This window comes from Triticum urartu, chromosome 3A (genome assembly GCF_056163025.1).
Source record: "Triticum urartu cultivar PI428250 chromosome 3A, HENAU_Tu73, whole genome shotgun sequence".
NCBI classification, from domain to species: domain Eukaryota; kingdom Viridiplantae; phylum Streptophyta; class Magnoliopsida; order Poales; family Poaceae; genus Triticum; species Triticum urartu.
The window spans coordinates 159,664,473-159,736,561 of NC_141875.1; the positions used below are offsets into that span (position 1 = coordinate 159,664,473).

General features: G+C 47.9%; 1 protein-coding gene and 1 long non-coding RNA gene across 6 annotated transcripts; both read right to left on the reverse strand.

Moving 5' to 3' along the window:
* Positions 1–37,480: 37,480 nt before the first annotated feature.
* On the reverse strand, positions 37,481–38,124 carry LOC147979032 (uncharacterized). The gene is made up of 3 exons (XM_087516699.1): positions 38,048–38,124; positions 37,870–37,965; positions 37,481–37,772 (listed from the first exon to the last, which is right to left on the reverse strand). Exons 1-3 carry the CDS (start codon positions 38,122–38,124, stop codon positions 37,619–37,621), a joined length of 327 nt encoding a protein of 108 aa, XP_087372825.1. The 3' UTR covers positions 37,481–37,618.
* Positions 38,125–42,098: 3,974 nt separating this feature from the next.
* Positions 42,099–45,365, reverse strand: LOC125543443 (uncharacterized). Of its 5 annotated transcripts, none has more exons than XR_007298449.2 (5): positions 44,845–45,351; positions 44,047–44,167; positions 43,300–43,473; positions 43,088–43,189; positions 42,099–42,462 (listed from the first exon to the last, which is right to left on the reverse strand). It is a non-coding gene; the product is annotated as an uncharacterized LOC125543443 (long non-coding RNA). The 5 variants fall into 5 exon arrangements; XR_007298448.2 differs by having other exon boundaries at positions 43,300–43,525; positions 44,047–44,133; positions 44,845–45,349; XR_007298445.2 differs by having other exon boundaries at positions 43,300–43,525; positions 44,845–45,349.
* Positions 45,366–72,089: the final 26,724 nt, after the last annotated feature.

A 72,089-nucleotide genomic window follows, 5' to 3' on the forward strand; every position in this document is an offset into this window, starting at 1 on the left:
ACTTACGTGGCCGTATTTTCTGTCTTGCACCCTGACCGTTGTACGTACGTGTACATGCTACGTGCGCGCCTCTACTACGACACGTGCGCGCCTGTACATCCACTAGTATATATGTACGTACACGTTCGCGACCAAAATGACAACGCTACGTACGCTTCGACCAGGTGGGTCCCGACTGTCAGGCACTTCCTTGTGTGCAAAGATGTAGCTGGTGGGTCCCAGCAGTCAGGGGCAAACGTTTTTTTCGCGAAATACGGTGGCCCGTCCGGTGGGTCTGCGGCAGCATAGCCGGCCACGAGAGGCAGGAGCAGGCGGCACGACCAACGCTGCTTTGGGCGGGTGGAGCAAGAAGACCAGAGGTTGAAGCACTATGGCCGTTGGATGGACATCGTACGGTCAGTCGAGCTAGAATCGTGCATATTGACTAAGTTGACAAAGCCCTTTGTCCCCGTCAACTTAGTAGGCCCACTATACTGGGTCCCAGCTAGCAGGGGGAGTATTCATTTTCTGTGTGTAATAAGGAGGCACTTCCTTGCGTGCGAAGATATAGCTGGTGGGTCCGAGCTGTCAGCGGCGGTAACGTTTTTTCGTGAAATACAGAGGCCGTTTCGGTGGGTCCCAGATGTCAGGTGGAGGAAATCATTATTTTGCGCGTAATAAGGAGGCATTTCCTTGCGTGCGGCCGTGGACCCAGCTGTCAGCCTCTCCACGTACAGTCCACTTCAGATGCATGTCGATCATTGACCACGCTGACCACGCCACGCCGAGAGCACCAGGGCGGTGGACGACGGTGAGGCCTAGGAAGGGACGACATGGAGGTAGAGAAGACTCAGCCATTGTTTTTGTTTCCCACGCGGAGGGGAGTACGACTGTACGAGGGTTTACTGGTTCGTCTGCCGTCGCCGGAGAATAACAATAGGTGTGGGTGAGTAGAGGGATGGCTAGGCCAGCGATGGGAGTATGGTGGGGCGGTGAGGCCTGCGCGGCAGCACAGCCGGCCGCGGGAAGGAGGGAGCAGGCAGTCCCGCCGGCGCTTGTTTGAGTGGCTAGAGCAGGAAGAGCAGAGATCGAAGAAGCACGACGGCCGTTGGATGGACATCCAACAGTATATAGGCCATCTGTGGAAAGCCTCAAATCTGTGGAAAACAGCATACAACCCATCTGCCATTATTTCAAATAATTTACAGCCCATTTGCTAATTCTTACAGGTTTTTTTGGAGCCCATATTCTTTATGTTAGCATTACAGCCCATATTGTGGCCACGGTTAAAAAATTATACAAAATTTTGCATATGTCGGTGCGATCTGAACTGTTTTTAATCCCGAAATTTTGAGTCACATTCAGACTGATTTTAAAAATAAATGTATATCAATATAAAATCCAATAAATTGTCCTTGCATAAAAATCAATGCAATTTAAAATCTCGAAATGAAAAACAGATATTTGAAAATAATTGCCGGTTTGATGTGTTTTAAAAATGTACAGCCCATTTCTCATTACTGATAGGCCATTTTCTCGGCCAGCCGAATGAAGCTCTCCTCGTCTTGAAATATTTGCAGCCCAACAGGCCTAATAAAGCGACTTACTTGACAAATCACAAAAGAACTGGGCTAGCCATTTTCAGAAAGAAAAAAAAACTATTGGGTTGGTCTGTGGTAAATATAAAAGAAAAGGCTGTCTAGACAGGCCAGAGTGTCCCGCACAGCCCAGTTGACACCCTGCTTCTGTCTCAAAAACAAATTAGATAAATGCCACTCCAATTATGGAGATTCATAAAAATGCCACTGCAATTTTTGCAAACTTTGAAAAACGCCACTGCAGTTTGCAAACTTTGAAAAACGCCACTGCAGTTTGCAAACTTTGAAAAACGCCACTCTAGACTTCGAAAAATGCCACTAGAAATGGCATGAAATGGCATTTTTCAAAGTTTGGAAATTGCAGTGGCATTTCTCGGATACACCAGATTTGGAGTGGCATTTATCAAATTAACCCAAAACAAAAATAACTGGGCGAGCTACTGGGTCCCTGGTGTCAGCCGCTCGTTGTGCAATTCTCTCGTTTATTGACTACGTTGACAATGGCATGGGACCCAGATGTCAGAAATCCACTAGGAGGAGCCATTTTTTTATTGGCTTGAAATAAGGAGGCACTTGCTTGCGTATTGCCATGACCTTGGCGGGTCCCTGCTGTCATCCTCTCCACGTACAATCATCTCCTAATTGTGTACGCGTCAACTTGCTAGGCCCACAAGTCAGCCTCTAAACCGTGGAGGACAAATACAACCCATTTAAAAAAATAACAGCCCATTCCATACGTTCAAACTGAAAGTTCAACATTCAGAGCAAAGTAATAGGTCTGATCCACATATAGAGTACTGAACTTCCACGTTGACAACCATCATAGCCAAGTTAACTATCTACTCCCACTAACACTCTAGTAGCGTACAAGTACTAACTTACTCTTAGCTAACTAGACGATGCCGGCCGCCATCTGCTGTCCATGCTAAACGCCGGCACCGGCGTCCTCCGCCTTGCCTCGGACTTGCCAGAGGTGCGATAGGGCGCGTTGCTCGCGCTCGTTGGCCCTTTCCATGCCGGCGTGGTCCACCGAAGCTTCGTCTTCCAAGCGGGAAACCCACTTGACGAGTTGGTAGTAAAAATCGGCGTCGCGAACGCGTCCGTGCCCGACAGCCTCCAGGGCTATTTGCCGGGCGCCGGCCTCCATGTAGTCGGCCCAGTTGCGGGCGCTCTGCTCGCGACTCAGAGCGTTGGTGCGCTGCTGCTCCATGTCCCGCTGGCGGCGCAAATCAGCGATACGCTGCTCCTCCGCCAGGCGGTCACGCTCCAACAACTCTTGCTCCTCCGCCATGCGGTCGCGCTCCAACAACTCCTCGATCTCCGCATTGCCATCTAAAGACAGATAGAATGCCTCCTCCCTCTGTCTGCCTTCCGGTGAAAACCCGAACACTAGTTCCGGGGGTGACCGCCTCCGGCATCGCCTACCGCGAACGGGCGGGGGCATGGCGGACGTGGCGAGCGATGTCGGGCCGGTGGGGGCTTATGAGGATATGGCGAGTTGGGTCACGGTGGCACCTGAGAAGGCCGGGAAACAGTACTTATAGGTGGAAGGTAGCGTGATGGTCATCGGAATTCAATGCATAATGGCTTAGCGCGCCAGCTTGCCGTGGAAAACTAGAAAAACTAAAATTATGACTGTGTCGTCCGGTCCTGTCAGGGTCGCACGCCGGCATGGTGGTCAAACGAGTGCACTCGAATCATCTCCCTCCTTGTCAATGATGATTCCATGGATTTAAAGCGTATCTTTTTTCACATCAGTTAGCTTCCTTAATTACGGTCGGCGGCATGCAGCCACTCAGAATCGCTCGCAGGCAGTACGCGAAGCAGCATGCAACGAGTCACAGCCGAGGGCACGCATGCAGCCACTTAAATTGCTGGAATTAATTAGGCTTATACTTCTGCATGCCGTTAATTATTGCCATGCCTTGGTCTTGCTGCTTTGCTCACGGGACTAATAAATCCCGGACGGAGGGAGTACCTTGGTTGGTGAGAGGTTTGAATTAAGCCCTGCAAACTGGAAAGGAGGTACTAGTACGTGCGTGATCTGCTATTTATTCGTGTAGGATCGAGTAGGTCGTTTCTTGAATTGAGCCCTGCAAACCGGAAAGGAGGTAGTACGTGCGTGATCCGCTATTTATCCGTGTAGAATCGATAGTGTAGCTTGTCAGTTTCTTCAGAGGTAGGCATTTTTATCCATGTAGGATCGATAGTGTAGCCTGCCAGTTTCTTCAGAGGTAGGCATTTTTATTCAAAAAACTGCCACTTCACATCTTGCGTTGCAAATAAAACTGCCAGGAGCGCATTTGTAGGCTAGCTAGTGATCGATCAGTAACTTGTAAACACTGAGCGAACAGAAATAAGTAACTGTTAATGCATCTCAATGATTCACAGATCATATACAAATATGTAGCTCCAAAAGCAAAGATCAGCCACTTCGGATCTCACGTCGCAACTAAAACTAACTAGTACGATTCCCATACATAAGATCAACATGTTAATGCATCTCAATGATTCACAGATCATATACAAATATGTAGCTCCAAAAGCAGAGATCTAGAAAAAACATATGTTCTTCCTACTAACATGGATGCTTCTCTTGGCCAACATTCAGTACAGTCTGAAAGACAAATTTGTTTGTGAAGTCTACAATTCCTCTTGCAAACGTAAGTGGTTTCACCAACAGCTGGAACCATGGGAATGAACCACACATGATGGAGGAACATCCACTGCAATATGATTTGGTCTTCTCTCGATCACACCGCGAGACTATTTTCGGAATACAAACTTTAACTTAGGCAAAATGATGCCCATTGTATAATCAGACCAAAGCAATGAAGCACCTAGTGTTGGCCAATAAATAGTACAGTACTACTTTTCTACAGTCCATGAAGTGACTATCCAATCTTTCTGTGTCTATTTTCAAATGGCACTGCATGCAGTGACTATACTATTCTCTTGTGCAGTTCAACCAAAATTGCGGACACTTTGTTTGTTTGCCAAATAGCAACGGGCAGACATCTCTGTCTGCACAAATATCAAGCAGCTAGTAAACATATACCACACCTTGTATTTTCGGTTTAAACATGTCTCTTCCGCTTAGCATCTGTCATGTTCTGCACTGGACAATCTGATACAGTTATGTTTTGCCCTGGACAATTTCATACTGAATTGATTTGCTGGTTTAGAGCAGAAATATAGCGCCTATTCTTCATCAGACCAAGGATATCCATGTTTGCAGTGATGGAAGAGGTGAAATCAATACAACCGAAATTGAGCATCCAATCATTGAATCCTGTCCTGCACCTCCAATGTAGGTCCACCCTGCCAATAAATTCACATGCAAACTACTAGTATTACTATCTAATGACAGTACAAAAAGAGTAGCAAGATAGTAGCAAACCATGTACCTTCGTAGTGAACAGCTCATAGTGCCACCAATTGGATATAAAGGTTTGGAAAAAAACATGCTCCTAATGTTGAACCAGTTGGACTTTTTGTGCAGTTCCACTAAAATCGAGCATCCCTGTTTGCATAGATATTGAAAGTGTGATTACTCTAAAAGTGGCACTAGTTGAAGCATATACTCATAAATATAAGCATTCCAATTTCATAATGGGAAAAGGTAGCAAGACTGTTTCTAACCACCTGTTTGAAGGAATAAATAAAGCAACAGCGGCTGATGTCAGGAAGGCATACATAGTTTTTCTAAAAAACTGAGCCATTCCTGACCTTTCCTCTTCTTTTAAGCAAATTTTGTGCAGTTCTACTAAAATAAAATGCCATCACCACCTTGACAATACAGTGACACTGTACAAAAGGAAATGACTTAACATTACATCATGATGTCAGGTATGTAGTCGACAGGCATTAGAGACAAACATACAGACCTCCTCCGATAACATAATGAACATTAATTTTAACAAAGGTGTGACTAGCTTTACCGGGATAATTTGAGTGAACTCTACACCCTTTGTTCCTTAATATAAGGCGTTTTCGCGGTTCAATTTAAAGTACCCAAATGTCTAGTATTTAGAAAAACAGGTAGTAGTTTTCTTGAGCACATATCTGGGAAAGCTTGCCACACTTTATTTATGTCCATACGCTAATGCAACACCATTCGAATACTACAAATATACACTAATCCAGTGGCTAGTGCAATAGTAGAGTAGTTAGTTTATTACAGGGTACAGTACAATGGTTTTACTGAATAGATTTCAATAAACTCTAGCACTGGAAGGTTTCTATAAGAATTAACAATACAAAATGTAAAGGTAACAAGTTTCAGCATTGGTATACTAGCTCTGCATGAGCATTAAACCAAATACAAAAGTCTGAAGGTAACTAGCATTAATGATATCCCAATCTTGATAATCGATCAAACATAAAAACTTGATCGAACGAATCAAGAGAACAGCCGGAGGAGGAGGTGCCCACTCTTGACCTTTCCTCTTGTCTTCATAATTGTCTGTGCAGTTTAACCAAAATAAAATGACATCAGCGCCTTGGCATTTTGGTGACACTGTACAAAAAATTTAACTTATCTCATGAAAGTGAGGCATGTAATCTATAAGCATTAACAGTGCAAAAATCTGAAGGTAGTAACAAGTTTCATCGTTGGTATACTGGTTGTGCAACAACATTAGAATGCCTTAGCTGAAAAATCATTAATACATCCACAATCAACAGCTAACCCTGAAATAATCCAGTGACATTAGATGGCATTGCTTAAATTTATCGGTGGCATTAGACTGAGAGCGGCATTAGTTAAATGTGGCATCACTTTAGCAGTAGCATTGCTTGACTTGACTGCTGGCGTTATACTAACAGCAAAAAAAGTGGCAATAAGAGCATGGGAGGCCCATTCGGACAGTGGGCGCACCAGTACGATGTACCTCCACGGACGCAGAGTGGTGAGGGAGGTATGGTTTCCCAGAGCATCAAATATCCAGGCAGCATATGTGGATTACGTCCCATTTTTGCTCTCCTTAGCCACCTTTTTCCTATGCGAGGACAACAAACCGATCGGCCTGGTCATTCTCTATTGCGTTGTCATGCCTTTCTACCCTTCTTCAACCAAGAGACACGAGACTCATTCCTTAGCTACTGATTTTCCCCTTTTCAACCTAGATGTGGGTTCGATGCCTACTCTGTTGGACAGTACAGTCTCCCTTCCTTTCCTTATTCAACCCAGACATGGATTAGTCTGCATGAAGTAGGGTTTCCTTTAATAGTGAAAATTATGGTTTTCGTCTGCGTGGCCAGCAGAGCAGAGGATAGCAAATTGGGAAGATGGTGGAGTGGAAAAAGATCCACATGCAACGACGTGGCAGATGGGGCAATAGAACAAGGTTATGGTTCGAAAAGAGGTAGCATACCTGAGGGTCGGCGGGAAGTGGCTTCGCTCGTAGTTGTCATCCTCCCCACACACTATGGCAGTGAGCTTGGGGACGGAGGCCATCCCGCACGGGCGCTAGGTCTGAGAGGATGGCCTTGTCGTCAGTGCGTGACCTCGCTCGCCGACGACGAGTGCGTCAACGCTGCACGTCCTTTTCTTCCCCGACGGATCTGTGACCACTGGTGAGGAGGGAGAGATGGGCCGTCTTTTTTAGATCTGGAGAGAGGGTGGTAGTGTGAGAAGCAAGTGGGCAGCCCTTAGCAAGAAAGTGCTCAAGCTCCAGCCTATATATCTTTTTTATACTACTAGTACTGGAGGTGGAGTAGTGGTAGAGTAGTTTATATTTTCTCTGCGTACAGTACCAGTTTGTCGTGCTTCGAAACTAATCGGCATGCCATTAAAAAAATAAAGGTTGATAACTAATGCGGCACCTCGGGCCAACGCGGCCAGATCGCATTTTGCACGAGAAATTACACACCATGTTTCGTTGACATGTGGTCCCGTTCCAACATATCAGTGAGACGACGGCGAGTAGTAGGAGTATTTCCAAACGGACGTGTAGGCCGGGGCGCCTCTTCGTGAACCGTGGAAAACTCGCAACCGTGCACCGACTCTTCGCCTTTCCCTCTCGATTTGTAACTGCTGTCGCACGCTCTTCCTCTCCCTCCTCCATTTTCCTTCAGCCCTTCACCCTTTCTTCTGCCATTGTTAGATCGTCTTCTCCATGGAGGGAACAGGTCGGAAATGACCCCGTTATTCTTGCCCCGATCTGAAAGATGACGTGGTGGAGGAACTCATTGATTGGTGCGATATCATCACCTCGGCTAGCATGGCAGGTTCGTTCAAGCCCATTCTCGACTCAACTAATAACATCATTACAAAGAACCCAAGAGTCAAGGAGCGGTTTGATCTCCCCTATCTTCTTCGCCGTGACCCTGATGACTGGCGCCGGCACGACGAAGGCCTCGCCCTGTGCAAGTTGATGCCGCTTGATAATGATATGTATGATGTTAAGATGCCATCGCTTGAGGGCAAGGCTTGGGCGGGCGCAAATGGAGATTGGGTTGTTTACATTGGGTCCAACTGTGAGTGGGAACTTGTGAATGTGTACACTCGTCACCGGGTTCCACTTCCAAAAATCTCAGCACACTGCCCAGAGGTTGAGCACACTGGTAATGTATGCACGTTCAAATACGATCATGGTGACTGTCTTCTACGGAAGATAGCAATTTGTCAAGTTCCCAACTGCTCTTGGAATTACAACAACTATGATGTTGTTGCTATCTTCGACAAGCTTGTTGCCGTCCTTGATGGTTTCACTCGATGAATATTGCTCAAAAATCAGTTTCTGTACACAGATGAGTAATGTGATGCAATTCAATGCGAGGGCCTTGTGTTTGCTGCCACCACTCGTGGCACTGTTTTTGCATGGCATCCTAGTAGTTTCGGTACGTTTGTCTTCCACCGTAGTTATAACTGTTTCATCCACATGCATGCGGGTTAGCAAGTTTCCCTTTACTAATTAACCTTCTTCTTGTGTTTCCAAGGTCCTGTGAACATCCCACCACCTATACTTGAAAAAATTTATAACCAAGGGGGAGATGCCGATGGTGATGATCACGAGCAGCGCCCATATACTCTGTGGCGCCTGGCAACTAATTCCGATGGATCACCTCTTCTTGTGTGTATACAGCCCACTGATGATGTTACGGCTAAGGAAGCAGGTGTCTCCCATGGTCGCACTCTCCGGACCTATTCCAACACCCGTTGCATGGTATTAGGGATGGATACTAGTGTGCTAGCGCCAACTCCTCCCTGGTAAAGAATTGATAGTCTTGGAGAAAACTCGCTCTTCCTTGGACAAAACTATCCGATGATGGTGAAAGGCGATCCAACTGCTGTTGACACAACGTTAACAGTTCCATTTATGAGAAGCAACTGTGTCTATACCTCGGACATTTGTGTGGTTCCCTACCCTGGTAGGGATATAGTAGGCCGCTTCATCCTAGATGATCAGTCCTGCGTTGGTTTCCAGATCGATGGCCCGTCCCAGAGAATCACTTGTGGTTTAAAGCAAGCGTTTCCAACACCGAGGAATGGTTGAGTTGAGGTTCATTTCATTGCTTGTTATTTGTTGTGTGGTGAGAACTTTAGTATTTATAATGTATCCTCGTTGTCGATGTGGGTTGATGACCTATTGTATGTAATAAAATGATATGCCTGTGATAAACTTACTAAATTTATGAATGGCTTTCGAGTCGCTTCTCTGAGTGAGTGGTGCGACGAGGCAAAAAAAATTCCCGAATACATAATTGTACGTGCATTGCAACAGGTTATCGGATGAGGCCAATCAACAATAGTAGTACACTATTTGTACTAGCTTCACATGCTTCGCGCGTCGGGCGGGTGTTTTTACTGTAGCCATATGTTAATGTGTTCGCTGTACGTAACCAGCACCTCAAATCCTCGATACTAGTACTATATAGTAGGAGTAAGTAGTAGGAGTAGTAGGGTGGCATGGGCCAGAACAAGCATTCACGTCCAAGAGTACGGCACACGCCACCACCACGACATCCATCTGACACCATATTATTTCTTGGAGTCCGTGCTAGAGCAATCTCTTCAACCTCGTCGTTTCTCTAACTTCAGCCATCGCGCGGCGGGCGAGGTGGGGGTTTGCCGATAGTCGGTTTCCTTAATTGTGGTCCCACTTGTAAGGCCAACTCCAACGCATGACCCAAACGCACCTCCGTTTTGCACGAACTCCAACGATAATTTTGACTAGAAAAGCAAGACCAAAGAAAACAAGAACCACAAGAATACATTTTACTACTCCTGTAAGTTGGATTAGTGCCTTCTCGATGCATTCATTGTTGATCTGCGGAGGCTCGATCTTGCATGCTTCTTTCTTCTTTGGGTGTAAAGAAGTAGACGTTGCTTCCTCACATCTAGTCTCATGTCTAGCCTCTATTCTAGTAGGAGTATCAACAAGTGCACTAATCTCATCTCTAGCCTCTGTGCTAGCTAAAAGTGATAGAACATCTACCAAATTGTGCTCTATCAATATATGGATGTACTCTTCTTCCCAATACAAAAACTTGCATCCATTCTACTCCACAATAATTTTTTTAAGTTAGCACAGCTAGTCTAATCCGAGAGCAGAACCGAAGATTTGGTCAGGTTCTTCCTCCTTTTGCCGACACGTGGGACATCCAGCATCCAGGTCGTGTCATGAAAGAAAATAGAGTGGTAGTTGAAGCCACTAGATGTGCATCTTGGGTTAAACTGTAAATAGAATCTTACTACTCTTGAGTAACTCCAAAAGCGGCCACCGAAGATATTTATTGGATTCGTTTTTCATCACCAGCACGTCGAGGTGAAAGATGTGCAGGTTCAGTGGGTCCTCTTGTGTTTTCACTGACATGTGGGGCCGCATGTGAGAAAACAGATGATGGGCTCCATGCGTCCGCTGGCTGGCTGAGAAGAGAGATAGAGGAGGGTTGAGCACGGACTGCAGGAAATTTGTTCTACGTACCTTGATATAGGCTCGATATAGTGGGGTGGCATGGGCCATAACTAGCATTCACGTCTAGCAGTACGGCACACGCCACCCACATGAGTCCCATCCGACACCAATTTTCTTGGAGTCCATGCTACAGCCATCTCTTCTCCCTCCTGTTTTCTCAGCCATCACGCGGTGGGCGGGGTGGGGGCTTGCCGATAGTCGGTTTGCTCAACTGTGGTCCCACTTGTAAGTGAAAATGCAACACCGCACGCATTCCCGCTTGAGCGGTGTGCCAGACCAACCATGTGGGGGTGCGACACGAACATGGCAGGCTTTTCCTTTTGAACTCGTAACTTGTAAAATTTGGTTCTGCTCCATGGCGCGACCGATAGATAGAAAATAACGATTTTTCCTAGAGTAATGAGAAGTTTGGTTCTGGCGCCGTTCATGCATGGAGTACGTACGAAAATTATGAAGTTGATGCGAAAGGTAAGATAATTACTGTAGTATCATATACTACTACATGGATTTGACGGAAAGATAAAAATACATACGGATCCATCAACATTCAACGACATCCTCACGCCCTAGTGCGCCGGGTCACCAACCGACGTGTGAGGAGCAGCGGCGTTGGCGGCGAGCTCAACATGCTTCTGAACAGTGCCGTCCAAGGTTGCCCTGCGCTCCAAGAAGGCCAGCATCCTATCGTCCTCCTCTTGCATGTAGTAGTCCTTGTGGACGATTTGCGCGTAGACGTGGGTGATTATGTCGATGGTGTCTTGCTGCGCCAGGCGCTGCGCGGTGAGTGCGACCTCGAGGTGGACATTCTCCGGCGCAACGGCGGGCAGTCACAGGGCCACCAGTGCGTCGAAGAGGTTGTTACCATAGTGGCCGTTGAGGGTGGCGGGCATCGCAGATCCTGGGCGCGTCAGCTGGAGGCTTACGTCAAAGTCATCCGCAAGATTCTTGACGACGGTGAACTTGTCGAGGAAACCGACGAGGACCTCGTCGAAAAAGGAGACGAAGCTGTCGTCCAAGCGGCCCCTCGCCCTGGCGGCCTCAAGCAATACTACCTGGAGATGTTCCTCGGTGCCGGGCCGCATGTCGGCGTCGTGGACCATCTGGCACAGCCGGCTGATGCTCGCGCTCATCGCCTCCATGGGTCTAGCGTAGCTTCTAGTCAACTGATCTTGCGATACGAGTGATCACTCAGCCCTTGGTTAGCTTGCTAGGTGCGTAGGATTTTGTACTACTCCTCGGCCCTCTACTGCACCTGCCTTTGGCTGTATGATAGGTGGGCCAGCCATCCCCTGGGGCCACGTGTCATTCACCCAAAGGCAGTTGCCGTAAGTCAATGAAGCTGCGTCCCCCTCCGTGTCGGTGCAGTATAGTCATCTCACCGGACCTCTAGTTGGGGCCAAACGAGAGAAGTTTGATGTTTACTAGTTTATTGGTCCCCTTTGCATTTTGCGCCAAGTTTTGACCTTTGATTTAACTAATAAAATGTTAATGCATGTAAACAAAAATGTTGTGTAAGTCACCTTACGAAAACCAAATAATCCCAAAATACTTAGGCACGGTGCATTAACTCCCTCCTTGTTTCTTATTTCGTGACATATCAACCAATGAGAGATGTGGGCCGTGCATGCTTTCAATGACTTGAGACTACCAAACATGACATGCAGTGTTTAGTTCATTGCATGTAATCCTATTAGTACTCTAGTTAGGAGTAGCAAAAAAACATTAAGTTCTCTCGCCGATAGGAATAAAACACCATGTATTTATTTACAGAGGGAGTAGTACATTTTTGGTGACATGCGTTACTAGATATTGCTAGTCAAATACTAAAATCCAGATGGACGTGGTAGTACTCCTAAATCCATACGGTGGTGCTACTAGTACTAGTAGTAGTACTACCAATGTAGTAGTAGGAGTACTAGCACTGTACTACCCGTTGGTCAAATTATTATGTGCTGCTCCTCATAGTGAAGTGACAAGACCCTGCGCCGGAGATGACACCTGAGTATAGGCGTCGTGTTCGGCATACCATAGTCAGCCTCACCGTCTGCAGTCACTATCATCATGGTTGTAGAGCTAGCCTGCTTACAACTAGCCCTGTTCGACATAATTTCCCGTGCGTAGATGCCCGTGCATTGCACGGAACACCAAGATTGGGGGTGCACGGCTCCGGCAGCGGCCATCGCGCCAGATTTTTCCATGGCCTTCTACTCCTATATGTGGTGGGGAGGAGATGAGGATGATTGTGAGAGGCAAGGAGTTGTTTGTAAATAGGGAACAAGTGCAGGCATCTTTTTGCAAAAATGGAGAAGCTTGGTTTGTATGCGTCAGATCTAGGTCCGGCGGCTATTGGTAAAAGATGGGAGGCACAACATCATCACCAACTCAGGACCTGTTTGATTCGCAGGATTTTGAAAACGCAGGAATAGGACACGGCAATATTACAAGTTTCAAACTGATATTACAAATGTTAGGAGTAATGCTGCACCTACGAAGAGGGAATTACTAGGAAGTTTACGTAAGAACTTTCGTTACTTTAGGTGGATGCAGCATTATCGTACAAACTAAAATCCACCACCCTGACAAGTCACTAATGGGCAAATAAGTTTTCGAGTCTCTGGCCACTTGATGTTTCAAAAACAAATTCAGCTTCTGCGGAGACTTTGTCATTTAGGCTTAGACGCTTGCGGTGATCAGCACGCCATTCATTGTTGCGCCAGAGAACGCCAAACCTCATTACCTTGAGCACACTTGCCTCCAGAACAAAGAACCTGGCCAATTTAATCTCAGATGTGCTGCCTCGGTAGTCGATCAAATCAATTTCTGTAAGATGGAGATCAAGGCATTCGATGAGATTGTTATAGTGCAGCACATTTTTCACTTTCAGGTCTTTTTTATCTGCAAAAGAAGAGAACATATTAGAGCAGCTGGCTGCATAAGATTGTCGTGTCATCAAGAGGTACCAATATCATTCGCTCATACGATAGGGTTAGCTGGCTAGTGATATTTTTTCACTCTCTCTCTCTCCCTCTCTTTCTGTTTCCTCTCATTTAACTAGGAGCACGTGAAGGGCTTGGGCATTTGTTGCCTTCCACTATGTGGCCAATGCCATATTTCGCAAAAGTATGCCACATAACACGCATCGATGTCAAATCAAAAGATTTTGGCACCGCTCTCGCGATGTGAGAGAGTTGGCACCGCTGTGCACACAGACCCACATGTGTAAACAAATCAATCAAACCAACTACACCAGCCTCTCACTCTCCCAAACAAGTGTTTTTTATTGCCTCGGTCCTCTCTCTCTCTCCCACGTAGTGTTTTTCATTGCGTGAGTTAATTTGGCACCGGAGCAAAGTAGGTGATCCAGATTGGGACACCAGGTGAGCAATGGAGGGGCATCGATGCCAAATGCATCACAAGTGAATTTGGCACATGTTTTGGCCTACATAGCCCACTTTTGTAATACTACCTCGTATTTAGTATAAAATTTTGACCATAGATTTACCTAAGAAAATGCCAATGCATGTCACTAAAAATTACACCATTTGAAATTATGTTCAAATAAGAATCCAAAGATATAGTTCTTGGTGACATGCATTCACATTTTGTCAGTTAAATCTATGGTCAAATTTTGATACTACAAAATTGGAAGAGTAAACCAGGAGAATTTGGCAGACGAGTACACCAACGCTGTCAATTTCGGCGCGTCAATGACCCTGATTTTTGTTGGACCTTCTAGATCCGATACAAGCAATCTCTCAAGGAAAGGTGCATTCTCAATGACCATAACGTGGAACAGCTGGAGTGATCTCTTCCCAATTGATGTCTTGTTGCGGGGCCAGCAAGACACATAAATCCATCGGAGATTCGTCGAGGCGATGTGGAGGCTAATGAATCCGTGGATCTGCTCAAGACGAAGGTACTTGAGCGCAGTACAGCTGCGGACCAGGTGCTCCATAGCCTTGTTCGAGATGACAATGTCGAAGAGGTCGAGCTTCTTGAGTTGAGGGAGAAGAAGAGTGGGCGCGACATTAATCTGGGGAAGATAGCAGGAGCTGAAGTTGGCGTGAGGCGGAGCACGGACGACGGCAGAGAGCGACATCGTCCAGCTTCAAAGCTGAGCTCCTCGAGCTGATCTAGGGCGGGGGATAAGAACCACTCGTCGAACTTGGGTTGGACCTTGCAGTTGGTACTGAACATGCGGATGTCAAGGCGTTTGGCTGGCCCAGGGTGCGATGAAAGGATCTTGGAGACTGCGGCCATGCGTTTGCAATCCCCGTCACAGAGGCAGCTGTCGACGGTGAGGTTGAGGGGGACGCAGCGCCAGAGGGGGCGCCACCGCCGGGAGAGCAGGGCGGTCCGCACGACAGATTTGGTGGGGAGGAGGCCGATGATGACGAGCAGCGTATCATCGGGGAGGCTGCTGATGAAGTCCAGGCTCGCCGAATGCGGTTTTGGCTCGAGCCGCCTCCGCTTGTTGGCTGCCTCGCCGTCCATCTCAACCGGCGGCGACGCCGGTGTACACGTGTGCTGGTGTGTGTTGTGTGCTGGATGTGTGCGAGTGCGTCCTTCTGTGCATGCCACCGCGCAGTGGTGAATTGTGCGCGAGTGCGTCCTTCGCATGCAAGAAGTTTGTCCTCAATGCGCCCTCAATTTACTAGCGTGCGGGGTGCTACCCCGAGTGGTTTCAACTTTGTTTACTTCACCGCGTGTCAGATGGGCCTCTAGTTTTCTTATTTTCACCCACTGCCACATGGGCCAGCACACAAAGATACAGAACACGAGCTAACAAGGCAGCATGTGGATTGGTTGACCGGTCAACTAAACAATATACGGAGCTATACGCTGACACAGTGAGCGTATAATCCATCGGTATAGAGAGTTCGAGTGAGAGGGGAGGCCCGTGAGAGATAGCAGAGAGAGAGAGAGAAAGAGCTACTCCCTCCGTTCGATAATGTAGTTCCAACATTTTTTAAGTCAAACTTTTGAAACTCTGACCAAGTTTATAAAAAAATTACTTATATCTACAATACCAAAGATAAATGATAGTATGAAGTAAGTACATGTTGTGATGAATCTAATGATCGTTCCAGATGTAAATGTTTTTCTCCACTTATACCTGGTCAAACATTTCTGAGGTTTGACTTTTCAAAACATCCATATGCTTATGGATGTGACAGAGTCCCTAACAAGAGAGACAGAGAGAGAGAGAGAGAGTGAAAAAAGTGTCTGTGCGTGTGTGAAAGAGACATGGACAACACACGATGAAAGTAGAGAAAAAGCGTGCGTGTCTTATGCAAACATATCACACATGCATCTTCGACAACGGAGGCAAGGTGAGGAGATAGTGTGTGGTTGTTTGGAACCGAGAGAGCAAGACCCCTATTACGTGGCCAAGAGGGGTCTGACAAACAAGGGAGAGAGGTCGAGAGAGACGTACGGAGAAAATGCAGACATGGGGAGGAGAGAGTGTATGTTTGTCATAGAGAGATCCCCTGGAGATCGTGATGGGACTACATGGGTGGGAGATCGAGTGACAAGGTGTGTGCGCGATAGAAGATGCCCCGAGAGATATCGAGATAGACGTATGGATGGAAGGAGACAATACGTGTGTTCCTGTTGGCTAGTAAGAGATAATCATACTTAGGAGGGGGGAGTGCTTGCGCCTATGTTGGATTGAGGGATTATGGTACTTAGGGGGGTGCATGTCACATGGAGAGAGAACAAGGGCCGAGAGTGTTGGATGGGTCTATATGTATAGCGCGAGCGAGACATGTGTATGTGTGAACCAGGGAGATATAAGGCTAGTTTGGCTTGCGTCCTGAGCATCTTTTGCTTGGCCTGGGGTTGTGGCTGGATTTCATGCACGCTTGTTTGGTTGCTACCCTGTGAAAAAGAAAGCCCGCCTAGCCTGGGTTCCCTTGCACTTTAATTAGCCTGGCTGAACTCCAGACACTGCAAGTAGCCTGGCCCAGGCGACCGATTTCGAATGCCTGGTCGTGTCTGGTCATGTGGCCACGAGGCTAACAGCAACATGGATGGATATTAGCATTAAATAATTGATGCATGGATTGATTGATGGGACGTTGATGCTTTGCCTGGCCCAGGCATGAACCAAACGCTTCAGCACCACACAAGCCTGGCCAGGCAGAAATATTTTACATCTCACGTCCACACCAGGCAGTACCGGCCATCAAGGCATGAGGGTTAGGTCACGAACCAAACTGACCAATAAAGTTTGAGAGAGATTAAGGAGCCCCGATAAGGCTGAGTGGTGCGTTAGATAGCTGAGAGGGGGAAAGAGATATTCCATCCGCTCGATAATGCAGTGCATGTAAATTTTTTAGAAGTCAAACTTTGGAAACTTTGATCAGGTTTACGCAAATGTTATTTATATCTACAATACCAAAGATACATCATACAAAACTACACCTCATGGTGAATCTAATGGTATATTTTTGTCGTACTAGATGTAATTCTTTTTCTCCACGTACATGGTCAAACTTTGTGATGTTTGACTTTTCAATAAATCTATATGCTATGGACCGAGGAGAGTGCCTCAGTCGAGACAGATCAAGTGTGTGTGAAGGAGAATGAGTAAGTGTGCAAAAAGAGTATGTGTGTGAAAGAGAAAGTGACAACAAACGATAAATTAGAGAGAGTGTGTGTTTTTTCGTTTCTTATGCGAACATATCACGCATGCATCTCCGAGATGGAAAAGCGAGGCGAGGAGATACACGAAGATAGCTAGTGTGTGATTGTTTACAACGGAGAGAGACACCCCTGTAGCACATGTCCAATAGAGGTGTGGCCAACAAGGAAAAAGGTCGAGAGGGACACATGGATGGCATGGACGCATGGGGAGGGAGAGAGGGTGTGTTTGTGATAGAGAGATCCCGTCGAGATCGTGAGGGGACTATATGGGTGGGAGATCGAGGGAGTGCGTGCGCGATAGAAATATTCCCAGAGAAATCGAGATAGACCATGCACATGTTTGTGATGGAGACTAAGATTAGCTAGTCATATACATATAGGGGGGACTGCGTGTGCCTACAATTGAGTGAGAGACCATCATACTTGGCTAGCTGGGCATGAGATTGTGTGTGTGAGCGTGTGAGATGGAGAGAGAACGAGAGGGAGAGATAGAGTTTTAGATGGGCCTATCGAGTGCGAGTGAGATATGCATGTGTATGTGTGACCCAGGTGGATGGAGAGTTTGAGAGAGGGGGAAAGAGCTCCGAGACGACATGGTGGTGCGTGAGAGAGTTACAGGCAAAGAGCCAAGGAATATGTGTGCGTACGATGAGTGCACCCAAGATATCTAGCTTGGACTAGCTAGAGTATCATACATAGTGTGCGAGAGATACCTATAGATGGTGTATATATGCATGCAAACTAGAAAGACCCCCCCCCCACACACACACACACACAAAGAGAGAGAGAGAGAGATGGAGAGAAAGGGAGAGGGACGAACAAGGTTTTTGTGTCGGATGCGTGCGACGGAATTGAAGATTGTCGGCGAGAGAGAGAGAGAGAGAGAGAGCAGGAGTCCGGAAGAGGGGGAGGTCACGTTTTATGCATCAAAGACTGATATAAACCATGTTTCGATATAAACTTGCATTCAAATATTTAAATTGGAGAACATGTTGTCTGCAATCCACATATGAACGGATATATGCGTATATCAAACAAGTTCATTAATTTGACTTTCAACATGTTCATGGAGTACTATAATACTGTACAACATGCTACTCGATTGAGGTGTTCAATTTTGGATTTAGTTCACTATTTTGACCTACTGAACGAGCTATTTCATTGAATCGAGATATTTTATTTTGGGTTTGATTCGCGTTTTTGAGTGGGTCAACTATTTGTCATATAGTAAATCGCTAGCAACGAGCATGTAAAAACACATTACTCCCGAGCATCATCTCTCCATCTAAAAAAGAAGTGGCAAGCTAATATTTCAAAATTTGATCCGAATCAACTTGGTAAGGTAGACGTGGATGCTCGTTCTCCCAAAATTTGAACGAACCGTTAAACATCCTCTCTGCTCCGTGGAATTCGCTCGAGCAAATAAATGGGAGACGCGAAATTACCGTCCTATGTGGGACATGCATCAATTGGCCCGTTGTACATCGAGGGTAGGTTCGTAACTTCATCCAAGCGCGCCTTCTCCTCGGCCGAAATGACATGTGCCGAATAATTCATAAACCATGGTCAGCAAAACACGCTCTCCTCGCCCGAAATAGCTCGCGCCCACTATCTCAAAACACGCTCTCCTCGCCCGAAATCACTCGCGCCCACTATAGTTCGAAACACGCCCTCCTCGCCCGAAATCGCTCCCGCCCAGAGAAGCAAAGTTACTCTACTATCCCCGACCCTCAGTACACATACCCAAGCCGAGAAGCCTATAGGCAAGGGTAGAACTGTAACTCCCCCTCACATTTCAGACAAATGCGTCCGTAAGACATGGTTCCACTCCCCTCCCAATTTCCCCTGCCCGCCCCCATTCATACCTCGTGAGCGCCAAATCACCTTCTCACCGGGAAGCTCCCTTCTCCCGAGCCGCGAAACCTCAGCCCCACCTCCATGGCGCCCCCCACCGCACCAATTTCACAGTCGCCCTCCTCCCTAATGCCAGAGACGTTGTCCATTTGCCGTCGTGCACTGGGCCGTGTGCCTCTTACTCCGTGCTGCTGGTGCTGCCTCAATGATGGCCGCGTGAACCGTACCGGAGCCGATTCACCCCCGCCGTTGTTCACAGCGCCGGAGCAGCTCCAACTTCAGATCCGCCCAGAATCCTGGCGCTGCTTCAGTGTAGCCGTCGACCGTCGCGACATCACTCTTTCCCTGCCGCCGGTCGCCACCGCAACCGCGCCAGCCTCACCGACCCGGCAGCTGGACCTGCCTACACCATGCCGCCAGATAGGTCACACCCTCATCTCAAATCACTTTAGTTAGGCGTCAGTTGTCTGAATTTTTATTCTGGGCCAATCGATTTGCAATGGGAAGCAGCACCCCTCGAGGCGGCAGAGCTCCTAGGCTGCCGGTTGGCTGGTGTCTAACGTAAGGGTGCGGGGCTGCAAAGTTCACCGTGGAAGCAGTGCTTAGATGGCTATCTTTTAGAGTTGCGTGGGTTGAAGGTACTACCCCCACCGGATCTGGATGACGGGGAGTCTTTGTGGATTGGCCCGGGGGGCGCAACTACTGCAGTGCGGTGGGGCGGGGAGCGGGGTTTTGGCCGGGGCCACGGATGGCGGAGGCAGGCTGCTCTGCTGTTGGTCGCTGGCTCTTCGGGGAAGATTCCGAACAGTGTCAGCCGGGAGGCACAAGACGGCCAGCCATCCAGCGTAGATCGGACAGTACCAAAATAAAATAAAATCATGTGACCCCAATTTAGTCTTCAGTCAACAGACGTGTGACCACTCTCATACCTTGCTACTGATCTCTTAGTGTATTTCTTCAGATCAAAGAGATATGTCGTTCTTAACATTATGCGTTATCTGCATCTTCAGACACACCGTCTTCCGACTCACCGCAGCTGCTCCAACAAGGGAAGCATACACTAGAAGGGAGCTATAGTCCCCACTCAACAGTTCCCTGCATCGAATGCACATGCCCAACATGCACAACCACAACAACTGCAGGGCCATCGACAAGTCAGCACATGATGCTCACTCCTATGGATGGCAGCCAGATAGGTTGTACCCTCATCTTACTTGTGTGCAACATTTACGGATTTGTTATTCATCTAAGCATGGAAAATAGATCATCACATTTCACTGTACATTCATGCTGATCTCTTACGGGTCTTGTTCAGGAGTTAACGTTGTTCCATAGTTCAGCTAAGATACTTGTTCTTTAGGTAACACTGTTCCATAGTTATCATCCATCAGCCAATGCTATCCCACAGGCTGGTGATTATAGTATTATACCACTTCTAGTATTTCCTATGTTGTTCTTTAATACTTTTGTGTGCCATCTAGTTAATCTCGAGTACAAACGATACATATTATGTAGCTTTCATCTGTGTTCTCCCTTTAGTTTATGAGACCTGTTGCTGCTAGTTAACCCCTGTCCTACTATTTATGTCGTCTCCTATAGGCACTCATTACATAAATCTAACTACTAGTTGTCTTCCATGCATGTCAGATATAATTGCACACACTGATATATCCACAAGAACCTCACGGAGCAATGTAAAGGCCAATAAACTTGATGTCAATGATACCCAATATGATGGAACATGTAAAGGCAGTTCTTCAGAAAACTTGCAGAAAGATGATGAATCCTCTTCACCCCACAAGGTCCTTGCTCTAACTTGGCCTGTGATATGGGTACAACATGCATATAATGTCCTGGAGTGTATCTACTCTGTTGCAATGCCATGTGCTTAGCATGCTGATCATGCATGTAAATATGTCATGCCTTCCTGTTTTTTAGTACCTATTCCATTCATGATAACATGTTTTCAAATTCAAGTACTGTCATTCTACTCTATCGCAATGTCGTCTGCTTAATTTGGACATCATGCTTCTGAATATCTTATGCATTGTTATTCATCAGTATGTACTTCATCTGTCTACCATACCATATTTTTTTACATTAGTGTTATTCTAGTGCTCTGTTGCAATGCCATCATATTTTCCCAATCATACACGTGTATGTTGCCTTTGTTATTTCTGTACGTATTCTGCTAGCATACAGTTTTACATTCAACTAGTGTTTTTTTTCTGTGTTGTCCTATCGTATCCCTAGCTCTTACACCATACTCCCTCCGTCCGGATTACATGTTGCCGAAATGGATAAAAAAGGATGTATCTAGAACTGAAATACGCCTAGACCCATCCATTTTTTTTCCGGATGGAGGGAATACATGTCAATATGTCATGCATTTCTATTCTTCAGTACCTATTCCATCTCTCTGTTGCCGCATGTTTTATAATTAAAGCACCAATCTTGTATACAAGGCATGCAAGGGGAAGACGACTATGTTAGAATCTGAAGGGTTACAAACAAGGCCATTGCAAAAGATCCAAGCCCAGGAGATAATAAACCAACTCCAGTTTGTCAGATTTCGGGTTCCGATAGACCCTTGAGGTTCGAGCACTGGGGTGCGCGCGGAGATTTCGTCTTCTACCTACCTGCACCCCACCGCCACGCTAAGATCTAAGCTATGGAAAGAACAACACAAGAGACACAGGGTTTATACTAGTTCGGTCCACCATTGTGGTGTAATACCCTACTCTAGTTTGTGGTGTGGTGGATTGCCTCTTGGGCCGATAATGATGAGCAATACAAGGAAGAACAGCCTCGCGAGGGTCTGTTCTTGGCTGGGGCGAAGAACTGCTAGGAGGAGTTCAGTCACCCTTCTCTCTCTCTCTCTCTCTCTCTCTCTCTCTGCGTGATGCTACTCGATCCGATCCCAGCTTGTTTCTGGATTGGCCGATCCTCTCTACCCTGGGGGTGGCTAGTCCTATTTATAGGCAAAGGCCCTGGGCCTCTTCCCAAATATTGAGCGGGAAGGGCGCCAACAATTGGCCATTTTGAAGGGGAACATCTGGTACACTTATCCTGACTAAAGTTGGTCCTCGCCTGCCAAAGGCTCGGGTGGTGACGCTGGCTTGGGCTCCACAATGACTTCCTCCCTGCCGTTGGCCTGGTCTTGGTCTCGTTGCACCGAAACGGGTGCCTTTGCTTGATGCTCTCGCCTGCGCTTGCTCCCTTTGCACCAAAGAGGAAAGGAGGACACTGCGCAGGCTGGCGCCCGCCGGGCGCCCTTGGTCGTCATGTCTTGCGTCACGGGCACCTCGTGAGGTACCCCGCCTTGATCTCTCCGCCTCCTCGCGAGCCAGCCTGATGAGGCCGTGCCTGAGGAAGCTCCGTGTCGTCCGCCCCGCGAGGCTTGGCCCCTCGTGAGGGTCTTGGGTCTGTGTTGATGAAGATGGGCCGCGCTGGGCCCCCCTTTGAGCCACGCCGCAGGCCGCAGGCAGGCAAGTCTGGGGACCCCCATTCCCAGAACGCCGACAGTAGCCCCCGGGCCCAAGGCGCGCCCGGACTTGGCCGTGCAGGGAGGCGAAAGGGCAAGAGCGAAGCGCCGCGGGCCCTAACAGCCTGCGCCCTTGGGCACCGCGTGGCGGTTGATTGGGCATGGGCTGCACTGTTCCCCCACGCCCCCCCTTATTTTGCGCCATGCTAGGCGGACTCGTAGTCGTACACAGCCGCTCCCCTTTCTGTTGCTCGAGCGCCCTCTGTCCTTCCTCCTCTCGAACTCCAGCTTTTGTTTTCAACCCAATCTCGAACCTCCCCCCCTTCCCATCGCCATGGCTCCGACGAAGAAGGAAAGAGGGAAGAAACCCATGCCTCCGCCTCGCTCGCCCCCGCCGTCGACCAGTCGATCATAATCAATCGAGAGGGCTTGGGCAAGGTCAGCTCGGCTCTGGCCACTATCTTCAACGAATGCGGGAGGACGATGGCCTAGCCCGCGTCTCACTTCTCCATCAACAGGATAGTCACCGAGGTCCAGTATTTTGCCGATGCCTTGTGGGCGGGTCTGGTTCCCCCCTTTTCTGATTTCTTCAATGTCGTGCTTTCCCACTATCAGATCCACATGATGCATCTGGGTCCTGAATCCATCACCCTTCTTTCGGTCTTCGCCTTTGTTTGCGAGGCAATGATGGGCATCCTTCCTTTGGTTGCCTTGCTGCACCACTTCTTCTCTCTACGCCTTGTCAACCCTACCTAATGCTCGGCGTGCGAGAGCTTCGCTGCCGCGTCTAAGACAGCGGCCTCAGGGATTGACTTCAGGCTCCCTCCGCCTGCGGCTGGGTTCCGCGAGTGGTGGCTGTATGTGGATGTAGGGGTGCCCAGCCCCCTGCTATCGGAGCCAACTTCGCCTGCTGTCCCCAATTCGGGCTGGGGCCAGGAGACGCTCGAGAGCCCCCGGCTCGTCTTCGTCTGGCATCGCTTTGCGTTCTTGAGGTCGCTTGGCGTGACAGCGCCCAAGGTGGTGAAGGAGTTCCTGCTACGCCGCATTGCTCCTCTCCAACGCCACTCCCGCCAGATGTGGGCCTTCAGCAGGCGTGATGATCATATGAGGCTCCAGGAAGAGGACCTGACGCCTGAAGTGCTGAGGACAGTGCTCTTGATCCTGACTAGGGACCCCAACCCTGGGAGTATCCAGCAAGGAGGGGCCTTGCTGTACCTCTGCCAGAACAGGGGCGATTTTGTGAATCAGATGCCTATCTTTGATGAGTGGGGGCCGCGCCCCGCCGGCCTCCAGGGGCCTCGTGAGAACCCAGTGACGGCGACTGCCCTTCCAGTCGGCCAAGGCGACTCTTCCTCAAGTGGCGGAGCAGGGAGGCATGAGGCGCCAGAGGCCGAGGGGGCTCCCGGCGGGGTGACGGCGCCGGGCGACGCTCATGAGGGAGCAGCTCTTGAGGCCCGTGCCACTGAGGCTGAGGGCGGCAAGCAGCTGCCCTCAGCTCCTGCGGCTGAGGCCCTTGAGGCTCCAGCCGCTTCTCTTGGCAAGGCGACTGGCAATGCGCATCAGGCAGGCGCCCCTGACGCGAATCGCCTTGACGCTTCGTCCTCGTTGCAGGTTGATCCCTGCGCTCAACTCTTGGGCCTCTTCCGCGTGGACTTTGAGGCCCTCCGGAAGAGAAGGGAGGCCCTGGGCGATGATTACCCTTGTCGCCTGCTGAAACATAGGAAGTACTTCGCCACTAATGAGTAAGCCTTCTCCTTTTCCAGCTCCCGATCCTTCTGTTGCTTTTACTGATCCTTGCTCTGCAGGCCCCTTCCAGCCGAGCTCGTGGAGACGGCTGAGGTGCCACCCCCTTTGGCTTCGCCCCCTCTACCGTCCTCAAGCACTCCGAGCAGCAGAGCCCTTGTGGTGAGGGCGATCGGAGAGGCGAACCGTCCCGAGGCGCATCGAGGCCATGCGCACCTCGCGATCCTCCCTTGCGGGCCTTCTCATGGCATAGCCAGCCTGCCGTGGGCTTCTCGCCTGGCCGTGGACTGTGATTGGCTGAGGCGCTCCCTGCGCTCTTCATCTGGGGACGGGCTGGCTCCAGGCCGGGCTTCTGGCGTGGCGTGCCCGGCCATCGCGAGGGTGCCAGCCCCCAGCCCCCTGCTCGGAGGGGGTGTGCTGATTCGTGGCCCCCGGCGCTTGCTTGGGGCAGATGATGGTGTGGAAGACGTGCTCGAGCGCGCCCGGGAGCATCGCGCTCTTCGCCAAGGATTCCTTCGAAGGGCGGCTGAGCGGTGAACCTGCTCGGTGAGGAGCTTGCTGATGAAGACGCGCGCCTTGAGGCCGAAGGCCTGCGCCTGGCTGCAGAGAGGCGCGAGCTGGAGGGTGCCATCGCCCTTGCGCGCCATCAGCGCGATCTTGACGACGAAGAGGCCAAGGCGTCGCTGGTGGCCTCTTGGGAGGCCCGATCTCTGGCCGCCGAGGAGGCCCGGGAAGCTGACCGGTGGCGAGAAGCGGCGGAGGAGCGGGCTCGGGAGCTCCTGGCCCGGTGCCACTCACTGGAGGAGCAAGTGGAGCTGCGCGAGGCAGCCCTCGCGTCGATGAAGGTGGCCTCTGGCAACCCAGCGGAGCTCCAGAAGCGTGAGGAGGCGCTGACGCTGGAAGCCGCCGAACGTGCACGCGAGTACGAGCGTCTGGAGACGAGGGAGTGCTTGGTGACGCAGGCGGAGGATGATGTCGCTGCACGGGAAGCCCGTGTCCTGGAGGAGGTCGGACGTCGGGTGGCGATGGCGCACTTGAACCTCGAGCGCGAGTTCGAGGAGAGGCTGGGATTGATCCGGGCCGAGGCTGAAGGTAGGACTGCTGCCTTGAGGGCCAAGCTGGAGGAAGCGACGCGGCGGGTCGATGCTTTTCGGGCCGCCCTTGAGGTAGCGCAAGGGGAGTCAACCACCTCCCAGGCCGAGGTGCTCCTTCTTCGCCATCGGGTGGAGGAGGCTGAGGCCGTCGCGCGCCAGAATGCGAACGAGATACGTCAGCGGCGGATCCTAGAGCATGAGCACGGCCCCATGCTCACCACGCTCCGGGAGAGAGCCAACACAGCCTTGGGCAACATCTGCGAGGCGGCTGTTGGCGAGCCGAACGCAGTCAACTATGCCGGCAACCTTCAGTTCTTCACCGACGTGGTGACGCAACTGGAGGCGCGGTCGGTCAGGCCGACAGGTTGGTGGAGGAGAGGAGCCGCGCCCTGCTCGGGCGTGCCTTTTCTCGCATCTTCAGTCATCTCCGGAACATGGATCCCCACTTTGATTTCGACGCCACCATCGCCCCAGTCCCCCAAGCCATCCGAGACGACCTGGCGCACTGGGTGGAAGACAATGTGGATGCTCTTGTCAGGGCCTTCGCTTCGGACAACGACGGCGTGATCGTGGCCGCCGACGAGGGCGGCGTGGTGAACGGCCCTGACGCCGCTGGCGGCAACGCAGACAGCGATGGCGAGTCCAGCGACGCCAGCAACGGTTCGGGAGGCGCTCCTGAGGACGCATTGGGGGATTTATCCGACTGATTATGCATCGTTCCTGTTTCCTTACCCTGCATGAATAGAACTCAGGTCTTGGCCTGATGGCTGTGAGAGCATTTTGGGAGGGGGAGCCCCTCATGTAAAACTTTTGTTCATTGTATTAGTAGGTGTTACATTGCCCATGCGCCCGCGCCGAGTGGTTGGCTAAGCGACGTGCTGGTTGGCTAGTTTTACCTTCGTTCCGTGCGGGCCCTGAGGTAGCCTGTGGGAGATTGTGGTGTCCCGAGTGTTCCCTGATCGAATCCGTAGGATTTGCAGTAAAAAACCCTCCTGAGAGGATGTGGCGGCGGCAGTCTGGGCTGCGCGCAAGCTAGGCCTGACCCGGCTCGCGAGGGGCTCACGAGGGGAGGCAGCTGAGGCGGAGTGGTAATCAAAACGCGAGAAATTGCTCGAATGAGACTAAGCACCCCTTCCCCGAACACACGCAAATCTCAAATTCGAATCCAACTTAAATCCAGCGGGGGAAAGTGACAACCAAAGGGAAAAGCAATGAAAGCAGACAAAAGGACGCGTCCGGCACCTAATCTAGTCTTGGACGTCTTCTCACCAGTGCGGAGCTAAGTGCTGCCACTGGGCGTGGGAGGGAGCCCCATGGCCTGAGGCCGGCACCCCTGAGACTCCGGGGCGTGTACAGCCCCACTCATTATTACGTGAGAGTGTCACGGGGCGGCGAGCTTCACAGGCACTGGGCCTTCTTCACAGGTACCGGCCTTGCTTCATATCGCCAGACGAGGGCCCCGCCTTGAGCCACACTCTAGTGCCATCAACGACGACCAGAAACCAGGACGCCGCCGATGGGGTAGAGCGGTCGCCAGCGGTTTCCCCGATGACCACGGGTCCTCTGCCAGGGGCAGGCCCTGAGGTACCTCCCCAGCAGAGGGCCTACCTCCTGAGAACACCTTGCTCCGAACGCCGTGGTGGTGATGTCGGATCTCGGCCCCTCTCCTGCAGCCCCCTGCGCCCTCCTCCCGAGGGGTAGGAGACTGTGGGAGCGGGGCAACTGCTCGCTGTGGCGACCTGCACCTCCTGCGATCCATGATTAGCGTATGCCTACTCTTGAGGAATTAGCGGTACCCGATAATCGTTGCCTCCAGCATGGCCAGTGGGACCGTCCCGGGGCCCCTGGAAGAGCTCAGCTTCTGGCACCTTGTCCCCCCAGTTTGGGCTGAGGAGCGAGCCTTGTTCGCCCTCGTGAGGGTGCCCTTGGTCCATCATGTGGGGCACGTATTCTTCTGGCGCCGTCATCCCGAAGGCCACGCCGTAGTGCTCCGCGTGCCGTGCGGCTCTGCTTAACGCGCCCACCGTGGGGTAGTAGCGCGGCTGTCCACTGGGGCCGTGGGTCGCGTCGAGTCCTTCTTCTTCGCGGACCGGGAGCGGGGGCAGCACTGCCGCCGGTCCGGTGCCGACAGCTTCGCTGGCGTTGGAGTGGTCTTGGAGCCCGCGGGCACGCGCGGAGCCCCCGCGCGGGCCGCCCTGGGCTTGAGATGGGAGCTGGGTGCAGAAGGGGTGAGCCCCCGAGGCGGCAAAGCCCAGGAGCTCTGCCACCCGCTCCAGCAGCACGTCGCGACCGCCCTCCAGCAGCCTGCACTGCAGCAGCTCTCGGGCCACCGTGAGCGCGGCCCTCGAGTTCGCCTGCTCCCGGCGGGTGTACGGTGTCGTGGTCGTGGCGTGATTGGAGGCCCTTGCTGCCGACCGTGCCTGCCGCGGTGTGAGAGCTGTCGAAGTCTGTCCGCGTCGCCCGCGGCCCGCAGTGCCCTGCGGACCGCGAGCTGTCTGGGGCACAGGGTCGCCCGAGGCGAGCGGCTCTGCGCGGGCGGGCCACACCGCCCAAGGATCTGGGTTGCCCGCCTGGTCGCCGGACATGGTGATGACGACGTGACGGGACACGAAGCGGCCGAAGGTGGATTCGGGCGCACCCCTACCTGACGCGCCAAATGTCGGATTTCTGGTTCCGGTAGACCCTTGAGGTTCGAACACTGGGGTGCGCGCGGAGATTTCATCTTCTACCTACCTGCACCCCACCGCCACGCTAAGATCTAAGCTATGGAAAGAACAGCACAAGAGACACAGGGTTTATACTAGTTCGGGCCACCATTGTGGTGTAATACCCTACTCTAGTTTGTGGTGTGGTGGATTGCCTCTTGGGCTGATGATGATGAGCAATACAAGAAAGAACAGCCTCGCGAGGGTCTGTTCTTGGCTGGGGCGATGAACTGCTAGGAGGAGTTCAGTCACCCATCTCTCTCTCTCTGCGTGATGCTACTCGATCCGATCCCAGCTTGTTTTTGGATTGGCCGATCCTCTCTACCCTGGGGGTGGCTAGTCCTATTTATAGGCAAAGGCCCTGGGCCTCTTCCCAAATATTGAGCGGGAAGGGCGCCAACAATTGGCCATTTTGAAGGGGAACATCTGGTACACTTATCCTGACTAAAGTTGGTCCTCGCCTGCCAAAGGCTCGGGTGGTGACGCTGGCTTGGGCTCCACAATGACTTCCTCCCTGCCGTTGGGCTGGTCTTGGTCTCGTTGCACCGAAACGGGTGCCTTTGCTTGATGCTCTCGCCTGCGCTTGCTCCCTTTGCACCAAAGAGGAAAGGAGGACACTGCGCGGGTTGGCGCCCGCCTGGCGCCCTTGGTCGTCATGGCTTACGTCACGGGCATCTCGTGAGGTACCCCGCCTTGATCTCTCCGCCTCCTCGTGAGCCAACCTGATGAGGCCGTGCCTGAGGAAGCTCCGTGTCGTCCGCCCCGCGAGGCTTGGCCCCTCGCGAGGGTCTTGGGTCTGTGTTGATGAAGATGGGCCGCGCTGGGCCCCCCTTTGAGCCACGCCGCAGGCCGTAGGCAGGCAAGTCTGGGGACCCCCGTTCCCAGAACGCCGACACGGTTTTTATAGATACTGCTCCAGCATAGAGAAACCCAACTCCTACTGATAATAAGCATATTCCAGTGGCCAAAGAACTAGTCCGCTCCAGTCCAGCAAAAATATGGCAACGCAATTCTAAGAAGGGTGTGCGTATCCTTACATCATGAAATTTTATAGCATGCTGATCATATTTTCTACATGTTTCTTACCCATCTCTCTTTTAGAAAATAAGCTTAACACATAGAAGATTTTCTGCAATGGTATCGTTTATGAGGAAAGATTCTTGCAGGAATTCTCTGTGCTCCAATGTAGATGTAAGTACCTGTTGTATATCACTATATTTTTACATCAGCATGTATTTTGTTAATCGGCGTGAATCCAACCTTTATCTGATCTAAATTTAGTTGTAGCAAAATGTATGATTAAAGGCCACAATGTTGATTTTTGCAAGGAAAACTGCCTGGTAGTTTTGCATCCTGAGCTGCATGAGTGTACTATCTCATATCAGTGGGTTTGAATACTTTGGTTCTGCAATGGGTTTTCAGTGTTTTTTTACTGTGTTGTCCAGTCGTATCCCTAGCTCTTACATCATACTCCCTCCGTCCGGATTAAATGTCGCAGAAATGGATAAAAGTGGATGTATCTAGAACTGAAATACGCCTAGACCCATCCATTTATTTCCGGATGGAGTGAATACATGTCAATATGTCATGCCTTTCTATTCTTCAGTACCTATTCCATCTCTGATGTAGCATGTTTTATAACTGAATCACCATTTTTCTATATAAGGCATGGAAGGGGAAGATGGTTATGTTAGAATCTGAAGGGTTACAAACCAGGTCTTTGCAAAAGATCCAAACGCCAGGAGATAATAAACCAACTCCATTTTTCATAGATACTGTTCCAGCACAGAGAAACCCAACTCCCACTGATAATAAGCAGATTCCAGTGGCCAAAGAACTAGTCCGCTCCAGTCCAGCAAAAGAATGTCAACTCCATTCTAAGAAGCGTGTGCGTATCCTCGCATCATGAAATTTTATAGCATTCTGATCATATTTTCTACATGTTTCTTACCCGTCTGTCTTTTAGAAAATAAGGTTAAACGATACAAGACTTCCTCCATTGGGATCGTATTCGAGGAAAATATCTTGCGGGAATTCTCTCTGCTCCAGTGCTGATGTAAGTACCTGTTGTATATCACTGTATTTTTACATCAGCATGTATTTTGTTAATCGGCCTGAATCTAACCTTTATCTGATCTAAAATTAGTTGTAGCAAAATGTTAAAGGCGCCAATGTTGATTTTTGTAAGGAAAACTTCCTGGTAGTTTTGGGTACTGAGCTGCATGAATGTGCTATCTCATATCACGCACATTATTGAATTGTACTGCTTCTCTGGTTGCCCATTCATTCATTGTGTCAATGTTTCTTTTGTATTACCTTACCTGGCTGATGATAGTTGTGCCATATTCTATTAATTTGGTGTAGGCTAGTTGCCCAAACGTTCGTTGTGTCAATGTTGCTTTCCTATTATCTGACTTGGCCAATGATAGCAATGCTAGTGTGTTAATTTTGTGCAGGCTGCTGAAGATAAGAAGACAAACTCTGAAAACAGCAAGGCAACCCCATTGTTTCTTTCCAGTAAATCTAGGCCAGGTAATATGGCAATAACTCATGATTAATCTGTTTGGTTCCCGTCCTAATTTATGTTATGATGCAGTGGTCAAGACACTCTCCACTATCAATAATACAAGCCTGCCAAAATCGCCATTTGAATCTGTTCAGTATCCTCTGTCTCGAATGCGACAGAATAAATGTATGTTTGTGAACCAATTAATGGTTGAAGCAATGATGGAAATGGTGGATGAATCAGGGGTGCAGAGTCGTGCGACACAACAACTGATCAATGTTTTCAGAGACAGTGTGGCAAAGCAGCAAGAACTTGCCCACATGCTTATGGGCGTCATCTGTGCTGAGGTTGCAGATTGTGACGTTGTAGATGGTTATGTTCTGCTCATTTATTTGCACTGGCATCAATCTTTGATTGCCCAGTGGATGTAATTTCCTGTAATATATTCTGGATGTGCAACGTTATTCCCTGTATGTCGTACCTTTGCTCGTCGTAATGGGCTCAAATTATCTAATTTGGCCTAAAGACATGAACGAACTTTAGTGGGCCCATTAAGTTAATGGGTCGTTACTAGGCCGAAAGTTAATGGTCGGCCCTCTTACCTCCCGGGTCGTTAACAGGCCGATATCGAAGCGGGCAACAGGTGACCCCAATTTATTTCACGGGCCGTTAATAGGCCGTTACTAAGTTTGGGCTACATATGGTCCAACTATACTGTAGGCCTTTAGCAGGCCGAAAGAGATAGCGGGCTTGTATTGGACCATGAAGAGCATGAGCCGCTAAGAGGCTTAAAGTCAGGTCGTATTGTAAACGGCCCAACTGTGTTGTGGGCCTTTAGCAAGCCGAAAGAGAAACCGGGCTGGTATTGGACCATGAAGGGCATGGGCCGTTAAGAGGCCAAAATTAAGGTCCGATTACAAATGGCCCAACTCATTTATGGTCCATTAACAGGCCGAAAGGCACACAGGGCCGGGAATTGGCCCAGCACTTAAATGGGTCGCTAAAAGGCTAAAACTCAGGTCCGACTACAATTGGCCCAACTAGTTTATGGGCCGTCAACAGGCTGAAAGTGACACCGGGCCAGAAATTGTCCCAACACTTAAATGGGCCACTAAAAGGCCAAAACTCAGGTCCGACTACAAATGGCCCATCAGATTTATGGGCCGTCAACAGGCTGAAAGACACACCGGGCCGGAAATTAGCCCAACATTTAAATGGGTCGCTAAAAGGCCGAAAGATGTACATCCTGAAAATTGGCCCATCCATTGAATGAGGGGTTAACAGGCCGAAATCTCATCGGGCCGATATTGAGCCCAAATATATAGCGGGCTGTTAACGGGCTCGAACTGACGATGGGTTGCAATGGTGTCAAATCTTTAACGGGCCGAATTGGCACATCTCGTATGGGCCGTGGGCTTAAATGGACCTGACACAAGTAGGCCTTATATGGGCCGGCCTGCTAATTTTTACTGGGCCGGCCTTTTCACCGGAATGGGCCACTATTGGGCCGTGCCACATGTCGACCTATCATAGGCGCCTCCTGTCCAATGAGTGGATGACATCTGTCCCAACGATGAGCCGACACGTGTTTCCTCTAGACAATGATGATTTTACACGTGGAAAATCCCCATTGGTCGGTGCTGTTAACGGGTTATCGGATCCAAAACCCGACCCGATAGCTTAACGGCATTCCGTTACGGTGGATGCCACGTGTCGGTCACCCTTGACGAAAGCACTTCTGTGACGCGCGATTTATCGTCATGGAAGTGGACACTTCCGTGATGATAATTTTGGTAATGTCATGGAACACTTCTACGACAGCACAGGTATGACTATCTTGATTCTATCATAAATTTGTCATGAATGTACATGCATGGAAAAAAACGCGACCTACTGTGACAAACATGTATCATCACGGAAGTGTATTTTTTTTGTAGTGAGACGAAGGCGGAACCAAGCAGAACCTGGCTCTTTCTGTCCTCGACGACAAGGCTACAGTTGGAGCGCCCACACTAGGGCCGAATCAGACTCTTATCATGAATCCTGCACCCTCCGGACCTGGTAAGGGAAGGGACGTGGAGCCTGCAGGCTTGGCAGGGGCGACTGTGCAGGTGGCGGAAAAGGCTGAGAGGAAGATCGGGACAGAGAGCCTGGACCCTGAGGGCGACCCAATCCCGCAGTCCACACAGCAGGAGGTGGCATGGACTGTGGAAGGCCTTTTTCAATAAGAAGGTTGTGAAGAACAGGAGGCCTAGCAAGGAGAGAGCAGGGAAGGTGGTGTCAGTCTTGGGCAAGAGAGGAGGAAACGCAAGGGAGGAGACAATAGATGTAGCAGCGCCTGGACATGGAGGGGATTGAGAACAGAACAAGAAAGCATGTGCTGCAACTATTGGTGTGGAAGGAAAAGAGGTCAGCAAGGAAGCTACCAGGCCAGGGGCTCCCGGTCAACTGGTGGACGCCAAGGAGGGCGCCCACCAGGAGCCATGACGATCATGGCATGGAACATTCGAGGCCTCGGGCAACCTCGCACAGTTCAGGAGCTAGTGTGCTTAGTGCACACCTATAAGCCCAAGCTCGTCTTCCTCTCGGAAACTCGGCAAAATAATAAGTATGTTAGGAACCTGAAATGGAGGCTAGGCCTTCGCCATTGTATCACACAACCCGGTATTGGAAAAGGTGCCGGCATTGCCCTATTCTATGATGAGAGTGTTGAAATAAAGAAGATTTCCGTGGGGGCGAGATACATCGACGTGTTGATCCGTTTAAATCCGCAAGGCATACAATGGAGAGGAACCTTTGTCTATGGTGAACCAAAAGCACACGAACGACACCACATGTGGACTTTGCTAAGAAGGTTAAAGGACACAAGCAGCTTACCTTGGTTGATGATGGGTGACTTCAACGAAACCATGTTGCAATCAGAACACTACTCAAAAGCGAAGCAGTCTGAAAGAAACATGGAAAATTTTCGTTTGGTTCTGTCGGATTGCAAAGTGTATGACCTGGGCTTCAAGGGACCGGGCTGGACATACAATAATAAACAAGATGGAAGCAGCAACATGAGGGCACGCCTGGATAGATGTGTGACATCGAGCGAGTGGTCCGACTACTTCAACCAAGCTACTGTTGAGCACATCTGCTCCTCGAGATCGGATCATCTGCCTATCCTACTGAGAGTGGGAGGAAGGAAGGAATGGAGGCCAAAAGAGAAGGGGTCTGCACCTACTTTCAGGTACGAACATATGTGGGAAAGAGTGGAGTCCCTTCGGCCAACCATTACAGCAGTGTGGAAAGAAAAGGGACCGGCGGCGAACCTGAAGGAAGTGTGTTCAAAGCTGAACCAGATGAAGGGGGAGCTACGCAGATGGGAAAATCATGACTTTGGCTCGGTTATCAAACAAACAGCGGATATTAGAACGAAATTAAGCATAATATGGAACTCGACTAGCACATCCGAGACGCAAAAAAGAGCAGATGAACTAGCTCGGAAATTGGATGAATTGCTAGTGAGTGAGGAGCTCATGTGGAGGCAGCGCTCACGTGCTACTTATCTCAGAGAGGGGGACAAGAATACCAAATGTTTCCAACAAAAAGCTACATGGAGACGAAAGAAAAATACCATTGGTAGGCTGAAAGATGATTCAGGCAAGTGTGTCAAGGATGACAAAGGAATACATGAAATAACAAATGTTTTCTTCAAGAAGCTATACGAGAAGGAAGAGGGAATTCTAGACCTAATAGGAAACCGTGTGAGCGGAGATATGAACGACGTGTTGACAAAACAGTTCTCAGCGGAAGAGATAAGTGACGCCCTTTTCAAATAGGGCCTCTAAAAGCCCCTGGTCCTGACGGCTTCCCGGGTCGTTTTTTCCAAAGGAACTGGGGGAGCTGAAAGAGGATGTCATTAGAGGTGTCCTAGAATTCTTTGAGAGTGGGGTTCTACCAGATGGTATTAATGATACAGTGATCGTCCTCATACCAAAGGGTAATGATCCGCAGTCAATCAAGGATTATAGGTCGATCAGTCTGTGCAACGTCATTTACAAGGTGGTGTCAAAATGCCTTGTCAACAGACTTAGGCCCATCTTGGATGAGATTATATCCGAGACGCAAAGTGCCTTTATCCCGGGAAGAATGATCACTGACAACGCTATCATTGCATTCGAATGCTTTCACAAGATCCAACACTCCAGAAATGTCAGAGATAATTACAGTGCATATAAGCTGGACCTTGCCAAAGCATATGACAGAGTGAACTGGGATTTCTTGGAAGGTGTGCTCCAAAAGTTTGGCTTTTGCAAGAAATGGACTAATTGGGTTATGCAGTGTGTCCGTACCGTGAGGTACTCGGTGAGATGCAATGGAGGTCTCTTGGAACTGTTTATCCCTTCCAGAGGGCTGAGACAAGGGGACCCCCTTAGCCCTTACCTGTTCATGTTTGTTGCGGATGTCCTAGTGCACTTGCTAAAAAAGGAAATTGCTGAAAACAACTTGACACCCATTAAGATTGCGAAAAACATCCCGGGTATCTCAAATCTCCTCTTCGCGGATGATAGCTTGATTTTCTTTAAGGCCGCGACTGAACAAGCCAAAACCATCAGAAGAGTGTTAACAACTTTCCAGAGGTGTACGGGGCAACTTCTCAGTGAGAGCAAATGCTCAATTCTTTTCAGTGAGGCTTGTTCGGAGGCAACTAGGGCGGGCATTAAAAATATCTTGGGAGTACAAGCAGACACCTTTGAAAGCAAGTATCTAGGTTTGCCGACGCCGGAAGGGAGAATGAAGGATGACCAATTTCAGCCGATACTGGACAGATTTGGGAAAAGATGCAACGACTGGTCGGAAAGGTTTATGTCTTATTCAGCTAAAGAAGTCCATGTCAAATCAGTGGTTCCGGGCCTCCCCACGTATACAATGAGTGTGTTTATGCTCTCCAAAGCATTTTGTGAGAAGTACGAGAGAATGATAAGAGATTTCTGGTGGGGAGACGAGGATGGACACAGGAAGGTCCACTGGATGTCGTGGGATCGTATGACTAAACCGAAAAGGGATGGGGGTATTGGCTTCAGAGATATGCATCTCTTTAACCAAGCACTCCTCGCAAAGCAAGGGTGGAGAATGATCCAGAACCCTAACAGCCTCTGCGCAAGAGTGCTTAAGTCAAAGTACTACCCTAATGGAAATGTCCTAGACACCGTCTATGCATCAGATGTTTCACCGGTGTGGAGGGGCATTGAGTTTGGATTGCAACTTTTGAAAAAGGGGATAATTTGGAGGGATGGAGATGGAAAAAATATACAAATCCAGCGAGATTAGTGGCTGCCTAGAAGGGAGGGCCTCATGACGGCTGCTTTCATAAGGAGGTCCAGGCTCCGTTGGGTACATCAACTCATGATCCCGGATAGGAATGAGTGGAACGTAGACCTCATCCGCCAGATCTTCTATCCTTTCGATGCCGACGAGATATGCAAACTCCTGATCCCAAGCTCAAATGTGAGCGACCAACTTGCCTGACATTATGAAAGGAACGGAGCCTTCACAGTTAAGAGCGCATACAAGCTAGCCGCAAGACTTTCTCAACAGGAGGCCTCCCCGTCCAGTTCTACAAGGGACGCCGACGATAGGAGCATTTGGGACTTGATATGGAAGGCCAAAGTGCCGGGTAAAGTGCGGATTTTCGGGTGGCGAGTGGCTACCAAGACACTAGCCACTAAAGAAAATAAGCACAAACGAACTCTTGAGACAGACGCAACATGCAGCATTTGCGGACGTGGGGTAGAGAATGAGTACCATGCAGTTGTGGAGTGCACCAAAAGCAGAGGTTTGAGAAGGGCCATGAGAGAAGTCTGGGTACTCCCGCCTGAGAAAAAGTTCAGATACACAGGGGAGGATTGGCTGCAAGTACTTCTTGACTCAGAGAACGAGGACACACGAGCAAAAATGTTGCTTCTGATGTGGCGCTGCTGGCACCTCCGGGAGGACTGTGTGCGCAGCAAAGGAAGACAAACAATCAGATCGTCAGTCCAATTTCTAGAGAAATATGAGAAAGAGTTCAGATTGGCGGGTACAGAGATGGACATGGGGTCGGATGGGAAAACCGCCTTCGGAGGGAGGGTTCCTGAACCAATTCCTGAAGTGAACCTTAACAGGTGTTGGGTCCCTCCTGTACAAGGTACAGTAAAACTGAACACGGATGCAGCGTTCGAGGGTGAAACTGGAGTGAGTGCTGCAGGAGGAATAGCCAGAGACGAAAGAGGTAGAGTGCTCTTCTCTGAATCCAAGGGACTGCCCCCTGCAGTGAAGTGGACGAGGCCGAAGCCAGAGCAGCCCTGGTCGGGTTGCACACTCTGGCCGGCCGGTACAATGGTCGGGTGATACTTGAAATGGACAACCAATCGATAGTCAAGGAAGTAGAAGCACAAACCCAACCACGATCTGCCTGCTATGGACTGATAATGGACATCAGACGGGCAATGGGAAGCTTCTCTGCTTGCAAGATCAGCCACGTGAAGCAATGCAACAATGCCTTGGCACATGGGCTGGCTGCCCTACACAGAAGCTTTGGCGATCAGAGGCTTGATTCGGACGTCCCACCTAGCCTACAAAATCTGATGTATTCTGAATGTGTCAACCCGTAGAGTAGTTGAGCTGCTCTAGTTCTCTCAAAAAGGAAACTTCCTGCATATATATATATATATGTGTGTGTGTGTGTGTGTGTGTGTGTGTGTGTGTGTGTGTGTGTGTGTGTGTTAATTTGCAAATAAAACATAATTATACCCCAGAAAGAAACCATCAAAATACCACTTTATTTATTGAAATAAAAAAACAACTCCCCACATACCAAGCCAAATGAGTACAAGACATTTTTTGACACTCATAAACTCTAAAAACGTCTTATAAAGATTCTTATAAAAAAGTTACAGAGATAGTAGTATATAAGGACAGTTGAATACATTATCAGAATTACACTCATCTTATCATTTGGCATGAATGATGAGCTACATCAAAAAGGAATTACACCCATCTTATCATCCGAAAAAGCATGTTATTTCACACTATCCAAATGAAACCGGGATCTCTTCCCTACACCCCATCTGAAGTAGGGGTAATTGTACGTCCGCTTGCCGGGGGAGGAGGATAAATCTTGGCAAGAAGCAATCCGACGGAAACCACGGCCGACCCAAAAACCAAGCGGCCGAGGGTCCGGTCGACAGCTGCCTGCTCTTTCTCCAGCAGCCTGCAGTGCAGACGAACGCACACACGGGAGGCGATTAGTGAGCTGCTAGTATCTCGTGGCTGCAAATCTTATATGTTACACTAGTACTAGTACTTACTTCATGTACGACGCGTGGCCTAACAGCCTTTTGGCATCGGCCATCGCCGTGTCGTCGAAGCCAAGCAGACAGGACCGCCACGACCAACGACCCTGCCACGGACCCCGTAGCTTTTGAGTGTCAATTCGGAATGAAATACTAAAAAAAGACGATGATGAGAGACGGGATTGAATGAATTAACAGGTGCTGGGCGGCCTTGCCTATAGCGCTGGTGAGAGTCCGGCGAGAGAGGAGTCGGAACGCGATCGTCGCCATGTCGCAACTCGGCACAATCGATCGGGGTTTTTTTTTTTGAACAAAGCAAGGCACCTGAAAGGTGCCCAAATTTCCATTGACAGCTTATGGGGTTATTACAAGTTACAGAGGCAACAGACTGAAGAATAAGAGACAGAGCCTGAAAAGAGGCTGCAATGGAGAAGCAAAGATAGGTTGAAAACTAATCAACCAGATGAACTGCAGCTTAAAGAAAAGACCACCAGCGCCGGTAGAGATGTGTTGTCATATGCTTGTGGTAACACCAGAGTCCAGCTATTCTTGCAGGCAGGAGGACCCTTACTTTGAGTGATGTTTTTAGTAGCAATACACCTTGTGTAGTTGGAACCCTGTGCCAGAGAATTGAGCTAGTTTGCGGAAAGGGTTCTGCTAATTCTCAGTCGACTGAGAATTAATGAAGTCTCAGTCGACAGGATTAACCATACGATTCGATTGATCTGTATTTGTCACTGATGTATTCCCATTGTTGAAAACCTATTGGGCTTTCTCTATTTGAGCAGCTGGCGGCTGGCGGGGTGCCTTCCGTTAAGTGGGCTGTGGGCTACGGTTTGTGGTCCTTCTCATTTTTCCTTTCCTGTTTTCTTATTTATTTTCTTAATAGGTATCCCACGTAAATATTTTGTATTTTCTTTCTTGTTTTTCTGTTAGGCTTGTGTGTACAGAAAGAAGATACGCGTATTTATCTAGTTTTTTTCCTCTTTATTATTTATTATTTATTTCTCTTTTTGTGTATTTATTTTAATATGTTTTATTTGTCTGTTTTTACTTTTATTTCTATTTTTGTCTATTTTTATCATTCATCTTTGGAAGATTTAAGTTTTGTAGAAGATACATTTTGACAAGCATGAACATTTTTTATTCTCACTTGTTGTCTTTTCTACATGTTTTTTGTTTTAATTTTATTCATGTATTACACAAAAACACATTTTCATCGTGTTTATATGCCCTAATTTTTTCTAGCGTGGGTTGATAGAGAAGAAGCTGCCTTTTCTTTTTATTTTCCTTGAAACAAAGCTCATGTCTCTAACACGCATCTGTAGTTATCGAGATCTACATGTTGAATTAAGTAGGGCACCAGAAGGTTGAATTAAGTAGAGAATCAGTAGGTTGAATCAATTGCATGTATTCTAGCCCGACCGTAACTAGATTTTTTTGTTTTGTCGGAGGGGGCACCGTTAGAGGGGGCGAGCAAGTTGCAAGCCAGACAACAGCCTCATAACTGCAAGTGTCGCACCTGCCCGCAACTTGCATGCCCCCCAACATGGTTGCAACTCGACTTCTGTCGGAGGGGGCTCCGGTAGAGGGGGCGGGCCAGTTGCAAAGCCCGCAACAGCCCCGCAACTGCAATGTCGCACCCGATCACAACTACATGTCTTCCAACCCGACCGCAACTTGACTTTTCTGTTCTGTTGAAGGGGGCGTCGGAAGGGAGGGGAGCGTTGCAAGCCCGACAACAGCCTCGCATGTCCCCCAACATGGTTGCAACTCAACTTTTGTTTTTCAGAGGGGGCGTCGGGAGAGGGGGTGGGCCAGTTGCAAGCCTGACAATAGCCCCGCAACTGCAAGTGCCGCACCGGACCGCAACTGCATGTCCCCCAACATGGTTGCAACTCGACTTTTCTTTTGACAAAGGAGGCGCCTGGAGAGGGGACGGGCTAGTTGCAAGCCCAACAACAGCCCCGCAAATGCAAGTGCCGCACCCTTCCGCAACTGCATGTTCCCCAACATGGTTGTAACTCGACTTTTGTTTTGTCAGAGTGGTGGCGGCAGAGGGGGCGGGCCAGTTGCAAGCCCGACAACAGCCCCGCAACTACAAGTGCCGCACCCGACCGCAACTGCATGTCCCCCAACATGGTTGCAACTCTAGTTTTCTTTTGTCAAAAGGGGCGCCTGGAGAGGGCGCGGGCTAGTTGCAAGCCCAACAACAGCCCCGCAACTGCAAGTGCCGCACCCTTCCGCAACTGCATGTTCCCCAACATGGTTGTAACTCGACTTTTTTTTTGTTAGAGTGGGTGGCGGGAGAGGGGGCGGGCCAGTTGCCAGCCCAACAACAGCCCCGCAACTGCAAGTGCCGCACCCGACTGCAACTGCATGTCCCCCAACATGGTTGCAACTCGACTTTTCTTTTGTCAAAGGGGGCGCCTGGAGAGGGGGCGGGCTAGTTGCAAACCCAACAACAGCCCCGCAACTACAAGTGTCGCACCCTTCCGCAACTGCATGTTCCCCAACATGGTTCTAACGCGGCTTTTGTTTTGTCAGAGTGGGTGGCGGGAGAGGGGGCGGGCCAGTTGCAAACCCGACAACAACCCCGCACCTGCAAGTGCCGCACCCGACCGCAACTGCACGTCTTTTAATCGACCGCAAGTGGACTTTTTTGTTTTGTCAGAGAGGGCGCCGGAAGGAGGCGGGCGAGTCAAATGACACGTGTTCTCACAGTGACACACATACGTACATATGTGATAAGATGACACACGTAGACATCCTAATCACGTATAGTACACTCTACAGGCCCATATCCATCCATCTGCATGCACATGCATCTGTACGTGGGCTGGCACCGTACGTCCGCGACCGCTGAAGAAAAGAAAGAAAAGGGTCGGGCCTAGTGACAACAGAAAAAGTGGGCAGCCCAGCCTAAAAATAACAGACAAACAAACAAGTAAAATGAAATAAGCCCAAGTGCTAAGCCGATTCAACCCAGCAGAAATAGAGCTAGTTAACAGGCCTAATCTACATGTGATGACATCAGCCGACTGAGACTTCGTGAAGTCTCAGTCGACTGAGACGTAGATAGACCCTTGCGAAAATCGTTAATGAGATCGAATACTATGGAAGCACACATGATATAACTGGAAAAAGGCTCCAACTACGAACCCAAACGAGAATCGTACCCGATCCGAAACCAAATAAAATCTCTACTATTTTAAAGGTTTTTTTTAAGTACTTGTGTACTATGTCATTAAACCCAAAGTGAGATTACCAAAACCAACGGTCATTTCCAACCCCAAACGTCGCCAGAGAGACAGGAGAAGAACCTCCTTCGTTGCCATACCTAGGAGGGCACCATAGTCGTAAGGGCTTTGTGAACCGAAGACCACGTAGCGGGCACATAACGTTGTGGCAATGTCGGCCGGGGTCGTCCCTGTGCCATCCCAACCTCAAATCTGGCGTCGCTCATCGATAAAGTCGAGAGAGACCATCAGATCCATCGTCCTTGTGCCTCTATCCGTGCTCCCGGTAAGCCATCTTGTCCCACGAGACGACGCCACCACCATGGGCAGCAGCCATCCTCCAAACATGAACCACACTACTCCTCGACTGCGTCAGAGACCACGGCACATCGACGGGGACAGAGCAGGAGGACACCAACCTCTGAAGGAATCACCACCCCGTTGCTTTGTCGCCGACATCCAAAAGACCTAATCCCGCCGATTTGACGAACCGGCGAGCAAACAACTCTGAGACACTACTGTGAGAGACGCCCCAAGTATGGGATTGGAGTTACCATAAAATTATTCTCCGGTGCGCTACTCCCACCACCCCAAGACGCACCTAGACAACCCTACCCTGCATGGATTACAAAATTTGCTTTATTCAGTGACAAAAATGGTGGCGAAACATGAAACATCGTAAACTCATTTTATGTGATGGTCCACCGCCACAAGGTGTTTCCTCCCGAGGCAACGCCCTCGACAACTTTGACAACGTTCCGGCCTGAAATCTGGCGACACTTTTGGGCGTCACTAGGCATGTCCATTTCCAGAGACGGTTTGTAGGGTCATAGAAAATGTTTCGTGTCAAAAAAAATTCGACGGGTTAGAAAAATAATAAAAAATGGTGTGTTGATGTTCAAAACGTAGTACCTTATAAACTAGATCGGTACTGCGCCTTGGCGCGGGGTGCCGGTCCCAACGATATTCTCAAGCAGGTAGTAATCAAGTTTGTAGGAAGCATGGTTCGACTCATATATTCAGATTTTTTGATTCAAAAAAAAAACATTCACTTGTACAACATGAGAGGGCGAGTACTCAGAGCAGGAAAATAAAAAGAAACCAAAAGCCAAACACAGTGGCGATAGAGATGGTAAAACATGGTACTACGGGTTCTTCATGTGGAATGTGACCACTTTCTCAAAGAATTATCATAACAGAGCCGGTCAACGACATGATCAAACATTAGTTTCTTTGCACGTTCCTACAACAAAATGCAATCAACATGAAAATAACTTTAAACTGACTGAATATTATTTCATAAAACCAAATGGGCACTTCTCCAACACATGTTCTGCATATTCTAATTCTGATAAAGCCAAGTACAAACCTGAAATTATGGAAATAATATCAGTTTAAAAACATCCAGGAATGTAAGTTAACTAAAACGAATGTCAGTTTAGCTCAATGCTACAAATAGTAGAATTCGCAAAAAAAAACTAAACACAAAAAGATATGTAATGCAGGAAATTGCTGAGCGAAAACATAAAATAACTCTAAACTTTGTTTCTGTGACCTACAACCCGAATATGTCAACGACCTGCTAGCAGCGGTCAGAGAGAAAGAGGGGGGGGGAGGATTGAACAAATATTGAACTCTCTCTCTCTCTCTCTCTCTGCATGTATAAGTTCATCCTAGTTCATAACATGCAGCAGTTAATCATCCTTTCAGCAGTTAATGAACGCAAAAATACACATTTTTTGCTTGTGATGATATACATGCAGCAGTTAATGTATATATCCATAAAACAAAGAATGTATGCCTCATATTAATCATCCTTTCACACATAACTTAACATGCAGCAAAAAGATTTAATCTATAGTTCAAGATTAATGAACGCAAAATGAATGAGTCCTTTACAGTAAGGCAATTATTGATTATAATGGAGTGTGAAGACATCATATATGTACTTGATGGAAATTGCAGTCATGAAAAGCATAGAATGAGTCGAGTACCTTCTGGTTCGCCCAATTTGCCCGTGGTCATCAAAGGTGTTCTCGAGATCAAACAACCAAGTATGAACTCCCAGACTTCTGACCAAATAGCAGGGTGTACACCTTAAACCACAGAGAATAGAGAGCCGGCCATGTTAGAGATTATATAAGGAGAGGTAGGCAAAAAAGTAATGGTCTTAAAATAAAATGAGGGATGTCTCAGATATCTTTACCCTTGTCAGAATCCAGTTTAGAACATAGGGAATATTTAGGGAGCCTTGTTGCAGAAATATAGCATGCCATTTTCAATCACCCAATGTTTTTGAAGCTGAAACTGAACCGATTGGCACTATTGATTTAGCACACTTCTCAGAGATTTGAATCCTTCCCATGGCGCCTCATTCCAACTGTACGCATACCCATGCCAAATTGATCACATTTGTAGGAGAGGGGGAATAACTGGAGAACATTTGAGTAAGTCAGGAGCCTCAGGTTCAGATGCCAATGAGGACGAATTGAGCATGCCAACCACTATATTCACATAATAAGATGAACTCATGTTGCACCAAGCATCGAGTTGTGCATAATGCTTATTGAAACAAAAGAAATATACTTCTCGGGAAGCAACATTGATTAATTACATTCTGAAATATGTTGCTCTAACATCCAGGAGTGAATCCTAGATTGCTTAAGCTAAAATACACACAGTATTCTAGTTCAGTTCGACTGCTGGTTTGTTGGCAGTATATCCATTCCAAACAATCGCTTCCATTCTATTTTAGATTTGTTGGCAATGACCAAATATTCACAGAATTCCCTCAGAGAAACACTACAATATACTAATCTTAAAACAGCTTCTGCCAAATAAATTCTAAACCTCATCTAGCAACATATTTGTGCATTGCAACTGAAAGTTCGTTTAGAAAATTAGATCCCTAGAAGAATCAACTCGTAGGTGTGCAAGACGTATCTCAGCTGACCTATGCAAGTGCTTGCAGGCAACTGTTAGTGGAGCCAGCAGAACCTGGTGAACCATGAACCTGAAGCTCTTTGTCAGCCATTGCGACCTGAGAGAAATTCCTCATGATTTTCTTGCAATTCCTATAGACAATCCCTGGATCAATAAAGCTCACTCTGATTTGCTAAAAGAATAATTTACTTTATTCCTGTTTATATGTTTTGCTTACTCAGCCTAAATCAGTAGCTTTAAAATTTATTTGTGGTCTCAGTAAATTATACACCGACAATGAACTGCTATATACCACCTCTGAAACGTCTAAAACATGTTTCAAATCTGTCTCAGTTGTTCTTATTGAAGAACTGGCTACCGGCTGTCTTATTTCAAGCACCTGCAGTTCGTAGAGAAAAACAAAAGATATCCTGCCTAATGGCAGAAGGACCAACCATCCACGGAGTAGTGGTCAGGTGACCATAGTCAAACAATTCACGTACATAGTCTAAAGGCCTGTGTGGTTTTCGTGCACCAGGATATAAGAACTTCAAAAGGATATATCTACATGACCAGTGCAATGGTCCAGCCAAAGGTACATGACAACAAAAGCTCGTTACACACACTACCTACGAAGCACCTGGTACACATCATACATACGAACAGGATATAACTAACTACAAGGCTAGCAGCAGTTCCTGAAATAGATCACAAGACCTAACTTGTGCATGCGTCTACACGCATCATGATCAGGGAGGGAACCAAGCCTACCAAATCGGAACACATCAGAGAGAGAGAGAGAGAGAGAGAGAGAGGCGGGGGAGGAGACCTTGATATGGTGCATCCATGGCGGCGGCGGTGTGGTCCGAGGTTGATGGTCGCGTCCAGCTCGACGGCGGCGCGGATCCAGAAGCCCTCGCCGTGGCTGTGGCCGTGGCAGATCTGGCCGCCACCTAGGGAGAGGCCGGCGGTAGGGGGAGGGAGAGGGCGCGGTGGTTGGGCGCCGGCCAGGAGGTGGAAGGAGGAGGAGGGCGCGGCGGCGGCGGCTGCCGAAGGCTCCTCCTAGGCGCGTCTCCTCCGCCTGCGGCGCCGGCAGACTGCGGCCGCATCTGGGTCAGACGGCGACAGAGAGGAGATGGAGGCGGCCAGCGTCTCCATCCTACGAGATCTGCGAGAGGGGTGGAGCGAGTGGGAGATGACGGGGCGAAGGGGGCGATGGGGAGGATGGCTGGTGGCGACGACTGCGAGAGAGAGAGAGACATGCGGGAGAGAAGCGAGGAGAGGTCGAACCCTAGGCGTCTCTTCGATTGGGGAGGAGGCAGCGAGAGGCAGCGAACCGGGAAAGGGCACGTTCCACCGGCCTATGGAAATCCCAATATTGCCCTCGGCGGGGTGCTGTATTAACCGGCGGTGGCAGCGGATATTTACCGCGAAGTGAAACTGTTCATTGCTACAGGGACTCGGTTATGATCCGGCGGCCCAAATCATCTGAGGGCTCGATCCGACGGCTAGAATCGCATCAGGAAAACGGATCGGACGGCCAGAATCCACTGAACTCTGAGGAGGCGCGGGAGTTACTGGATCTCTTATTTCTCGATTCTTCCACGTTAGAGTTCATAACATATTACATTCGAATTTTTAGGGTTTAGGGTTTGAATGCTTTTATCAAAATCCATTGATTAATTTGTCCATGCATGCTCTTATTATAGTGAACTATGAGAGCATGAACCAAAAATATGATCACATAGAAATATATTGCATTGTGTACAAGTTAATCTAATCTTCAAGCCAAAAGGTGGTCAGCAAGAAAGTTCTTTTCCTACAAACGAACACCTTTGCCTTTTGGATCATCTCAATCCCATGTCATGCAGACGCCGTCCTCTTGCATCAATAGTTGGACAGTATCCCACATGTATAAATTGCAGGAGGACATTTGAAAGAAAAAAGAACACAAGGCCATTTCAAAGATTACAAATATCAAAAATATTATAAGGTTCAAATTCCAATATTAGAAGGCCCAAATTCAAAGATTGCAAGGTTCAAATTGATATTAGAAATAAAATTCAGCTTCTTCAGAATCTTTGTCATGCAATATTTCTGCGAAAGGATCAGTCACCAAGAAGTCATATATCGGCTTCATACAAAGATTACCGAATAATTTGACATTTGAACTTTCAAAATGAAATTCAACATCTGCAGAGCCTTTTTCATTCAGTTGTAGACGCCTGCACTGATCAGCAAACTATTCATTTATGCGCACTAAATATAGGGCAAACCTCATTACCTCGAGCACACTTGCTTTCCGAACAAAGAACCTAACGGATTTAATCTCTGGTTTGGTGCCTCGGTACTCATTCGAAGTAATCTCCGTGAAATAGAGATCAAGGTATTTGATGGGGTTGTTATATTGCACCATATTTTCTACTTTCGGGCCTCTTGTATCTACAAACAAAGACATCACATTAGTGTCTAGATGTTGTGTTGAACACTACGGGCCTCTTTGATTTGCAGGATTTCTAAAATACACGAATAGAGTGACATGTTATCTTCAATCGTTCATGATTAACATCTCAAAAAATATATGTATTGAAATCGTCAAAAATTCCTTTAGAAATCATAGTACATTTGTCATTGTAATCATGTGTAAAAGTATCAAAAATTTGAACTCCGTTGTGGTTAACAATTAATAAGAAAAGAGCATTACCTCGATGTATAGCTTCTCCGTGCACAGAAAACATCTAAGGAATCTAACAACTTGATCCTAACTGGGGCCGATAGATTGTAGTACTAAGACCTTCAATGTGCGCAGAGACGGGGTCAAGCTTGTGGGAATTATTTTCTGGATGAAGTCGAACATCGATCAACAAAAAATAGATAAAATGTGATGTACAATAAGATGGAGAAAAAGAAGACTGTTGTACCTGAACTGATATGAATCCAGTAACAAGTTCAAAGAATTTAACACGCGCATAGCCCAATACTGGCAATTTCGGTACGTCAATGACCTTGATTCTTGTTGGACCTTCTTTATCGAGTACAAACAATCTCTCAAGGAAAGGCCAATTCTCAATGACCATATCGTCAAACACCTCAACTAACCGATGTTACGGCACCAGCAATGCACATAAATTGTATGGACATTTGTCGAGGCGATATGGAGGCTACTGAACCAATCCATCACCTGAAGACGAAGGTATTCAAGTGTTATACAGCCATAGAGGAGGCGCTTCAAATCCTCCTTCGAGATGCTTGTAAGGACATATTTATCCCTAAGTGTTTTGGTGATTGATGACAACGCATTTGCGGACTAATCGTGTGCCATGAGTATCCCAGACACTTCTTTGCTAGGCACAAGACGATTGGGTGCCCCTCGAAGACTGACGAAGACGGCGTCTTTTCTACGTTTCTTTTTGGTGGATTTGAGTCGTAGGAAAGCCGTACTATTAAGAGGGGGTCCGTGTTGGAAAGGTTTGGGTGAAATCATCACGTACACGTCTCCTTCTTATCCCCTCCTTCTTCCTTGGAGCTTCCTCTGTTTTCTTGCCTCCCTTGTCTGGCTGTCGTTGTTGGTTGCGGTAGTACTGCTCCTGGGTCAACGGTAGTACCGTAGGCATCCGCGGTAGTACCGCGCGGTGGCGCGGTAGTACCGCAGGTGCCCACGGTAGTACTGCTCCCCTGGAGCCGCACTACCGCTGCCCACCAGGCTAGTGCCGCCCCTTTGCGGTAGTAGGAGCGGATGTAATTTTTTACATCCGCACCTACCGCGGTAGTACCGCTTTCTCCGTGCGGTAGTACCGCGCTATGCGGTCAGGCAGTAGTACCGCCCCTCGGCAGTACTACTGTGTCGGGTTTTTGCTACTTCCGTTTCTTTGCGGAAGTAGGCACGAAAGTTTCCCTTCTCCCCTGGCTGGGACTTTTGCCTCGCGGTAGTACCGCATGGGGGGCGCGGTAGTACCGCGCGTGCGGAAGTTCCGCCCCCAACTTCTGTGCGTCTGTTTATCGGTTCTGTGCTGGGATTGCGGTAGTACCGTGGGTCGGTACGGTAGTACCGCACAGCCGTGCGGTAGTACCGCTTGGTTGCAAGCAGTAGTACCGCGCGGCCTTGCGGTAGTACCGCTGGCCAGACGCGGTAGTACCGCTGGCCGCGGGCTGATTGGTGGGTAACGGTTGGATCTTTTCCACACACTATATAAGGGGTCCCCTTCTTCCCCGTTGACTTACCTCTTCCACTACTAAGCTCCATTATTGCTCCAAGCTCCATTTTCGCCCGATCTCACTCCCTAGCCAACCAAACTTGTTGATTTGCTCGGGAGTGGTTGAGAAGGCCCCGATCTACACTTCCACCAAGAGATATTTGATTCCCCCCACTAATCCCTTGCAGATCTTGTTACTCTTGGGTGTTTGAGCATCCTAGACGGTTGAGGTCACCGCGAAGCCATAGTCCATTGTGGTGAAGCTTCGTGGTGTCGTTGGGAGCCTCCAATTGAGTTGTGGAGATTGCCCCAACCTCGTTTGTAAAGGTTCGGTCACCGCCTCCAAGGGCACCAATAGTGGAATCACGGCATCTCGCATTGTGTGAGGGCGTGAGGAGATTACAGTGGCCCTAGTGGCTCCTTGAAGAGCATTGTGCCTCCACACTGCTCCAACGGAGACGTGCTTCCTCTCAAAGGGAAGGAACTTCCGCAACACATCCTCGTCTCCACCGTCTCCACTCTTGGTTATCTCGTGCCTTTACTTGTGGAAGCTTATTTGTTTCATATATCTTGCTTGCTTGTGTTCCTATCCGTATTGCATCATATAGGTTGCTCACCTAGTTGCATATCTCGACAACCTACTTTGATGCTGAAAGTGCAACTATCCCTAGGTGGTTTTGGTAATTCATAACAACATATAGCTCATTGAGCTAATGCTATTCCAAGATGACTATTTCAGGAAAGCTCAGTGATTGGCATGGCATGGATGTGAAAGTGGAACCCTCAAAATGCTAAGGACAAAGGATTGGCTCAAGCTCAAAAGCTCAAGACTCTTCATTTTATATTTTAGTGATCCAAGATCACATTGAGTCTTTAGGAAAAGCCAATACTATCAAGGATGGATGAGGTGTTGCTTAATGAGCCTCTTGCTTCATGTGCTTAGTGATATGCTCCAAAACCCTCAACTACTTTCCCATATCCACAAATGACCTAAACCCTAAGCCAAACTCGGTCATACCGATTCTTTCTATCCGGCGCCACCGAGTTTCACTTGTCATAAGCCACTGCCAAACCCTAGCAATTCGGTTCTACCGATAGGGATCTCGGTCTCACCGAGATGGGATTGCAAACTCTCTGTTTCCCTTTCGTAACTTTTCGGTCTCACCGAAAGAGTGAATCGGTCCCACCGAGATTGCAATGTAAATTCAGTGTTTCCTTTTTGTAACTTTTCGGTCTCACCGAAAGAGCAAATCGGTCCCACCGAGTTTGCCTGACCAACTCTCTGGTTAGCTAATTACCAAATTTGGTCTCACCGAGTTTGTGTAATCGGTCTCACCGAGATTACGTTATGCCCAAACCCTAACCATATCGGTCCTACCGAGTTGCATGTCAGTCCCACCGAAAATCTCTAACGGTCACTAGGTTTACCTTTTCGGTCCGACCGAGTTTGTTGATTCGGTCCCACCAAGATTGGAAAACTGTGTGTAACGGTTGGATTTTGTGTGGAGGCTATATATACCCCTCCACCTCCTCTTCATTCGTGGAGAGAGCCATCAGAACGCATACACAATTCCAACTCACATGTTCTGAGAGAGAACCACCTACTCATGTGTTGAGATCAAGACATTCCATTCCTACCATATGAATCTTGATCTCTAGCCTTCCCAAGTTGCTTTCCACTCAAATCTTCTTTCCACAAAATCCAAATCCTATGAGAGAGAGTTGAGTGTTGGGGAGACTATCATTTGAAGCACAAGAGCAAGGAGTTCATTACCTACATGCCATTTGTTACTTCTTGGAGAGTGGTGTCTCCTAGATTGGCTAGGTGTCACTTGGGAGCCTCCGACAAGATTGTGGAGTTGAACCAAGGAGTTTGTAAGGGCAAGGAGATCGCCTACTTCGTGAAGATCTACCGCTAGTGAGGCAAGTCCTTCGTGGGCGATGGCCATGGTCGGATAGACAAGGTTGCTTCTTCGTGGACCCTTTGTGGGTGGTTGCTTCTTCGTGGACCCTTCGTGGGTGGAGCCCTTTGTGGACTCGCGCAACCGTTACCCTTTGTGGGTGGAGCCCTCCGTGGACTCGCGCAACCGTTACCCTTTGTGGGTTGAAGTCTCCATCAACGTGGATGTAGGATAGCACCGCCTATCCGAACCACGGGAAAAACATCCGTCTCTCCAATTGCGTTTGAATTCTCCAAACCCTTCCCTTTACATTCTTGCAAGTTGCATGCTTTACTTTCCGCTGCCAATATACTCTTTGCATGCTTACTTGAATTGTGTGATGATTGCTTGACTTGTCCTACAATAGCTAAAATCTGCCAAGAACTAAAATTGGGAAAAGGCTAAGTTTTTATTTGGTCAAGTAGTCTAATCACCCCCCTCTAGACATACTTTCGATCCTACAAGTGGTATCAGAGCTTTGGTCTCCATTTGCTTTGATCTCCATAGCTTTTGGTGGTCATAGCCTTGGTTTCACAACCTAGGAGAGTATGGCGTCTAGCGAGGGAAATTATCACCGTAGAGGTCCTTACTTTGATGGTACTAATTTTGCTAGTTGGAAGCATAAAATGAAAATGCATATTCTTGGACATAACCCCGCCGTTTGGGCTATTGTGTGTGTTGGTTTGCAAGGTGACTTCTTTGATGGGAAAGAACCAAACCGTGAAGCTACCGCGGATGAGTTGAAGATGTTGCAATACAATGCTCAAGCTTGTGATATTCTCTTCAACGGATTGTGCCCCGAAGAATTCAACAAAATCAGCCGTCTTGAGAATGCAAAGGAAATTTGGGACACTTTGATTGATATGCACGAAGGTACCGACTCCGTCAAGGAAACCAAGTTGGATGTGCTTCAAAGTCAACTTGACAAGTTCAAAATGAAGGATGATGAAGGTGTCGCTGAAATGTACTCTAGGCTTGCTCTCATCACAAATGAGATTGCCGGCTTAGGAAGTGAAGAGATGATCGATAGATTCATCATCAAGAAGATTCTAAGAGCCTTGGATGGAAAATATGATACCGTGTGCACATTGATCCAAATGATGCCCAATTACAAAGATCTCAAGCCAACGGAGGTGATTGGAAGAATTGTTGCTCATGAGATGTCACTTAAGGATAAAGAGGAACTTCACAACAAATCAAGTGGTGGCTACAAAGCCTCATGTGAAGCTCCTACATCATCAAGTGAGAAACAAAACTTCAATGAAGAATTGAGCTTAATGGTGAAGAACTCCAACAAGTTCTACAAGAGTAGAAGCAAAGATAGAAGCTTCAAGTCAAGGTCCTACAATGACAAAAGATCTTCTAGTCGAGAGCAAAACTGCTACAGTTGTGGAAGACCCGGACACTATTCCAATGAGTGTACGGCTCCCTACAAGAGAAGAGAAGATTCTCCAAAAAGAAGAAGCAAAGAATCACCACCAAGAGAGAGAAGGAGTAGAGATGATCGTTATGAACGAAGATACTCACGGAGAAGCAAGGATTCGGAAAGGAAGGAAAAATCATCAAGGAGCTACACAAAACGAAGACATCAAGCTCATGTTGGTGAATGGGTATCCGGCTCCGACTCCGACAGCCACTCCGAGAGAAGTTATCACTCCGACTCCGAAGATACTCAAGATGAAGGTGTTGCCGGTCTAGCACTTGTGTCAACCAACTCCTACGACATATTTGACTCACCAAATGAAGGAATTGGAAGATGCTTCATGACCAAAGGTCCTAAGGTAACACACCCCGAGTATGTTGATTTCAATAGTGATGAAGATGACTTATTAGGTGATGATTTGCTTGTTGAGAACTCTAGTGATGAATACTATGATGAAACGTTAATTAATCATGCTAATCAAGATAAAACGAATGACAATGATAAGGAGAAGATTGAGGCTCTAACTGAAGAACTAAACACTCTTAAGTTAGCTCATGAAACTATCTTCGAAGATCATCGAGAACTTTTAAGAGCTCATGAGAAATTACGCTTTGAAAAGCTCAATCTTGAGCAAGAGCATGAGTTCTTAAAAGCAATCAATGATGATCTCCACAAGAAAAGTTCTCCTTACATTGCCAAGCGTTTACTCTTATCCACTTACATGCTTCAAGTCAAGTCTAGTAACAAGAACAAGAAAGATTCTTCCTCTAGCAGTAACAATGATCATGCTAAATCCAATATTGTTGCTTCTAGTAGTTCTCTTGATTCCACTAATGATTCTCTTAGCCAAGTTACACTTGAGCAAGAAAATAGCTTATTGAAGGGAATTATAGAGAAAGGAGTGTACAAAAGCCTTGCCAGGAGTAAGCAATTCGAGGAAATTGTGCGCAAGCAAGGAATGCACCGGAAGAATCAAGGTGTTGGTTTTGAATGAAAGTTCAATGCCAATGGAGTTGAGTGGGAAGAAGATCAATACCCCAAGACAAAGTTTGTTCCTCAATAAGAGAAGTATGATACTTCTTTCAAGGGGACACAAGCTCAAGATGATCTTCCACCACAAGACTACAAGCAAAAAGGCAAGGACAAGCTTCAAGAGGAAATTGATGCATTTGAAGAAGCTCCTAAGACCTTAGTCAAGTGGATTCCCAAGACTACTTCAAGTTCCACTTCATCAAGTACGACTACAACTCCAAGGATTCCCATCAAGATGGTGTGGATCCAAAAGAAGAAGAACTAGAGAGTTCTTGAGGGTGACTCCGCCAACATACTTCACTCTTATCATTTTGGCAAGAACAAGTGCAATCAACTTCCACATCTTGCACTAGTTCAAGGAGTCACAAACCCTCTTGTTGTTAAGACAAGGGACAAGGTAACCTAAAAGTTTTCATGGACATCATCTTGTGTGTGCATCACTCTATGTCTATGGATATCCTTGTTTGTTCCTTGTGGGACTAACCCATGTAGGTATTGAAAGTGCAATTCACTCAAATGGATAGCTCCAAGTGATCTACATCAACATTGAGCATCCACATCTTCAACATCTACATGAAGTCATCATCGACAAAACCCAAGGTTAGTTCATCCCTCTAAGGGGGATATCACATCTAGGGGGAGCTTTACTCTAAGACTTGAGCTAAAGCAAGTCTAAAGATGTGAACACAACAATGCTTTATGTAAAAGTGGTAACCCCACTTGAGCTTAAACGATGAGTATGACCTATGATCAAGTGTTCTCACTTGACTCCTAAGTCAATATACTCATATATAGATGACCTTGTCATCGCAAATTGCTTGATAGATGCTAGAATTGGTTGTGCATGTCTTGTCACATATTTCATTTGCCATCTTATTGTGTGAGCATGCTGGTTGCATATTTTACTCATTCGAGGACATCCACTTGTTGTTTTGATTGTTTGGTTTTATTTCCTTTTGCCAAGTGGATGGACAAGAATGCCTAAGAACCTCCTCTAGCTATCTATGCTTTTCTCGTCTCAAACTCTATTCATGCTACATCACAAAATTTGATCAAGTCAGATTCGAACCACTCTGTGTGAGGAGCGCTCGGAGTCCCCGATTCGTCATAGACTTAAACTTCCAAAACCTCTTTATGATTCTCGGTCTGACCGATACCCTACTTTCGGTCCTACCGAGATCATTAAGTTGATCTAGGTTTTCGATCTCGGTGCAACCAATTTGAACCTTTCGGTCACACCGAGTTGCAATAAATGTCTACAGTTTTGCATCTCGGTGCCACCGAGTTGTTCCACTCGGTCACACCGACAGGGTCGGGCTATATATAGTCACGGGCAAAATTTGGAAATTTCTCCGAACCCCTTCGCCCGCGCGATAGCCTGCTCTGCCAACTTGGTCTCCGAATCGTCTCCTCGCCCCCAGCCGCCTCCAGTCGCTGGTCTCCATCGCCGTCAACGGAATTCAACCCCGCCGTTGCCGCCGTAGCGAGTCTCCGCCGAACTAGGGTATGGACTCGATCTTTGTGCTATTCCCCAATCTGATTCTTAGCACATTGTGATCATCATGATTCTTGCCACGTTTGATAAACTTCTATCCAGTCAATGAACTCGTAGATTAGGTTTGATTCGAAAATTCTAGGTTTAGGTTTCCGCCGAAACCTTCTCGGACCCACCGAGTTGAAAAACTCGGTCCCACCGATTTGGCTTATGCCATTGCACAAGTGAGACTCGGTCTGACCGAGAATTACTTATCGGTGTGACCGATTTTGGAACTCTGTGAAACCCTAGCAGTCTCGGTGCCACCGAACTGTGACTCGGTCTGACCGAGTTCACTAGTTTAGGTTCCAAAAACTGCTTCCGTATCACCGAGTTTGAAAATCGGTAGATCCGAGATGATTTCAGTGGGAAACTAAAACTAAGATTTTGAGTCATTCTTTTACAAAAATCTCTGCATTTTGTGATGCTCATCTATTCTACCTCATCTATAAACTGTTCACAGGGTCAGCAGTCAGCTTGTTCATCATGTCAAACCAGAGTGATAGCCAGAACATGTCAGAAGAGCAAGTGCAGATGAGTGAGGGCACTAGTCCCTCAAGTTCTTCAGATGATGGCAGCAGAAGTACTCCTAGCAATCTGCCAAAGGCTGCCACCAGACTGAGGAAGAAGAGAACCTCAGAATCAGAGGATGAAGATTATGTGGCAGAGGAAGAGGAAGCCACATCAAAGAGAGTTGAGCCAGCACAGGGCACAAATGTTGGGGAACGTAGCAGAAATTCAAAATTTTCCTACATGTCACCAAGATCTATCTATGGAGTCATCTAGCAACGAGGGAGGAGTGGATCTACATACCCTTGTAGATCGCGCGCGGAAGCGTTCAAGAGAACGGGGTTGATGGAGTCGTACTCGTCGTGATCCAAATCACCGATGATCCTAGCGCCGAACGGACGGCACCTCCGCGTTCAACACACGTACGGAGCAGCGACGTCTCCTCCTTCTTGATCCAGCAAGGGGGGAGGAGAGGTTGATGGAGATCCAGCAGCACGACGGCGTGGTGGTGGTAGTAGCGGGATTCCAACAGGGCTTCGCCAAGCGCTGCGGGAGGAGGGAGATGTGTCATGGGAGGGAGAGGGAGGCGCCAGGGCTTAGGTTGGGCTGCCCTCCCTTCCCCCCACTATATATAGGGCCAAGGGAGAGGGGGGAGGCGCAGCCTTGGCCCTTCCTCCAAGGAAGGGTGCGGCCAGGGAGGAGTCCCTCTTCCCCAAGGCACCTCGGAGGTGCCTTCCCCTTTTAGGACTCTTCCTCTCCCTTGATTCTTGGCGCATGGGCCTCTTGGGGCTGGTGCCCTTGGTCCATATAGGCCAAGGCGCACCCCCTACAGCCCATGTGGCCCCCGGGGGCAGGTGGCCCCACACGGTGGACCCCCGGGACCCATCTGGTGGTCCCGGTACAATACCGGTGACCCCGAAACTTGTCCCGATGGCCGAAATAGCACTTCCTATATATAATTCTTTACCTCCGGACCATTCCGGAACTCCTTGTGACGTCCGGATCTCATCCGGGACTCCGAACAACTTTCGGGTTACCGCATACTAATATCTCTATAACCCTAGCGTCACCGAACCTTAAGTGTGTAGACCCTACGGGTTCGGGAGACATGCAGACATGACCGAGATGACTCTCCGGTCAATAACCAACAGCAGGATCTAGATACCCATGTTGGCTCCCACATGTTCCACGATGATCTCATCGGATGAACCACGATGTCAAGGACTTAATCAATCCCGTATACAATTCCCTTTGTCTAGCGGTACGATACTTGCCCGAGATTCGATCGTCGGTATCCCGATACCTTGTTCAATCTCGTTACCGGCAAGTCTCTTTTACTCGTTCCGTAACACATCATCCCGTGATCAACTCCTTGATCACATTGTGCACATTATGATGATGTCCTACCGAGTGGGCCCAGAGATACCTCTCCGTTTACACGGAGTGACAAATCCCAGTCTCGATTCGTGCCAACCCAACAGACACTTTCGGAGATACCCGTAGTGCACCTTTATAGTCACCCAGTTACGTTGTGACGTTTGGTACACCCAAAGCACTCCTACGGTATCCGGGAGTTGCACAATCTCATGGTCTAAGGAAATGATACTTGACATTAGAAAAGCTTTAGCATACGAACTACATGATCTTGTGCTAGGCTTAGGATTGGGTCTTGTCCATCACATCATTCTCCTAATGATGTGATCCCGTTATCAATGACATCCAATGTCCATGGTCAGGAAACCGTAACCATCTATTGATCAACGAGCTAGTCAACTAGAGGCTTACTAGGGACATGGTGTTGTCTATGTATCCACACATGTATCTGAGTTTCCTATCAATACAATTATAGCATGGATAATAAACGATTATCATGAACAAGGAAATATAATAATAATCAATTTATTATTGCCTCTAGGGCATATTTCCAACAGTCTCCCACTTGCACTAGAGTCAATAATCTAGTTCACATCGATATGTGATTAACACTCAAGGTCACATCCCCATGTGACTAACACCCAAAGAGTTTACTAGAGTCAATAATCTAGTTCACATTTACCATGTGATTAACACTCGATGAGTTCTGGGTTTGATCATGTTATGCTTGTGAGAGAGGTTATAGTCAACGGGTCTGAACCTTTCAGATCCGTGTGTGCTTTACAAATCTCTATGTCATCTCCTAGATGCAGCTACCACGCTCTATTTGGAGCTATTCCAAATAACTGTTCTACTATACGAATCCAGTTTACTACTCAGAATAATCTGGATTAGTGTCAAAGTTTGCATCGGCGTAACCCTTTACGACGAACTCTTTTACCACCTCCATAATCGAGAAAATTCCTTAGTCCACTAGTTACTAAGGATAACTTTGACCGTTGTCCTGTGATCCATACTTGGATCACTCTTGTACCCCTTGACTGACTCATGGCAAGGCACACTTCAGGTGCGGTACACAGCATAGCATACTGTAGATCCTATGTCTTAAGCATAGGGGACGACCTTCGTCCTTTCTCTCTATTCTGCCGTGGTCGAGCTTTAAGTCTTAACTTCATACCTTACAACTCAGGCAAGAACTCCTTCTTTGACTGATCCATCTTGAACACCTTCAAGATCATGTCAAGGTATGTGCTCATTTGAAAGTACCATTAAGCGTTTTGATCTATCCTTATAGATCTTGATGCTCAATGTTCAAGTAGCTTAATCCAGGCTTTCCATTGAAAAACACTTTCCAAATAACCCTATATGCTTTCCAGAAATTCTACGTCATTTCTGATCAACAATATGTCAACAACATATATTTATCAGAAATTCTATAGTGCTCCCACTCACTTCTTTGGAAATACAAGTTTCTCATAAACTTTGTATAAACCCAAAATCTTTGATCATCATCAAAGCATACATTCCAACTCCGAGATGCTTACTCCAGTCCCTAGAAGGATTGCTGGAGCTTTGCATACTCATTAGCATCTTTCAGGATTGACAAAACCTTCCGGTTTGTATCACATACAACCTTTCCTCAAAAAAAACGTCGAGGAAACAATGTTTTGACATCCTATCTGCAATATTTCATAAATAATGCAGTAATCGCTAATATAATTCCAACAGACTCTTAGCATCGCTACGAGTGAGAAAGTCTCATCGTAGTCAACTCCTTGAACTTGTCGGAAAACATCTTAACGACAAGTCGAGCTTTCTTAATGGTGATACTTACCATCATTGTCCGTCTTCCTTTTAAAATCCATCTGCACTCAACAGCCTTACGACCATCGAGCTGTTCTGCCAAAGTCTACACTTTGTTTTCATGCATGGATCCTCTCTCGGATTTTATGGTCTCGAGCCATTAATCGGAATCCAGGCCCACCATCGCTTCTCCATAGCTTGTAGGTTCATTGTTGTCTAGCAACATGACTTCCAAGACAGGATTACGTACCACTCTGAAGTAGTACGCATCCTTGTCATCCCACGAGGTTTGGTAGTGACTTGATCTGAAGTTTCATGATCACTATCATAAGCTTCCACTTCAATTGGTGTAGGTGCCACAGGAACAACTTCCTGTGCCCTGCCACACACTAGTTGAAGAGACGGTTCAATAACCTCATCAAGTCTCCACCACCCTCCCACTCAATTCTTTCGAGAGAAACTTTTCCTCGAGAAAGGACCCGATTCTAGAAACAATCCCTTATTGCTTTCAGATCTGAGACAGGAGGTATACCCAACTGTTTTTGGGTGTCCTATGAAGATGCATTTATCCGCTTTGGGTTCGAGCTTATCAGCCTGAAACTTTTTCACATAAGCGTCGCAGCCCCAAACTTCTAAGAAATGACAGCTTAGGTTTCTCTAAACCATAGTTCATACGGTGTCACCTCATCGGAATTACGTGGTGCCCTATTTAAAGTGAATGTGGTTGTCTCTAATGCCTAACCCATAAACTATCGTGGTAATTCGATAAGAGACATCATGGTATGCATCATATCCAATAGGGTGCAATTATGATGTTCGGACACACCATCACACTATGGTGTTCCAGGCTGTATTAGTTGTGAAACAATTTCCACAATGTCTTAATTCTGTGCCAAACTCATAATTCAGATATTCATCTCTATGATCATATCATAGATCTTTTATCCTCTTGTCACGACGATCTTTCAACTTCACACTGAAATTACTTGAACCTTTCAATAATTCAGACTCGTGATTCATCAAGTAAATATACTCAACATCTACTCAAATCATCTGTGAAGTAAGAACATAACGATATCCACTACATGCCTCAGCACTCATTGGATTGCACACATCAAAATGTATTACTTCCAACAAGTTGCTTTCTAGTTCCATTTTACTGAAAACGAGGCTTTCAGTCATCTTGCCCATGTGGTATGATTTGCATGTCTCAAGTGATTCAAAATCAAGTGAGTCCAAACGGTCCATTTGCATGGAGTTTCTTCATGCATATACACCAATAGACATGGTTCGCATGTCTCAAACCTTTCAAAAACGAGTGAGCCGAAAGATCCATCAACATGGAGCTTCTTCATGCGTTTTATACCGATATGACTTAAGTGGCAGTGCCACAAGTAGGTGGTACTATCATTACTATCTTTTGGCATGAACATGTGTATTACTACGATCGAGATTCAATAAACCATTCATTTTTAGGTGTAAGGCCATTGAAGGTATTATTCAAATAAACAGAGTAACCATTATTCTCCTTAAATGAATAACCGTATTGCGATAGACATAATCCAATCATGTCTATGCTCAACGCAAACACCAATCTCGATGGTAGAGGAAGCGTACGATATTTGATCAACCTTGGAAATACTTCCAACACATATCGTCATCTCACCTTTAGCTAGTCTCCGTTTATTCCGTAGCTTTTATTTCGAGTTACTAACACTTAGCAACCGAACCGGTATCTAATGCCCTGGTGCTACTAGGAGTACTAGTAAAGTACACATCAACACAATGTATATCCAATATACTTCTATTGACCTTGCCAGCCTTCTAATCTACCAAGTATCTAGGGTAATTCTGCTCCAGTGGCTGTTCCCCTTATTACAGAAGCACTTAGTCTCAAGTTTGGGTTCAACCTTGGGTTTCTTCACTAGAGCAGCAGCTGATTTGCCGTTTCATGAAGCATCCCTTTTTGCCCTTGCCCTTCTTGAAACTAGTGGTTTCACCAACCATCAACAATTGATGCTCCTTCTTGATCTCTACTTTTGTGGTGTCAAACATCGCGAATATCTCAAGGATCATCATATATGTCCCCGATATATTATAGTTCATCACGAAGCTCTAGCAGCTTGGTGGTAATGACTTTGGAGAAACATCACTATCTCATCTGGAAGATCAACTCCCACTTGATTCAAGCGATTGTTGTACTCAGACAATCTGAGCACAAGCTCAACAATTGAGCTTTTCTCCCTTAGTTTGCAGGCTAAGAAAATCGTCGGAGGTCTTATACCTCTTGACGTGGGCACGAGCCTGAAATTCCAATTTCAGACCTCGAAACATCTCATATGTTTCGCGACGTTTCAAAACGTCTTCGGTGTCTCAACTCTAAGCCGTTTAACTAAACTATCACGTAGTTATCAAAACGTGTATGTCAGATGTTCACAACATCCACAGACGACGTTCGAGGTTCAGCACACTGAGCGGTGCATTAAGGACATAAGCCTTCTATGAAGCAATGAGGACAATCCTCAGTTTACGGACCTAGTCCGCATAATTGCTACTATCAACTTTCAACTAAATTTTCTCTAGGAACATAACTAAACAGTAGAACTAAAGCACGAGCTATGACATAATTTGCAAAATCCTTTTTGACTATGTTCAGGATAAACAAGTTCATCTTATGAACTCCCACTCAGATAGACATCCCTCTAGTCATCTAAGTGATTACATGATCCGAGTCAACTAGGCCGTGTCCGATCATCACGTGAGACGGACTAGTCATCATCGGTGAACATCTTCATGTTGATCGTATCTACCATACGACTCATGCTCGACCTTTCGGTCTTCTGTGTTCCGAGGCCATGTCTGTACATGCTAGGCTCGTCAAGTCAACCTAAGTGTTTGCATGTGTAAATCTGTCTTACACCCGTTGTATGTGAACGTAAGAATCTATACACCCGATCATCACGTGGTGCTTCGAAACTACGAACTGTCGCAACGGTGCACAGTTAGGGGGAACACTTTCTTGAAATTTTAATGAGGGATCATCTTATTTACTACCGTTGTTCTAAGCAAACAAGATGTATAAACATGATAAACATCACATGCAATCAAATAATAGTGACATGATATGGCCAATATCATATAGCTCCTTTGATCTCCATCTTGGGGCTCCATGATCATCTTGTCACCGGCATGACACCATGATCTCCATCATCGTGTCTCCATGAAGTTGTCACGTCATCTATTACTTCTACTACTACAGCTAACGGTTAGCAATAAAGTAAAGTAATTACATGACGTTTATGTTGACACGCAGGTCATAAATAAATTAAGACAACTCCTATGGCTCCTGCCGGTTGTCATACTCATCGACATGCAAGTCGTGATTCCTATTACAAGAACATGATCAATCTCATACATCACATATATCATTCATCACATCCTTTTGGCCATATCACATCACATAGCATACCCTGCAAAAACAAGTTAGACGTCCTCTAATTGTTGTTTGCATGTTTTACGTGGCTGCTATGGGTTTCTAGCAAGAACGTTTCTTACCTACGCAAAAACCACAACGTGATATGCCAATTGCTATTTACCCTTCATAAGGACCCTTTTCATCGAATCCGATCCGACTAAAGTGGGAGAGACAGACACCCGCCAGCCACCTAATGCAACTAGTGCATGTCAGTCGGTGGAACCGGTCTCACGTAAGCATACGTGTAAGGTTGGTCCGGGCCGCTTCATCCCACGATGCTGCCGAATCAAGAAAAGACTAGTAACGGCAAGCATATTGAACAAAATCAATGCCCACAACTACTTTGTGTTCTACTCGTGCATAGAAACTACGCATAGACCTAGCTCATGATGCCACTGTTGGGGAACGTAGCAGAAATTCAAAATTTTCCTACGTGTCACCAAGATCTATCTATGGAGTCATCTAGCAAAGAGGGAGGAGTGGATCTACATACCCTTGTAGATCGCGCGCGGAAGCGTTCAAGAGAACGGGGTTGATGGAGTCGTACTCGTCGTGATCCAAATCACCGATGATCCTAGCGCCGAACGGACGGCACCTCCGCGTTCAACACACGTACGGAGCAGCGACGTCTCCTCCTTCTTGATCCAGCAAGGGGGGAGGAGAGGTTGATGGAGATCCAGCAGCACGACGGCGTGGTGGTGGAAGTAGCGGGATTCCAACAGGGCTTCGCCAAGCGCTGCGGGAGGAGGGAGATGTGTCATGGGAGGGAGAGGGAGGCACCAGGGCTTAGGTTGGGCTGCCCTCCCTTCCCCCCACTATATATAGGGCCAAGGGAGAGGGGGAAGGCGCAGCCTTGGCCCTTCCTCCAAGGAAGGGTGCGGTCAGGGAGGAGTCCCTCCTCCCCAAGGCACCTCGGAGGTGCCTTCCCCTTTTAGGACTCTTCCTCTCCCTTGATTCTTGGCGCATGGGCCTCTTGGGGCTGGTGCCCTTGGTCCATATAGGCCAAGGCGCACCCCCTACAGCCCATGTGGCCCCCGGGGGCAGGTGGCCCCACCCGGTGGACCCCCGGGACCTTTCCGGTGGTCCCGGTACAATACCGGTGACCCCGAAACTTGTCCCGATGGCCGAAATAGCACTTCCTATATATAATTCTTTACCTCCGGACCATTCCGGAACTCCTCGTGACGTCCGGGATCTCATCCGGGACTCCGAACAACTTTCGGGTTACCGCATACTAATATCTCTATAACCCTAGCGTCACCGAACCTTAAGTGTGTAGACCCTACGGGTTCGGGAGACATGCAGACATGACCGAGATGACTCTCCGGTCAATAACCAACATCGGGATCTGGATACCCATGTTGGCTCCCACATGTTCCACGATGATCTCATCAGATGAACCACGATGTCAAGGACTTAATCAATCCCGTATAGAATTCCCTTTGTCTAGCGGTACGATACTTGCCCGAGATTCGATCGTCGGTATCCCGATACCTTGTTCAATCTCGTTACCGGCAAGTCTCTTTTACTCGTTCCGTAACACATCATCCCGTGATCAACTCCTTGATCACATTGTGCACATTATGATGATGTCCTACCGAGTGGGCCCAGAGATACCTCTCCGTTTACACGGAGTGACAAATCCCAGTCTCGATTCGTGCCAACCCAACAGACACTTTCGGAGATACCCGTAGTGCACCTTTATAGTCACCCAGTTACGTTGTGACGTTTGGTACACCCAAAGCACTCCTACGGTATCCGGGAGTTGCACAATCTCATGGTCTAAGGAAATGATACTTGACATTAGAAAAGCTTTAGCATACGAACTACATGATCTTGTGCTAGGCTTAGGATTGGGTCTTGTCCATCACATCATTCTCCTAATGATGTGATCCCGTTATCAATGACATCCAATGTCCATGGTCAGGAAACCGTAACCATCTATTGATCAACGAGCTAGTCAACTAGAGGCTTACTAGGGACATGGTGTTGTCTATGTATCCACACATGTATCTGAGTTTCCTATCAATACAATTATAGCATGGATAATAAACGATTATCATGAACAAGGAAATATAATAATAATCAATTTATTATTGCCTCTAGGGCATATTTCCAACAACAAAGCCAGGGATGAAAATCAAAAGGCCAGCAGGCAGGCAGCCTATGTCAAAGGCCAGAGCTTCAACCGAGAAACCCACTCCCATAGAGCCAGTTGTTGCCGGAGGCAAGAAAAGGAAGGAAAGGGTCAAGAAGACCGTAGCCAAAGTGCTTGGAAAGGCTTCCATCATGGAAGACGAGGATGAAGAAGAAGAGGTTGCTGCACCAGCACCTAAGGCACCCAAGCTGATGGGTGATGCCATAAGATCAGGGTCAACTACTTCTAAGGCCAAGCCAGCTCCAAAGCCAAAGCCAAAGAGGAATACAAGGAGCATACCTGTAGCTGAAAAGAACAAGGCCCCAGTGCCTGACATTGCTGAAGAAGAAGAAGGTCAAGTGCTCAGAAAGCTCAAGCCCAAGATCCCAGACCATAGTGATGCTCATCCTGTGGCTGAGGACATGAAGCTCAGGAGAGACTCAGGGCTCAGGAAGTGGAGAGAAGCAGATCCGTATGCTTCAAGGAGAAGGACTGCTGTTGACTACAGGTTCCACACTAAGGAACATCAGGACTTTTATGAGACAGTGCTGCTTGATAAGAAGCCCATTGTGTGTGACATGAGATGGGTCGACTGGACCTACATGAAAGAAAATGAGGAACACTATCCTGGTGTGATTGACAGCTTCAATGCTTGTGGAGTAGCAAACTTTGTTGGGCAGAAGCTCACAAAGTGGAACGAGGAACTCATTATGCAATTCTACTCCACAGCACATTTCTACCCAGATGGAAAGATCACATGGATGTCTGAAGGTACAAGGTACCAATCTACAGTTGCTGAGTGGGCACAGCTCATCAATGCCCCTGAAGAGCATGAGGATGACTTGGATATCTATGCCAAGAAGAAGATGGACCACAACTCTATGTCCAACATGTACAAGGAAATTCCAAACGAGGCACTTGATACTTTCAAATTTGGCTCAGTGCATTATCTTCTGTCAGGGCTGCCAACTATCAACTGGATCCTTAGGCACACTCTATTGCCCAAGTCAGGTGATCACAAGATGATCAGAGGCCATGCAATCAATTTGCTTCATGTATTTGATGTGCCTCAGAAATTCAAGGTCATGAGCCTCATAGTAGAGACTATCAAGAGGACTGCAGCAGATCAGAAGAGGAGCTGTGGTTATGCCCCTCAGATCCAGGAGCTCATTAACTCCAAGATGGGCATGGGGATATACCTTTTGGATAAGGAACATCTGCCCATTCATCCAGATTTTGAAGATAATCAGGTTGTCATGCATGAGAATGAACCATCGTCCGTTCAAGCACAAGCAAAGAAGGAGAAGGCAAGGAAGGAGAAAGCTGCCAAGATGCCAACTCAAGAGGAGGCATGTGAGTACTTCTTGAAAACCAAACAAGAGCAGCTTGGTTACTTGATTGCATCCACACTAAGGATTGAGAAAGGACTGGCCACCCTCACTCAGAATCAGCAGAGCTTAGAGAGAATCATGGAACAAAAGTTCTATGACTTGGATGTCAAAGTAACAGAGATTCAGTCTGCAGTGGAACAACTTCAGGATGACATGCAGGAGAGGAGAGGCAAGACTACAACTGATGCATTTGCCAGAGTGCCAAGAGCTCAGAGATCACATGCAGTGCCAGTTGCTGACACCAGAGCCACCACTTCTGCACCAGCTACAGCCTCAGTTCCACCAGCTCCAGCATCTACTTCAGCCTCAACTCCAACCACGTCTACAGAAGGCTTCGTCCTTGGAGTGCTCCGGACTCCACCACCACTTGAAGATCAAGCCTGAGCGTCGATCTAGCACTATGCATTTTCTAGGAACTTTTTGGTAACTTGTTGCCAAAGGGGGAGAAAAATGTATAGATCATAGGCTTCGAGAGAGAGAGAGTGTTGCTTTTTTCTCTCTTGCTCTATTTGGTGGTTTTTTGAACTTTGTTTGCTTTTGAGTGCTTGAGATATTATGCCGTTATCTGTGAGACATTGATGATCATGTGTTTGATCATAAGCTACACTTAATGTTTGCTTAATGCTATTATCTTGTCTATCTTATGTGATCATTCACTATTCTTGGTGATGAGTGCATGTATTTCATTCTTATCATTTTAAGCGCTCCACCAAGATGTATGTGACATGGAAGAGTAACCCATGACTCTAACTCTTTGTGCATTTGCAGTCCAAAGCAAATTTTAAATATGCACAAATTTAGGGGGAGCTCTTACTTGTCACATACTTCTCAAAGCGACGATATATTTCATGCTTATTATCATTTGTCGAAGCTTTGATCTATATGTTGTCATCAATTACCAAAAAGGGGGAGATTGAAAGTGCAACTATCCCTAGGTGGTTTTGGTAATTCATAACAACATATAGCTCATTGAGCTAATGCTATTCCAAGATGACTATTTCAGGAAAGCTCAGTGATTGGCATGGCATGGATGTGAAAGTGGAACCCTCAAAATGCTAAGGACAAAGGATTGGCTCAAGCTCAAAAGCTCAAGACTCTTCATTTTATATTTTAGTGATCCAAGATCACATTGAGTCTTTAGGAAAAGCCAATACTATCAAGGATGGATGAGGTGTTGCTTAATGAGCCTCTTGCTTCATGTGCTTAGTGATATGCTCCAAAACCCTCAACTACTTTCCCATATCCACAAATGACCTAAACCCTAAGCCAAACTCGGTCATACCGATTCTTTCTATCCGGCGCCACCGAGTTTCACTTGTCATAAGCCACTGCCAAACCCTAGCAATTCGGTTCTACCGATAGGGATCTCGGTCTCACCGAGATGGGATTGCAAACTCTCTGTTTCCCTTTCGTAACTTTTCGGTCTCACCGAAAGAGTGAATCGGTCCCACCGAGATTGCAATGTAAATTCAGTGTTTCCTTTTTGTAACTTTTCGGTCTCACCGAAAGAGCAAATCGGTCCCACCGAGTTTGCCTGACCAACTCTCTGGTTAGCTAATTACCAAATTCGGTCTCACCGAGTTTGTGTAATCGGTCTCACCGAGATTACGTTATGCCCAAACCCTAACCATATCGGTCCTACCGAGTTGCATGTCAGTCCCACCGAAAATCTCTAACGGTCACTAGGTTTACCTTTTCGGTCTGACCGAGTTTGTTGATTCGGTCCCACCGAGATTGGAAAACTGTGTGTAACGGTTGGATTTTGTGTGGAGGCTATATATACCCCTCCACCTCCTCTTCATTCGTGGAGAGAGCCATCAGAACGCATACACAATTCCAACTCATATGTTCTGAGAGAGAACCACCTACTCATGTGTTGAGATCAAGACATTCCATTCCTACCATATGAATCTTGATCTCTAGCCTTCCCAAGTTGCTTTCCACTCAAATCTTCTTTCCACAAAATCCAAATCCTATGAGAGAGAGTTGAGTGTTGGGGAGACTATCATTTGAAGCACAAGAGCAAGGAGTTCATTACCTACATGCCATTTGTTACTTCTTGGAGAGTGGTGTCTCCTAGATTGGCTAGGTGTCACTTGGGAGCCTCCGACAAGATTGTGGAGTTGAACCAAGGAGTTTGTAAGGGCAAGGAGATCGCCTACTTCGTGAAGATCTACCGCTAGTGAGGCAAGTCCTTCGTGGGCGATGGCCATGGTCGGATAGACAAGGTTGCTTCTTCGTGGACCCTTTGTGGGTGGTTGCTTCTTCGTGGACCCTTCGTGGGTGGAGCCCTTTGTGGACTCGCGCAACCGTTACCCTTTGTGGGTGGAGCCCTCCGTGGACTCGCGCAACCGTTACCCTTTGTGGGTTGAAGTCTCCATCAACGTGGATGTAGGATAGCACCGCCTATCCGAACCACGGGAAAAACATCCGTCTCTCCAATTGCGTTTGAATTCTCCAAACCCTTCCCTTTACATTCTTGCAAGTTGCATGCTTTACTTTCCGCTGCCAATATACTCTTTGCATGCTTGCTTGAATTGTGTGATGATTGCTTGACTTGTCCTACAATAGCTAAAATCTGCCAAGAACTAAAATTGGGAAAAGGCTAAGTTTTTATTTGGTCAAGTAGTCTAATCACCCCCCTCTAGACATACTTTCGATCCTACAGATGCAAAGTTTAAATTGCTAAAGAAAAGCTAAAAATTGTTAGTTGCCTATTCACTCCCCCTCTAGTCAACCATATCGATCATTTCAATTGGTATCAGAGCCTCGTCTCTTTATTAAGGACTTCACCATCCAAAGAGTATGGTTGATACAGTAGACGGTGTGGAGGAACACTACGGTGTGAATCCTATCTCGTCTACGGGTGATGAGGGAACTTCGGCCTCTCGTGAGGAGTTCAATGTGGCCTTGGAGACATTGAAAACCTCCATGACGACCGAAGTTGAGAGCATGTTTACTAAATTTCTTGAGGGGCTTAAACTATCCACCGCATCGTTGAAAGTGGGTGATCCCTCCAACAAGGTGACGAATGCTATCCCCGACAAGGGGGAAGCTAGTAGTGAAAAGGCTCCTTCTTCTAGTGGTAAGAATGGCACCGGCATCTTTGACCATGTGGAACCACCACTTGTTTATGGTGGACCGATTCCTTCCACTCATTTGAATGATGCCGGTCCTCCTCCTAAGATTGTGAAAAATGAGGACTTTGATTCTTGGGTTTACCGCTTTAAACGTCATTTAAATCATGTGAACACTAACCTTTGGAGAATCATTGAAGAAGGTTTTTATCCGCATGATCCAAGCAACTTCACTCCTCGAGAAGCCGCGGATAATCAATTCAATGAGAATGTTCTCTTCATCATTCAAGATGCAATTCCACCCGAAGACCTACCTCATCTTCGTCCCTTCGCCTTGGCCAAAGATGCATGGTATTGTGTTGTCTCTCTCTACCGGGGAAGCGCAAGCATTCAACGCTCCAATTATGAAGTGGTACAAGATGAGGCCGATGAGTTTGCAATGAAAGAAGATGAAGAACCTCGTGAGCTTTATCGGAGAGTGACCAAACTCGCGGTCTCACTACGAGATCACGGGAGCAAGGACACGGATGACAATTGGATCAAGCGCAAATTCCTCAAGGCAATTGTCGGTGTCAAAACCGGCGGATCTCGGGTAGGGGGTCCCGGACTGTGCGTCAAGGCTGGATGGTAACAGGAGACAAGGGACACGATGTTTTTACCCAGGTTCGGGCCCTCTCGATGGAGGTAATACCCTACTCCTGCTTGATTAATATTGATGATATGGGTAGTACAAGAGTAGATCTACCACGAGATCAAGGAGGCTAAACCCTAGAAGCTAGCCTATGGTATGATTGTTGTATATGGAGTTGATGTCCTACGGACTACAACCCTCCGGTTTATATAGACACCGGATAGGGTTAGGGTTACACAGAGTCGGTTACAATGGTAGGAGATCTTGAATATCCGCATCGCCAAGCTTGCCTTCCACGCCAAGGAAAGTCCCTTCCGGACACGGGACGAAGTCTTCAATCTTGTATCTTCATAGTCCAGGAGTCCGGCTGAAGGTATAGTCCGGCTACCCGAACACCCCCTAATCCAGGACTCCCTCAGTAGCCCCCGAACCAGGCTTCAATGACGACGAGTCCGGCGCGCAGATTGTTCGGCATTGCAAGGCGGGTTCTTCTCCAAATCCTGTGTACATGTAGGAATAATGTCTGATTTTTGTAATGTAGTGCTCCTTGTCTTCCATGCCCAATAATGGTCGTCTTCCATGTGTCAAACGAATGCGAAAAGCCGGGGCGTTTTTACATCCACACCCCTAGCCGTATAAACGAGCCGCCTATTTAACGGGATGGGGATTTAGGTCCAAACCGCATCTCCTCCTCTCCGCGAGTTATCATCAGAGCGCTTCCAGCAAAAGTCCATCCCAACATGACCAGCCGCCGCAGCTCCTCCCCTCGCCCCTCCGGTCCCAAACCCGGGGACTGGGAGAGTTGCACCATCCCGCAGAGCGAGTTAGTGTCGCTTCAGGCCAAGGGATTTCTCCCTCAGGCATACATGGTCCCGGTCCGAGCCGGTCTCACCACCTACAATGGCGGAAAACAAGCGGAGAGCACCCCCAATCCTTCTAAAGGAGAGCAGGTGTGCCTCGTCCCCTATCTAATAAGGGGACTGGGATTTCCAATTCATCCATTTCTCCACGGGCTTCTGGAGTTCTACGGCCTCCAGCTGCACAATCTCACGCCTGCCTCCGTATTACATATTACGGGTTTCGTCGCCCTTTGCGAGCTATTTTTAGGCGTTGAGGCTCATTTCGCGCTGTGGAAGAGGTTGTTCTGCCTGGTGCCCCGTTCTCAAGAGGGGTCTATATACCAAGTGGGTGGAGCCGAAGTATGGCGCATCGCCGGGACCGGATACCTATCCGGAACCCCAAAGAAGGCGTCCGGGGACTGGCCTTCAGAATGGTTTTACATAGATGACGTCCCGCTACCGGACCCTATCCGGGTCGGTCTCCCTGAGTTCAACAGTGCTCCATTGAAGAAATGCTTGAGCTGGCGTCCGCGGAGCTCTCAGAGAGAAAACGACAGAGACGTCCTTTACCTGATGGGCCGGATAAGACTGTTGGCTCATTCCGGACTAACCATGATTGGAGTCATGGCCGCATGCATTATGCGGGGGGTGCAGCCGCTTCAATATAGAGGCCACCCCATGTGGGATTTCAACGGGGAGGATGACGCCACCCGTTACGGTCGTAAGGGGCCGGCCTCAGCCGCCGCCCTAGTAAAGATCTTATCCTCTTTGTACAAGAGAGAAAAGGAGGAATTCCTCCGCGTCAACCCGCAGGCCGGATTTACTATGTACGATCCTCCAAGTTGGGTAAGTGAACAATTGCGCTTGCCCGTTTGTTTTATACTCCCATGGTTAGATATGTAGTCTAACGACTTCAATGCAGGAACTGCGACAGGAGGTAAAGGATATAAACAGCCGCCCTCCACAGCCCGAGGACCCAGAACGGTCCCTCGATCCGGACTCCGAAGAGGATCCGGACATATCGGTGGAGCTTATCGACGGGGTGTTCCATCAGCTAAGCAAGGACAATACCTTGGTAGCCATTACGGCTGATTACCCAGGATTAATCCCGGCCTCCCAGGTGACAGAAACCGGAGTCTCATTCCCTTGAGAGAGATTCCATTCTCATGTATTCCGGTGTTTCTGACGACAACCGTGTTTTGCAGGGGAGATTTCCGGGGCGGGAGGCCGAACCTGCGGCGGCTAGCCAACGAGGGGCCGCAGGGCCCCGTGGGGCAAAAAGGAATGTAGTCCGGACTGAGATGCCGGCGCAAAGGTATAGCGCACCCTCTGTTTCCCTGGTGTTATTTTGTCAGGGCATATTAACGTTCGTGCTATCTTCAGAACGAAGAGACCTCGCCGAACTACATCCGGAGAGGTTGCCAATCGCGCCTCCACCAGCCAGGCTCCAACGTCTGGCCAGGAAGCGGAGGCGAGCACAAGGCGCGCACCGGACGCTCCTCCAACAGAGGATGCGGACAAGCTGTCTGCCACAAATTCTGAAGTGGAGAGTGCCATGAACCACAGGCGTCGCCAGACAGTTCTACACGACGCTTGTTTCTCCCAAGAGGCTTTAGATGCCTTTAATTCGGGAGATGCGTACCTCCGTGCCGCTCAAAATGGTTTAGCCAGAGCCACGGAGCAGTATGTAAAAGACATACGGGTAAGAAAATTTTGGTCAAATATATATATATATACCAGTAGCCCCCGAGACTTGAAACAGTTAGAGCAACTGATTTAAGGATCATTTAATATGCAGGTTCTTATAGAGAAGAATACTGTACTGTCCCAGGAGCTGGAAAAGTGCAAGGCCCAACTAGAGGCCGCACTAGCCGCAGCAGGGGAGCCCAAAGAGACCCCCTCAGGTAAGATACACTTTGAAAGATTAGTATTGTGCGGTGTGGGTGCAAATCTGACAAATCATATTGCAGATGGCGCCGGACTCAATCCGGAAAAGCAACAACTCTTACGCCGGCTAAAGGCCGGTGAGAGTACGTTGACAAAGGTGAGGCGAGAGAAGAATGATCTTCAGGATGCCAACACCAAGCTGGACGTCGAACTTAAAGATGTTCGTGGCCAGCTGTCGGACTCCACGAAGGAGAATCAACGGCTTCGATGCGACATATTTAGTAAGTGCTTGAACGAACTTTGAAAAAGAGTTTGGTGAGGAAGTCGACTAACAGAGTAATGTCTGTAGGTATGCTCACAGGTCGTCCTGCAGAGGAGATGCCCGGTTCTACGGGTGACCTTCTTCCCGAACTCTTGCAACTGCACGAGCAAATTCGGCAGGCGATGCGAGGCGTTGCCCAAGCCTTATGGCCTGCCCACTCCATGCCCGAGGGCCTTGGAGAGCTTGCGGAGAAGCTGAAGGGAGCTCGGTGGCGCTTCCGGTTATGGAAGATATCGGCCTGTCGACAAGGCGCTAGGGAGGCCTGGGCCATGGTGAAGACCCGTTTTACGAAGTCTGACCCAAACCACATGGCCGAGGTCGGACCAGTGGGGCCTGACGGGAAGGAGATCCCTGTAAGCTTAGTATACGGCCAAGTAGAGTTGGCCGCGAAGTATTCCCAGTAGGACTGTAAATTAGACAGCCTGTTAGATGGTATAGAAGAGGAATACAATCAGTCAGAATGACTATGTAATTTTGAATTGACATGTGTAATGCCTTCTAGCCGG

Bases quoted from the DNA above. Each gene is read 5' to 3' on its own strand.
- LOC147979032 (XM_087516699.1), bottom strand. From the start codon at position 38,124: ATGGCGACGATCGCGTTCCGACTCCTCTCTCGCCGGACTCTCACCAGC. The intron at 37,966-38,047 runs AATTCATTCAAT...ACGGGGTCCGTG, and splicing joins AAGGCCGCCCAGCACCTGTT to GCAGGGTCGTTGGTCGTGGC. The intron at 37,773-37,869 runs GTAAGTACTAGT...TCTGCACTGCAG, and splicing joins GGCCACGCGTCGTACATGAA to GCTGCTGGAGAAAGAGCAGG.